The sequence below is a fragment of the Hoplias malabaricus genome, chromosome 2 (assembly GCF_029633855.1).
Source record: "Hoplias malabaricus isolate fHopMal1 chromosome 2, fHopMal1.hap1, whole genome shotgun sequence".
NCBI lineage: Eukaryota > Metazoa > Chordata > Actinopteri > Characiformes > Erythrinidae > Hoplias > Hoplias malabaricus.
Window position 1 is genome coordinate 55,353,186 of NC_089801.1, and position 72,089 is coordinate 55,425,274.

The 72,089-nt window shown below is 42.0% G+C and overlaps 2 protein-coding genes across 2 annotated transcripts in view; both read right to left on the minus strand.

Moving 5' to 3' along the window:
* Window positions 1–18,483: 18,483 nt before the first annotated feature.
* On the minus strand, window positions 18,484–55,706 carry zmp:0000001082 (integrin alpha-D). The gene is made up of 31 exons (XM_066660304.1): window positions 55,617–55,706; window positions 45,192–45,309; window positions 42,823–42,920; window positions 42,269–42,333; window positions 41,896–42,010; window positions 41,541–41,671; window positions 41,000–41,142; window positions 37,808–37,958; window positions 34,654–34,789; window positions 34,421–34,494; window positions 33,737–33,863; window positions 33,376–33,518; window positions 33,105–33,251; window positions 31,359–31,556; window positions 30,874–31,004; window positions 30,358–30,512; window positions 30,047–30,213; window positions 29,687–29,809; window positions 28,696–28,763; window positions 28,437–28,578; window positions 28,044–28,145; window positions 27,326–27,405; window positions 27,050–27,130; window positions 26,363–26,435; window positions 25,269–25,370; window positions 25,154–25,186; window positions 23,983–24,093; window positions 23,395–23,496; window positions 23,284–23,313; window positions 22,213–22,323; window positions 18,484–21,841 (listed from the first exon to the last, which is right to left on the minus strand). The coding sequence occupies exons 1-31, from the start codon at window positions 55,660–55,662 to the stop codon at window positions 21,629–21,631; spliced, it is 3,516 nt and encodes a 1,171-aa protein (XP_066516401.1). The 5' UTR covers window positions 55,663–55,706; the 3' UTR covers window positions 18,484–21,628.
* An 11,763-nt stretch (window positions 55,707–67,469) lies between these two features.
* Window positions 67,470–72,089, minus strand: part of wfikkn1 (WAP, follistatin/kazal, immunoglobulin, kunitz and netrin domain containing 1) — a 5,085-nt gene continuing 465 nt past the window's right edge. The window contains exon 2 of the mRNA XM_066662281.1: window positions 67,470–68,999. Coding sequence (XP_066518378.1) covers window positions 67,470–68,999 — 1,530 coding nt within the window. The remainder of the gene's footprint in view (window positions 69,000–72,089) is intronic.

Consider the following 72,089-nt stretch of genomic DNA (forward strand, 5'->3'; position numbering starts at 1 on the left):
ACACTGTAACATCCACACCAACACAACACCATGAGTTCTACTCTGACACTACACTGTAACATCCACACCAACACAACACCATGAGGTCCACTCTGTCACTACACTGTAACATCCACACCAACACAACACCAAAAGGTCCACACGGACACTACACTGTAACATCCACACCAACACAACACCATAAGGTCCGCACTGACACTACACTGTAACATCCACACTAACACAACAATATAAGGTCCACACTGACACTACACTGTAACATCCACACCAACGCAACACCATGAGGTCAACTCTGACACTACACTGTAACATCCACACCAACACAACACCATAAGGTCCACACTGACACTACACTGTAACATCCAGACCAACGCAACACCATGAGGTCCACACTGACACTACACTGTAACATCCACACCAACCCAACACCATAAGGTCAACACTGACACTACACTGTAACATCCACACCAACGCAACACCATGAGGTCCACACTGACACTACACTGTAACATCCACACCAACACAACACCATGAGGTCCACACTGACACTACACTGTAACATCCACACGAACACAACACCACAAGCTTCGCACTGACACTACACTGTAACATCTACACCAACACAACACCATGAGGTCCACACTGACACTACACTGTAACATCCACACCAACACAACACCATGAGGTCCACACTGACACTACACTGTAACATCCACACGAACACAACACCACAAGCTTCGCACTGACACTACACTGTAACATCTACACCAACACAACACCATGAGGTCCACACTGACACTACACTGTAACATCCACACCTACACAACACCATGAGGTCCACACTGACACTACATTGTAACATCCACACCAACCCAACACCATAAGGTCCACACTGACACTACACTGTAACATCCACACCAACACAACACTATAAGATCCACACTGACACTACACTGTAACATCCACACGAACACAACACCACAAGCTTCGCACTGACACTACACTGTAACATCTACACCAACACAACACCATGAGGTCCACACTGACACTACACTGTAACATCCACACCAACACAACACCATAAGGTCCACACTGACACTACATTGTAACATACACACCAACCCAACACCATAAGGTCCACACTGACACTACACTGTAACATCCACACCAACACAACACCATAAGGTCCACACTGACACTACACTGTAACATCCACACCAACACAACACCATAAGGTCCACACTGACACTACACTGTAACATCCACACCAACACAACACCATGAGGTCCACACTGACACTACACTGTAACATCTACACCAACACAACACCATAAGGTCCACACTGACACTACACTGTAACATCTACACCAACACAACACCATAAGGTCCACACTGACACTACACTGTAACATCTACACCAACACAACACCATGAGGTCCACACTGACACTACACTGTAACATCTACACCAACACATCACCATAAGGTCCACACTGACACTACACTGTAACATCCACACCAATACTGTAATATACACAAAAACAGAACACTAACATACACACTGAAAGCACCTTAAACAATATAAATGCACTGCATTTCAGTGTAGATAGAAAAAAATCTATCTACAACACTGTAGCAACACTGTAACATGCATGCTAATAGAACACATACACACCAATATGAGACTGTACAGGTGCTGGTCATAAAAATTCACAAAGACTGGACTGCAGCTGGAGTCAGTGCTTCAAGAACCACCACACACAGATATATGCATTCCTTGTGTCAAGTCACTCTTGAACAAAAGACAGCGCCAGAAGCGTCTCACCTCTGATAAAGACAAAAAGGACTGGACTGCTGTTGAGTGGTCCAAAGTTATGTTCTCTGATGAAAGTAAATTTTGCATTTCCTTTGGAAATCAAGGTCCCAGGGTCTGGAGGAAGAGAGGAGAGGCACAGAATCCATGTTGCTTGAGGTCCAGTGTAAAGTTTCCACAGTCAGTGATGGTTTGGGGTGCCATGTCATCTGCTGGTGTTGGTCCACTGTGTTTTCGGAGGCCCAAGGTAAAAGCAGCCGTCTACCAGGAAGTTTTAGAGCACTTCATGCTTCCTGCTGCTCACCAGCTTTATGGAGATGCGGTTTTCATATTTCAACAGGACTTAGCATCTGCACACATTGCCAAAGCTACCAGTAATTGGTTTAATGGTATCCCTGTTCTTAATTGGCCAGCAAACTCACCTGACCTTAACCCCATAGAAAATCTATGGGGTAAAGTGAAGAGGAAGATCTAGTACGCCCGATGTAACAATGCAGAAAAGCTGAAAGGGCCCCAACTAAGTATTGAGTGCTGTACATGCTCATACTTTTCATGTTCATATTTTCAGTTGGCCAACATTTCTAAAAATAATTTTTGGTATTGGTCTTAGGTAATATGTTAATTTTCCGAGATACTGAATTTGCAGTTTCCATTAGTTGTCAGTTATCATCATCAAATTAAAAGAAATAAACACTTGAAATATATCAGTCTGTGTGTAATGAATGAGCATAATATACAAGTTTGACTTTTTGAATGGAATTACTGGAAAAAATCAACTTTTTCATGATATTCTAATTTTATGACCAGCACCTGTCATACAACATTAACATGAAGGCTGCAAATAAAAATATTTTTTTAGTTGATTAATATATAGGGCAGCACTGTGGCACAGCAGATAGTGTCTCTGTCTCAGCTCCAGGGACCTGGAGGTTGAGTGTTCAAATCCCTCTCTGGGTGACTGTCTGTGAGGAGTGTGTTGTGTTCTCTGCATGGGTTTCCTCCGGGTGCTCCAGTTTCCTCCCATGGTCCAAAAACACACATTTTGGTAGGTGGATTGGCAACTCAAAAATGTCCATAGGTGTGAGTGTGTGTATGTGTTCCTGCCTTGTGCTCAGTGACTCTGGGAAGGCTCCAGATCCACCATGATTCAGAACTGGAGAAGCGGTTACAGATAATGAATGAATGAATGATTATTATATAATAAAGTATATATAATATATATTATTTTTCATTGTCAATTTTTGATGATTAAATATTGATTAAAATAATAAAGGAACATGGAGGCAACATTTGTAATTCTGGTTAGGATATGTTCTTTTTTCATGAAATATCTTGTTTGTCATTAAAAATTAAGTGAAATAAATAAATTAGTACATTTACAGCATTCTGGAGTTACCCAGAATTTCTAAAGGCAGGAAATTTGTGCCCAAAAAGTTTAAAATAATCTGTCAATAAACATAAAGATTTGAGTTTTTTTTCCTTTGATAAAACAAGTATGGGAGGTAAATCCTGCCAAAACTAAAATAGAAATAAATTGCAAATATGATGAAATTAAAAGTTAAATGAAATTAATATTTTCACTAATGCATGGGTCAGCACTGGAAAATTTTAATTAAAAAGGCTTTGTCATTTCATTCTCAAAACTATGAAGCAATTTGGCCCTGCTTTTTTTTTTATTTCGAAATAAAAATGAAATATGTGTTTAGCTTTTCATTTTCAAATGTAGTATGTAAAAAAATGAAAATGAAAAATGGATAAATAAAAGTCAAAGTGACCATTTAAGATTCTGTTTTCAGCTCTGTAGGTGTTTTTACTGACAAATAGAAAATTAAAATAAACGTGCCACCTACTTCTTTCTTTTCTTTTTCTGGCTGAACAACATGCAAATATAGGTTAATAGGCAGTGGGCGGAGCTTGGTTACTACTTGCTTCTTGTGTGACACTTGCGGAGCTTATGGGCGAACATATGTGATAGAGCCCTGGGTCACAGCAGTCAGCCACAGTTGTCAGCTTCACCCACCGAGCCGTGGCAGTCTCCCTCTCCCTGTGAGCTATGGGGTCTGCTTTTCTCAGTCAGCTGTGGGGGTCTCCCTCACCCTGTGAGCTCTGGTTCTGTGATGCTCTGGTACGGTATTGCTCTGCCTATGTGGTTTGTTGGTTATTTTTTGCTCTGGTTCTGTGACTCTCTGGTTCCGTGGTTCTTTGGTTCTGTTGTGGTGTAGAGGGTGTGTTTTGCCGGGACTCAGCTGTAAGTGTGTGTTTGTGGAGGACAGTAATCTGAGGCTTTAACAAGGCTCTCCACTCAGTTCAAACCAGTTCCATCCGGCAGGCGTTAGATCACAATTCATCAAAAAACACCACCTAAGTTTACAGCACTGCAGAACCTCTACACGGCTCTACAGACCAGTACAGACAACTGCTGACCATCAGGACCTCTATATGGCTCTACAGACCAGTACAGACCACTGCAGACCATCAGGACCTCTATATGGCTCTACAGAGCAGTACAGAACTTTATAGACCAGTACAGACCACTACAGACCATCAGAACCGCTACACAGTTTTACAGACCGTTAAAGACAATAAATAAATAAACAAACAAATAAATTAATAATATTAATAATAATAAGAGTAAAAATTATACTGAACAACAATAATAATAATAATAAAATAAATCATGCATTAATTTAAAAAAGTTTAACGGTGTAATAAGACCTTTCATTATTCTGCTTTTATTCACTTAAATTGGAAACTGTTTAAAGAAAGTGATAAATGGAACTCAAATCAAAACAAACATGTCTGTAACACAATCAACCAATTATCTACATGCCTCTACAGACTAGTACAGACCAGTACGGACCATTACAGACCAGTAGAACTTCTAAACAGCTCTACAGACCAGTAAAGACCAGCAGAATCTCTACAGACCACTGTAGTCCAGTACTGACCACTGTAGACCTGTACTGACCTTAAGACATCTCTACAGACCAGTAAAGGTCACTTTATTCCAATACTGACCACTGCAGATTAGTACTGACCTTTAGTATCTTTACAACCAGTAAAGACCATTTTATTCCAGTATTGCCCAGTGCAGGCCAGTAGTGACCCTAAAATATCTCTACAGACCTGTAAAGGCCACAGCAGACCAATGAGGACCATAACACTGCAGACCAGTACAGAGCTGTACAGACTAGAACATAACATTTCAGACAACAGCAATACAGACCAGTGCACACCTTAACAGACCAGTACACACCTCGACAGACCAGTTGAGTACAGTCCAGCACAGACCAGTACACACCAACGACAGACCAGTTGAGTACAGTCCAGTACAGACCAGTGCACACCTCGGCATACCAGTTGAATACAGACCATTAGAATCAGGTACTGACCACTACAGGCCAGTGCACACCTCGACAGACCAGTTGAGTATAGTACAAAACAATATACTCCTGTAGAGTCAAGCACCAGAAGAGACCACTATAGACTACTACTGTCCAGTTCAAACCAGTAGAGATCATTACAGTCCTGTAGAGACCATTACAGTCAAGTACAAAACAATATATTCCAGTAGAGTCAAGTACAGACCAGTAGAGATCATCACAGACCAGTAGAAACCAGTACAATGCAGTACAGTCCAGTAGAGACCATTACAGTCCAGAACAGACCAATAGAGATCATTACAGTCCAATACAGTGCAGTGCAGTCCTGTAGAGGCTATTACAGTCATGTAGAGGCCATTACAGTCCATTACAGCCCAGCAGAGACCATTACAGTGCAGTACAGACCAGTACAGTCCAGTATAGTCCAGTAGAAAACATTACAGTTTAGTACAAACCTGTACAGTCCAGTAAACACCAGAAGAGACCATTACAGTGCAGTACAGTCCAGTAGAGACCATTACAGTGCAGTAAAGTCCAGTAGAGACCATTACAGTCCAGTACAGACCAGTACATTCCAGTACAGACCGGTACAGACCAGTACAGACCAGTATTGACATGACTTCTGCTGTTCATCAAACATGCAGAGTAGTTTTCTTCAGCACTTTGTTATCAGCTCTGTTGTACTGTGAGGTGTATGTGAGTGAGTGTGTGTGTGTGAGAGAGAGAAGTGTAAATGCTGGACATGTATGGGTCCGAGCGCTCCGACGCAGTGGAGCAGTGGATGTTTCTGCTCTGTAGGTTCAGGTCTAATGGAAAAACATCAAGAGGAGCAAAAGTGGAGGAAACACACACACACAGACACACACACACACACACACACACACACACACACACACACACACACACACAAACACACACACCTGGTCTCATTCACAAACACATCGATAAAATTTCTCATCTCCAACAGTGCTACTCACAAACACTCACAAACACTCACACACACTCAGGCACCTGGTGTGATGTGGATGAGGAGTGTGTTGTGTGGGTTACAGAGCGATTGTTTAAAGAAGTGGAATGAGTGTAAAGTCTCTTACCTGAGTTCTGCAGCTCCTCAAGGTATGTGTGTGTGTCTATGTGTGTGAATAAGTCTGTGTATGAAACTGTGTGAGTGAGTGAGCAAGCAGTTCTCTCTCTGTGAGCAGAGTGTGTGTGTGAGTTTATGACAGTAGGCTTTACTCAGCAGCCACACCTTTCTACACACACCACAGAGAGAGAGAGAGAGAGAGAGAGAGAGAGAGAGAGAGAGAGAGAGAGAGAGAGAGAGAGGGAATACAGAAATAGAGACATACAGGGATAGAGTTAAATGGAGCATGTTGAGCTGATGAACAGAGATTAGTGTTCTCCTCCGAGCATGTTGAGTCTGATGAACAGAGCTTAGTGTTCTCCTCCGAGCGTGTTGAGTCTGATGAACAGAGGTTAGTGTTCTCCTCCGACCGTGTTGCGTCTGATGAACAGAAGTTAGTGTTCTCCGAACGTGGTGAGTTTGATGAACAGAGGTCAGTGCTCTCCTCCAAGCGTGTTGAGCTGATGAACAGAGGTTAGTGTTCTCCTCCGAGCGTGTTGAGTTTGATGAACAGAGGTTAGTGTTCTCCTCCGAGCGTGTTGAGTCTGATGAACAGAAGTTAGTGTTTTTTTCCTCCGAGCGTGTTGAGCTGATGAACAGAGGTTAGTGTTCTCCTCCGAGCATGTTGAGTCTGATGAACAGAGCTTAGTGTTCTCCTCCGAGCGTGTTGAGTCTGATGAACAGAGGTTAGTGTTCTCCTCCGAGCGTGTTGAGTCTGATGAACAGAGCTTAGTGTTCTCCTCCGAGCGTGTTGAGTCTGATGAACAGAGGTTAGTGTTCTCCTCCGAGCGTGTTGAGCTGATGAACCGAGTTTAGTGTTCTCCTGCGAGCATGTTGAGTCTGATGAACAGAAGTTAGTGTTTTTTTCCTCCGAGCGTGTTGAGCTGATGAACAGAGGTTAGTGTTCTCCTCCGAGCGTGTTGAGCTGATGAACAGAGGTTAGTGTTCTCCTCCGACCATGTTGAGTCTGATGAACAGGGGTTAGTGTTCTCCTCCGAGCGTGTTGAGTCTGATGAACAGAGATTAGTGTTCTCCTCCGAGCGTGTTGAGTCTGATGAACAGAGGTTAGTGTTCTCCTCCGACCGTGTTGCGTCTGATGAACAGAAGTTAGTGTTCTCCGAACGTGGTGAGTCTGATGAACAGAGGTCAGTGTTCTCCTCCAAGCGTGTTGAGCTGATGAACCGAGTTTAGTGTTCTCCTCCGAGCATGTTGAGTCTGATGAACAGAGGTTACTCCTCCTCTGAGCTTGTTGAGTCTGATGAACAGAGGTTAGTGTTCTCCTCCGAGTGTGTTGAGTCTGATGAACAGAGGTTAGTGTTCTCCTCTAATTGTGTTGAGTCTGAACAGAGTTTAGTGTTCTCCTCTGAGCGTGTTGAGTCTGATGAACAAAGGTTAATGTTTTCCTCTGAGCGTGTTGAGTCTGATGAACAGAGGTTAGTGTTCTCCTCCGAGCGTGTTGAGTCTGATGAACAGAGGTTAGTGTTCTCCTCCGAGCGTGTTGAGTCTGATGAACAGGGGTTAGTGTTCTTCTCCGAGCGTGTTGCCTCTGATGAACAGAAGTTAGTGTTCTCTGAACGAGGTGAGTCTGATGAACAGAGGTCAGTGCTCTCCTCCAAGCGTGTTGAGCTGATGAACCGAGTTTAGTGTTCTCTTCCGAGCGTGTTGAGTCTGATGAACAGAGCTTAGTGTTCTCCTCAGAGTTTGTTGAGTCTGATGAACAGAGGTTAGTATTCTCCTCTAATTGTGTTGAGTCTGATGAACAGAGCTTAGTGTTCTCCTCAGAGTTTGTTGAGTCTGATGAACAGAAGTTAGTGTTTTCCTCCGAGTGTGTTGAGCTGATGAACAGAGGTTAGTGTTCTCCTCTGAGCGTGTTGAGTCTGATGAACAGGGGTTAGAGTTCTCCTCCGACCGTGTTGCGTCTGATGAACAGAAGTTAGTGTTCTCCTCCGAGCGTGTTGAGTCTGATGAACAGAGGTTAGTGTTCTCCTCCGAGCGTGTTGAGTCTGATGAACAGAAGTTAGTGTTTTTTTCCTCCGAGCGTGTTGAGCTGATGAACAGAGGTTAGTGTTCTCCTCCGACCGTGTTGAGTCTGATGAACAGAAGTTAGTGTTTTTTTCCTCCGAGCGTGTTGAGCTGATGAACAGAGGTTAGTGTTCTCCTCCGACCATGTTGAGTCTGATGAACAGGGGTTAGTGTTCTCCTCCGAGCGTGTTGAGTCTGATGAACAGAGATTAGTGTTCTCCTCCGAGCGTGTTGAGTCTGATGAACAGAGGTTAGTGTTCTCCTCCGACCGTGTTGCGTCTGATGAACAGAAGTTAGTGTTCTCCGAACATGGTGAGTCTGATGAACAGAGGTCAGTGCTCTCCTCCAAGCGTGTTGAGCTGATGAACCGAGTTTAGTGTTCTCCTCCGAGCATGTTGAGTCTGATGAACAGAGGTTACTCCTCCTCTGAGCGTGTTGAGTCTGATGAACAGAGGTTAGTGTTCTCCTCCGAGTGTGTTGAGTCTGATGAACAGAGGTTAGTGTTCTCCTCTAATTGTGTTGAGTCTGAACAGAGTTTAGTGTTCTCCTCTGAGCGTGTTGAGTCTGATGAACAAAGGTTAATGTTTTCCTCTGAGCGTGTTGAGTCTGATGAACAGAGGTTAGTGTTCTCCTCCGAGCGTGTTGAGTCTGATGAACCGAGTTTAGTGTTCTCCTCCGAGCGTGTTGAGTCTGATGAACAGGGGTTAGTGTTCTTCTCCGACATGTTGCCTCTGATGAACAGAAGTTAGTGTTCTCTGAACGAGGTGAGTCTGATGAACAGAGGTCAGTGCTCTCCTCCAAGCGTGTTGAGCTGATGAACCGAGTTTAGTGTTCTCTTCCGAGCGTGTTGAGTCTGATGAACAGAGGTTAGTGTTCTCCTCCGACCGTGTTGCGTCTGATGAACAGAAGTTAGTGTTTTCCTCCGAGCGTGTTGAGCTGATGAACAGAGGTTAGTGTTCTCCTCCGAGCGTGTTGAGCTGATGAACCGAGTTTAGTGTTCTCCTCCGAGCATGTTGAGTCTGATGAACAGAGGTTAGTGTTCTCCTCCGAGTGTGTTGAGTCTGATGAACAGAGCTTAGTGTTCTCCTCCGAGCGTGTTGAGTCTGATGAACAGAAGCTAGTGTTTTTTTCCTCCGAGCGTGTTGAGCTGATGAACAGAGGTTAGTGTTCTCCTCCGACCGTGTTGAGTCTGATGAACAGAAGTTAGTGTTTTTTTCCTCCGAGCGTGTTGAGCTGATGAACAGAGGTTAGTGTTCTCCTCCGACCATGTTGAGTCTGATGAACAGGGGTTAGTGTTCTCCTCCGAGCGTGTTGAGTCTGATGAACAGAGATTAGTGTTCTCCTCCGAGCGTGTTGAGTCTGATGAACAGAGGTTAGTGTTTTCCTCCGACCGTGTTGCGTCTGATGAACAGAAGTTAGTGTTTTCCTCCGAGCGTGTTGAGCTGATGAACAGAGGTTAGTGTTCTCCTCCGAGCGTGTTGAGCTGATGAACCGAGTTTAGTGTTCTCCTCCGAGCATGTTGAGTCTGATGAACAGAGGTTAGTGTTCTCCTCCGAGCGTGTTGAGTCTGATGAACAGAGCTTAGTGTTCTCCTCCGAGCGTGTTGAGTCTGATGAACAGAGGTTAGTGTTTTCCTCTGAGCGTGTTGAGTCTGATGAACAGAGGTTAGTGTTCTCCTCAGAGCGTGTTGAGTCTGATGAACACAGGTTAGTGTTCTCTTCTGAGTGTGTTGAGTCTGATGAACAGAGGTTAGTGCTCTCCTCAGAGCATGTTGAGTCTGATGAACATAGGTTAGCATCCTTCTCCTCCGAGCGTGTTGAGTCTGATGACCAGAGGTTTGTGGTTTCCTCCGAGCGTGTTGAACAAGTTGAACAGAGGTTAGTGTTCTACTCTGAGCGTGTTGAGCCGATATCCAACCTGATATTATTGATACCACCTGATACTAGTCACTATTTCTTTTCTTGAAAGAACTTACAGTAAATGTTTGGACAGTTCAGGGGACATTGGGAATTGTGATGTTATGCTCATGTGCAGCTGCTCCAGAGTGACCTGTTTCTTTACAGTAATGATAAAGTGTCTCCAGGGAGAATTGGTAGAGGGAATTGTGGAGTATGTGTGTGTGTGTGTGTGTAGCATGGTGTAAGGAACTGAAGGAAAAGCTGATCTGGAGTCAGAATCTCCTCACTCATCACCACACTGTTGGTTTAGTGTTAAACACACACAAACACACACAAACACACACACACACACACACACACACACACACACACACACACACACACACACACACACATACAGAGAGAGAGAGAGAGAGAGAGCTCCTCACCTGTCCTGACTTGTCAAACAAAAACCTCAAGGCCACCTGAGACAGACAGGAAACAATTGTTGCATCTCTCTTCTCTCTCTCTCTCTCTCTCTCTCTCTCTCTCTCTCTTTCTCTCTCTCTCTCTCTCTCTCTCCCTCTCTCTCTCTCTCTCTCTCTCTCTCTCTCTCTCTCCATCCCTGTCTTATTCAGTTTCTCTCTTTTCCTCTTTTAAAAGGTCTTCCTGGATTCTAATCTGATTGCAATGTTTTAAGTCTGGGGTGTTATAATTTATTTGATGGTGTGTGTAGATTTAATGCAGAAAAATGCTCCATAAACATTCCTTGTGTAAATTTCTGTGAAGGTCCAGTTGGAGAAATAGGTTTGGTTTTGTTCCTGTTCATTCATATAAAAATGCCTATGTCTTTATATTTTATTTGGAAATGCTTGTTTTTATCTCCACCATGAATTATGTGTGAATTATTAAAATGCGTGATTTGTTATTATCCTGTTTATTATTTTTTTTTGTGATTACACATACACACACACACACAACACACATACACACCTTGGTCTCAGACAGTTCTGTACTGACTCTGAAGTTTAAAGTACGTTTATCTCAGGGCTAAACTCACTGACCTTTGGTAAAATTGGTAAAGTGTCTGTGAGGTGTGTGGTGGCTGAACTGAGGCTAGCGTCTCTCTGCTAATGTACCAGATTAGTAAAGCCACCCACAGAGAGAGGCCCAGGCTAAAGCTAATATCCGTCTGACTGGGGTGGGGGTTTGGGGGGTTGCTGTGGCTAACGCTAACTTCCTCTTCGTAAATTCCCGAACACACAGCTGCTCAACGCCACATTTCCTCTGAGCTGTTTGCTGCTGGAAATCCAGAAATCCTACTGGCGGACACTCACACACACACAGACTCTCTCTCACACACACACACACACACACACAGACACACACACACACACACACACACTTGAACTAAATATATAATCTAGTCTGCCTGTACTTGTGAGGACTTCCATATCATTTTAGCCAAGTAATATTTAACCTCAGTCACTAAGAGGAGTCAGCGCTGCTCTTTAATTTTTAAAAGTTGAATTTGTAATATTTTGCTTGTTGATATTTTTTTAAGATCATTTACAGTTATTTATTTATTTTTTTACATTAAGTGAACTAGTGGTTAATCATTGACTAAAATTAAGAATGTAAAATAGTGAATGAAAAACTTTTACTTATAGTCCAAGTAGCATCAGTTTTTTTTAGGTTTCATATATAACAAGAAACAAGGATAAATAAAACCACAATGAGGCTAGAACTTGTGAGGCACAACCAACAAACGTTAGTCAAAAGCTTTAGCTTATTTTTCTAACACTTTTTATCCAAATTAAATCAGGAGAGCATGGTATATCTTCCAGATTAAGACAAAACAGGCAGTACACAACAGAAAAAGGACATTTTCTCACATTAATAGTCTCTCTTCGGGTTTGTGCGGGTTTAGTGTTCAATGAATTACACATTCTTAATTCAGTGTCACAGCATTACTCTTTCACAAATGAACATCTGTATTTACATTCATGGCATGACCATATTCAGAAATAGTATTGCCATATATATATATGCCATATAATATATACATTTTTTTTACATTATTAATAAGTTGTTTACAAAGTTATATAAGTTATATTGTTATCTCACCCAGAGATGTTTTCATGCATTAAATCTATGTCTACATTTTACTATTTTTATCAGTGTATTTTTTTATTATCAAATATTATAAGCATTGTTTTACTTACACTGAATTACACTGAATGACTTGTTTATTTCAAACACATTCCACTGTATTCAGGACTCATTGCTGACAGTCAAAATAAATTAGTCTTATCTACAAATAAATCCATTTAACAAATTAGATACTTTACAAATATCATTTATATACAGATTAAATAATGTAGGTGACCTTTAAAACTTCAGACTTGTGATTATTTTTACATAATACCTATAATCCAGTTTGATGTTTAGTCAGGAGTATTTGATATGTCTGATCTCAAATCTCTCCTCTCTCTTAAAATAATCTTCTACCAGATGTATCACTACAGTTGAGGTGGACCTGTTGGCTCTAAAGCCAGACTCATGTTAACTTAATAAATTGTGTTTTTCTATTAAAATTTCAAACCTGTCAACAAAGACATTTTCTAAATATGTTTGTGGGAGAACAGAGAAACTGGTTTAGAGTTGGACTATTGGTGCCTGTCTCTACTTTTATAAAGGAGAATACATTTTTGTTGTGTAAATCACAAAGTATTAATTTGTATCTGTAGTGAATCAGTAACTGTAGTGAATCTGTAAATAGTGAATTGGTTACAGTAGTGAATCTGTAATTAGTGAATCGGTAACTGTAGTGAATCAGTAACCATAGTGAATCAGTTACTGTAGTGAATCTGTAACTGTAGTGAATCTGTAACTGTAGTGAATATATAAGTAGTGAATTGCTAACTGTAGTGGTGAAGGTATTATAGTGAAAAGTTGTTCTCACTTTTATTCTCATTTTTATTCATTACTCCGTACACATATAGTTCTCACAAGGGTAGAAAAACAAACATGCACACACACACACACACACACACACACACGCACACACGCACACACGCACACACACACACAAAACACACACACTCCTGCCGTGGCGCCCTGTGTTTAAGGTGGAGAGTCAGTCATTTCAGCGAGCCAAGCTTTGATTGTGGTGCACACCTGTATTTTTCAGGTAGAGACTTCCTTTCAGGCTCCGCCCCTTTCCTTTGATACTTAAAGAGCTGTGGCGCCTACATTACTGAGCGTCCGACTGTTTTACACACACACAAAAACTCACACACACACACACACACACACACACACACACACACACACACACACACACACACACACACAGGTGACACGTTGACTTTTTGTTTGTGTGTGTGTGTGTACTACAGAGTAATTAAACAAATATAATACTAACCTACATTAACAGATTGATAGTGGATGTCACTATAGTCAATCACTATCTATAGTCAATACCATACAAAAGCAATTCATTTACTAAAGTGAATCAGTAAATGCAGTAAATAAGGCACTAAACTGAACCAATAAATAAAGTGAATAATGCATTAAAGTGAAGCAGTAAATAAAGTGAATAATGCACTAAAGTGAATTAAATGCTACAATAAATCGGTTAATAAAGTGAATAAGGCACTAAAGTGAATCAGTAAAAAAGTGAATAAGGAGCTAAAGTGAATCAGTAAATAAGTGAATAAGGCACTAAAGTGAATTAGTAAATAAATGAATAAGGAACTAAAGTGAATCATTAATAAGTGAATAAGGCACTGAAGTGAATCAGTAAATAAGTGAATAAGGAACTTAAGTGAATCAGTAAATAAGTGAATAAGGCACTGAAGTGAATCAGTAAATAAGTGAATAAGGAACTAAAGTGAATCAGTAAATAAGTGAATAAGGCACTAATGTGAATCAGTAAATAAGTGAATAAGGAACTAAAGTGAATCAGTAAATAAGTGAATAAGGCACTAAAGTGAATCAGTAAATAAGTGAATAAGGCACTAAAGTGAATCAGTAAATACATGAATAAGGCACTGAAATGAATCAGTAAATAAGTGAATAAGGCACTAAAGTGAATCAGTAAATAAGTGAATAAGGCACTGAAGTGAATCAGTAAATAAGTGAATAAGGAACTAAAGTGAATCAGTGAATAAGTGAATAAGGCACTGAAGTGAATCAGTAAATACGTGAATAAGGCACTGAAATGAATCAGTAAATAAGTGAATAAGGCACTAAAGTGAATCAGTAAATAAGTGAATAAGGCACTAAAGTGAATCAGTAAATACGTGAATAAGGCACTGAAATGAATCAGTAAATAAGTGAATAAGGCACTAAAGTGAATCAGTAAATAATGAATAAGGCACAAAAGTGAATCAATAAATAAGTGAATAAGGCACTGAAATGAACAAGTAAATAAGTGAATAAGGCACAAAAGTGAATCAGTAAATACGTGAATAAGGCACTGAAATGAATCAGTAAATAAGTGAATAAGGAACCAAAGTTTTTCTGATTTCAGCCCGGTTACTCCTTCTCTTATCAGTGATATCATTACCCATTCTAAAAGTACCACCTGCTCTCTTGATCCCCTCCCTACCTCACTAACAAAAGCCTGCATGACTGCTTTGGTCCCTCATCTAACCTCTATTATTAACCATTCACTGTTTTCTGGCTATGTCCCCTCAGTTTACAAATTAGCTGCAGTTACACCTATCCTTAAAAAACCTGGTCTTGACCCAGCAAATCTAAATAATTTCCGTCCTATTTCAAATCTTCCATTTTTTTTCTAAAATCCTTGAGCGTGTCGTAGCCACCCAGCTGACAACATATCTAGAATCCAATAACCTACTCGACTCATTTCAGTCTGGTTTTAACCCTCACCATAGTACCGAAACTGCCTTGGTCAAAGTTATCAATGATCTGCTGGTGGCTGCAGATACGGGAGCTCTAAGTATTCTGGTCCTCCTTGACTTCATTCTGCCTTCGACACAGTAAATCATGCCATCCTCCTTTCAAGAGTGCGTGAGCTGGGTGTCACTGGTTCTGCCCTTGACTGGTTTAGATCTTACCTAACAGATCGAAACAATTTGTCACACTTTCTGGACATTCAACCATTTCATCCGTCTCACAAGGGGTCCCACAAGGCTCTGTCCTTGGCCCTATACTGTTTATTGTCTATGTACTTCCCCTCGGCCATATTATCCGTCATTTCAATCTTGATTTTCACTGTTGCGCTGATGACACACAGATTTACCTCCGGACCAATTCTTTTAACGACCCACCACTCTCCAAATTGGAACTATGTCTCTCAAAAATCAAGCACTGGATGACTCAAAATTCACTGATGCTTAATAGTAATAAAACTGACCTAATCCTCATTGGCTCCAAATCTACCCTCAATAAAACTGGCTCCCTCACACTCTCAATTGATGATGTCACCCTGTCCCCCTCCACTGTGGTCCGAAATCTTGGTGTCACCCTTGACTCTATGCTCACATTTCATTCCCATGTTAGTTCCGTCATAAAAACCTCATTCTTCCACCTTCGCAACATTGCTAAAATCCGTCCTTCTCTTTCCCAGTCTGCCTCTGAACGCCTCATCCATGCATTCATCTCTAGCCGTCTTGACTATTGTAACTCTCTTCTTTCTGGCATTAGCTCCTCACTACTACATAAACTCCAAATGGTCCAGAACTCTGCTGCCCGTCTCCTCACCCACACCCGGTCCCACCACCACATCACCCCAGTTCTCCACAACCTCCACTGGCTTCCTGTTAAATATTGTATTCAGTTCAAAATCCTCCTTCTCACCTACAAAGCTCTCAATAACCAAGCTCCCTCTTACTTATCGGACCTTCTTCAACCATACACACCTAATCGCATTCTCAGATCTTCCTCAGCTGGTTTACTCACCATTCCCCCTTCTAAGCTGCGTAGTCTTGGAGTTCTAGCCTTCTCCAGACATGCCCCCCGCCTCTGGAACTCCCTTCCTCCAGAAATTCAACAGTCAACATCTCTATCGCTATTCAAATCCAATCTTAAAACACACCTGTTTGCGGCTGTATTTAATCCCTCTGTTTCTGATTAGCCCTTGTTTGTTTTTACCCTTGTTCCTGTTTTGTATCATTGTATGTTATGTAGTGTTATGGATGTGATTGTCTTTATGTGTTTATCTGATTGTAACAGCGTCTTTGGGTTACTGAAAAGCGCTTTAAAAATTCCATTTATTATTATTATTATTATTATTATTATTATTATTATTATTATTATTATTATTATTATTATTATTAAAGTGAATCAGTAAATCAATGAATAAGGAACTAATGTGAATCAGTAAATAAATGAATACGGCACTAACGTGAATCAGTAAATAAATGAATAAGGAACTAAAGTAACAGTAACAGTTTGAAATATAAACAGTGTCAGATGTTTGTCAGATGGGGGTCAATCTGTGGCGAGTTGGAGGTCAGGTGGGGGTCTGTCAGAGGAGGTCAGATTAGAGTCAGTCGGAGGTCAGATGAGGGTCAACTGCCGGTCAGATGAAGGTCAGTCGGAGGTCAGAAGGGGTCACTTGGTGGTCAGATGGGGTTGCTTGGTGGTCAGATGTTGGTCAGTCGGAGGTCAGATGAGGGTCAGTCAGAGGTCAGATGGGGTCAGATGAGGGTCAGGTGGAGGTCAGATGGGTCACTTGGTGGTCAGATGGAGGTCAGATGAGGATCAGATGGGGGTCACTTGGTGGTCAGACGAGGATCAGTTGAAGGTCAAATTGGGGTCAGTGAAGATAATATGAAGCTGAGACTTTCGGGCATGTGCAGATGAGCAGGAATCCGTAAACTTTCAGGCGTGTTTGGGGGAAGAGTTGGTGAGGTCTCATGGTCAAGGCTGGACGGACACCCCCCTCAGACAGTCCTTTCTCAGCATCAGTTCAGACAGGACTGGAATTTCTTCTGCTTGGCAGGGAATCACACTTAGAATCAGGTCTGATTTGACTCTGGGTGACTGAACATTAAATTGAGTGAGGAACTATAGTGAATCAGAGATTATAGTGAGTCAAGGATTATAGTAAATCAGGAACTATAGTGAATCAGGGATTATAGTGAAAATGGGGATATAGTGAATCAGTTACTATAGTGAATCAGGGCCTATAGCAAATCAGGGACTACAGTGAGTCAGGAACTATACTGAATAAATTACTTTAATGAATAAGTAGGGTAATTGTACCCATTAAGTCCATGTTCTCTTTAAGCCCACTTTAATGACAAATAAAATAGAAACAGATTGTGTGCTATCCATTATTATATCCAATCCAGTGGTTTGTTACCTCCATGTCATTTTTATTAAACACAATAAATAACTAATCACAAATTTGATAGAAAATAATTTAATATTTCTGTAAGTGGGTAAAATAATAATTAATATAATGCTTGGTTCATATTATGTATAGGTGTCCTGTGAGATTTTGAAGTATATCAGAAATTTAGGAAGGAACACATTGTCTTTCTTGACCTATAGTCACAATGGAACCATTTAGACCCTTTATGCCCATCTCTATGTATTTCAATGGGGAGTTCCTCTAATCATAAACTTGGATTCAAAATTGTCTGAAGCTGGGACTCATTGGTTCAGGTGATGAAATAGAGAGCAAACAATCAGGCAGGGTCTGTTCCTGCCTTGCGCCCAATGATTCCAGGTAGGCTCTGGACCCACCGCGATCCTGAACCGGATAAGGGTTACAGATAATGAATGAATGAATGAATATATGTATTTTATATTCTACAATGAACATTAACTAATTCATACATTTTCAATTAAGAGATAAATTTAGCATTTTCATATATTTCATACATTATTAATCTGGTCCAAATGTATTCAATACACCTGCAAACAGATTTTGGTGGGTACACCATAAGTTTAAACTACACTTTGCTGTGTGGGCGGGGCTACACTACACTAATCTGAATGTTTGGGGTTACTAACAGGGTTTTCAGATTGTTTTAACAATTTCCATTAATAACAAGAAAATACTGAATATATTGAGCTGGCTGCCAGACACTGGGCGGGGCGAGGACAAGCGGAAGACCCCAGAGTGCACTGCAGTGTCCCTGATTTGGCGGAAAAGTTGTGCTAAAGTTTGTTCTTATCAGTGAGGCAGTGGTGGCTGGTGAAATATATTCAAGGTGGCGCCATTTGTGCCACATTGTCAATTTAAATGATTTAGCACAGACTGCAGGACACCAGGGCACTGTGGAATCAGGCATTTTTAATTGAAATGTAAAACAACGCAACTAAAAGTTATCAAAATGAACATTAATTGCAGCTCAGATACAATGCATTGTTATATTAATAATTACATTACAGATCAGCTCAAACACATTTTAGCAAAATACTGATAAAACAATTTTAGGAATTTCCAGACTGACGTAAACTGTCAGAAAAATCATCTGTGGTTTTACCCTCAACAAACATATTCAGTTTATTTAATTAGTGAATGTAACTGTAACTTATTCTAAATTAACTGTAGATTTTAAAGGTGTGCTGATTCCATTTGCCTCATCTCCAGGGGTCGGTTGCACTAAACACCTAGAGTTAAGGTTTCCTTTAAAGAAGATTGGTTGCACAAAACTTTTCCTTAAGGTTTCCTTAAAATGTTCACTTATATATTTAAGTATTTTCCTTATCTTTGTCTTATCCCTTAAGGAACCCCTTAGAGTTTGTTAAACTGTTGCACAAATCACCTTAGCAACCAGATTAAGGAAAACAATTTAAGGTACCTCTGATACTGTCTTAAGCACAACAAGGCCGAGTCTATGGCAATAAATGTATGTATCTGAGGAAAGTGTTCCGTGGCCGCGGGGGAGCCCACTGGACACGCTTAATGATGAGCTTTGATCGGCAGTCACTCCATGATTTGTTTAATCATCTTGGGTTGGATCACGCTACTTTCCTCCTCTGACCAATTTTTCTTGTTTTCTATTTTTCCATTTTTTATCTGAAAAGTTTGTGAGATACAAGAGGTGATAACGGGTATCACAGCGAGTGCATGTAAACAACGGTTTCCATGGAAACAATTGAATTTTACTCCTGTAAAAAATCTGTTAGTGCAGTATATCCCTTAACACACTTCCTTACGTAAGGAAATCTTTCAAGGGAAACTATGCAACACCTTTAAGTAAGTCACTCAGTGAAGGAGAAATTAAGCCTTAAGCGTTTTGTGCAACTGGCCCCAAGACTTTTATTGTGCTCTTTTATTCTCCACAGTTGTAATGAAAGATGACAGAGATCCCCCTCTCCTTCTGGAGAAGAGAATGTAACGAACCTTTAGGGAACACAACTGGACTTTAACACCACTGATGTACCTTTAAAGCTACACTACTTTGTGTAGCTTCAGTGACAGTAATGTACCTGTACTGTACCTTTATTTCTGAGCATGTATACGACTGGATCATAGCGCATCTATATACAAAGGCAACTGGTGTGTGTTTGTGTGTGTGTGAGAGAGAGAGAGAGAGAGAGAGAGAGAGAGAGAGAGAGAGAGAGAGAGAGAGAGAGAGAGAGAGAGAGAGAGAGAGAGAGAATGCATGTGGGCAGATAATTACCCCCCACCCCCACCCCAGTGGGACTTGTGTATCCTTTAGAGGACACATATTTAGATGTATTTGAAGGCAAAAAGTTTGCTTGTTTAGTAGTAAGGCTGCGACTCAGAACACATCTCCCAAAATGCCACTGTTTATTAAGCTACGAATAATGTTACATCCCACAGACTAATTTCTAAAATCCCCATGTCTTACAGATCATTATTTTTGTGGCACACATTACTGAAGGTTTAAAGATGCCATTAAAGTTGTGGAAATTACCACAGAGGGAGTGTTATTAGTTCCTGTGCACATTTAAAACTGATTTACATTCATCTAAAATATCCCTTTCATCTAAATTCATTCATCTAAAATACCCCATTTTATATTGGGGTCATTGCATGTCTATTGTTTAATTAAACAATGATGTTTATTTTATTAGAATTCATTTTAAAAAATTCCTGACAAAATGGCCAAATTTTCTGTCCCAGAGTTCAGTCTGGCAACCCTACACTCAGAGATTCAGAAACTGCAGCAGTTACCAACAAGAGAGAACTGCGCGAAACTCTATTTGGCGACACCGTGTGGCCAGTGTGGCACACCACTAAACAACTAATATTAATATTACAATTCATTCACACTCACTCACAAAAAAATGGAAAATAAGATCAAAGGAAAGATAAAAATATATATAATTTCTGATAAATCCAAGAACACTGATCTGTTGTAGTAGAGCTCAGTTCTACTGTGAAGGTCTGTCTGCATCCACTGGGGGTGCGCCCATGAGCCAGTGCATTGTAATACTCTCACAATCTTTCAGAGCTGAAAGATCCAGAAGAAGATCCAGAAGAGTGGCAAATCCGGTGCTGAGACACTCTAAGACTCTTCACTGACCACCAGTCACTCAGGACTAAAGGAGCTCACAGAGATCCTGGACTTTCACTGGAGGAGAGGGTTAGGACTGGAGGGCGGAGTCAGGACTCAGGGCAGAATTAGAGCAGGTCGGGGTTAGGACTTGAGGGCAAGCTTACAGCTGGAGTGTGAAGTTAGTTCAGAAGTCCAGAGATTTGACAGGAGAGTGGGGTTATGACTGGAGGTCGAAGTAAAGACAGGAGGGTGGGTTTATGACTGGAGGGCAGAATTAGGACAGAAGGGTGGGGTTATGACTGGAGGGCAGAGTTAGGAGAGGAGGGTGGGGATATGACTGAAGGGTGGAGTTAGGACAGGAGGGTAAAGTTAGGACAGGAGGGTGGGGTTATGACTGGAGGGTGGGGTTATGACTGAAGGGCGGAGTTAGGACAGGAGGGTAAAGTTAGGACAGGAAGGAGGGGTTATGACTGGAGGGTGGGGTTATGACTGGAGGGCAGAGGTAGCACAGGAGTGTGGAGATATGACTGAAGGGCGGAGTTAGGAGAGGAGGGTGGGGATATGACTGAAGGGTGGAGTTAGGAAAGGAGGGTAAAATTAGGACAGGAGGGTGGGGTTATGACTGGAGGGCAGAGTTAGGACAGGAGGGCAGAGATAGGACAGGAGGGTGGGGTTATGACTGGAGGGCGAAGTTAAGACAGGATGGTGGGGATATGACTGGAGGGTGGGGTTATGACTGTAGGGTGGGGTTATGACTGGAGGGCAGAGTTAGGACAGGAGGGTAAAATTAGGACAGGAGGGTGGGGTTATGACTGGAGGGCGAAGTTAAGACAGACGGGTGGGGATATGACTGGAGGGTGGGGATATGACTGGAGGGTGGGGTTATGACTAGAGGGTGTGGTGAGGACACTGCTCTGAACACTCCTTCAGTTCCTGTAATGAAATCTGTTTTTCCTATTCTTGTTTTTCTTCTCCCTCAAGTTTTGAAGCTGTTCTTCCGTTCTCAGAACCAGAACCCAGCAGTTTCTCGTCAGAATCAGAATCTTTCTTTAAATCTTCCTTTACCCCATCCTTTTCTTTCTCTTCATTCTCAGCTGGATCTACATACCCATTTTTACCATCATCTTCATTGGGTGTGAGCAGCAGCTTTCGCTTAAAAAACCCACACTAGAAAAAGAGAGAACAGAATTAGACAGAGAAAGAGAACATGAGAGTGAGGGAAAGAGATCCTAGAGAAATAGAGGGCAGATAAATAGATAGAGAAAGAGAGAACATGGAGAAAGAGAGAGAAGTAGAGAAAGATATCAGAGAGAAAGAGAGAACACAGGCAGAGAGAGATAGAGAGAGAAATACTGCTGTGTTACAAAGGGAAGCTGCTTTGTTTGTTGTGGGCGTGTTTTTGTTGCAGAACAAGACTGGCTGTGATTGGACAGTCAGAATGTTGTTGGATATCTCTCTGTTCAGTTCTAAAGTACAGCAACAAATAACTGATTCTCAAAATGACATCACAAGTAAAGTGCATTCTGATTGGATATTACCTTTAACAGAAGCAGGAAGAAGATGAATAGGAGGAGTAGCCCAGCAGTTGCCCCTGAACCCATGATCAGATACATATTAGGAGGAATGATCAGTTCCACTCTAAAACTGCCCTGAGATCAGACAGAGAAACACTGTAAACATATTGACTTAAATCTGACCTGACATCAGACACAGAGAAACACTGTAAACACATATTGACTTAAATCTGACCTGAGATCAGACACAGAGAAACACTGTAAACACATATTGTCTTTAAATATGACTTGGAATCAGACACAGAGAAACACTGTAAAAACATATTGACTTTAAATATGACTTGGAATCAGACACAGAGAAACACTGTAAGCACATCTGTTTCACCACAGACCTGAGATCAGACAGAGGAACACTATAAACACTGACTTTAAATCTGACCTGAGATCAGACAGAGAAACACTCTAAACACATATTAATTTAAACACAGACCTGAGATCAGAGAGAGGAACATTATAAACAATAACTTTAAATCTGGCCTGAGATCAGACACAGTGAAAAACTGTAAATACAGTAATATTGGTTTCAACACAGACATGAGATCAGACAGAGGAACACTGTAAATGCATATCGACTTTCAATCTGACCTGAGATTAGACACAAAGAAACACTAATCACATATCTGTTTCAATACAGACCTAAGATCAGACACAGAGGAATACTGTAAATGCATATAGATTTTAATGCTGATCTGAGATCAGACACAGAGAAACACTATAAACTCATATAGACTTTAGCTCTGTAAACATATATAGGCTTTAACTCTGACCCAAGATCAGACGCAAAGGACCACTGTTAACATATGTAGGTTTTAACTCTGACCCAAGATCAGACACAGAGAACCACTAAACTCACATCCGTTTAACACTGAACCAATATCAGACACAGAGGAACACTATAAACTCACATAGGCTTTAACTCTGGCCGAGATCAGACAGAGAGAAATGCTTAAATACTTCAGGTAATAGGTTAACACTATGATCAGAAGACCCTGCATGTGACCCTGAAAGCCATGGAAAGGGGTTTGGGGCTGTTACCTGTGCTTCGTGGAACTTGGACACATCGTCCTATAAAAGAGGAAGAGGAGGAAGTTAAGAGAAGAATAACAGGATAAACACTTGTACTTCCTGTCTGATCTCAGCTCTCACCCCTTGGCCAATGGACATCTGGTAATAGAGATTTTTGTCAAAGTTCAGCTTAGCAGAACTAGAGATTTTTTCGTCCATATTCCACCTTTTGAAAGTCCATGTCTGAAGAGAAAGAACAGAAAGATAGAGCCTTAGAAAATAGGGGTAGGAAAAAACTTCTTTGAGGACAGCTTTAAACACTCTGCATTTTCTCAGTCAGCTTCATGAGGTCGTCACTGGGAATAGCTTTCAGTGAACAGCTGTGGCCTCGTTAATTGAGTTAGTTTGTAGAACTGCTCGCCACCATAATGTGTTTGAGACCATAACTTGGGTTGAGAAAATGTCTTTATTATTTTTATTTCAATGTGATAGTAGTGAAAGGACCAAAGACTTTCTGAATGCATTGTATAACATGTATATGATGTGTTTGTATATAACGTATTTGAAAGAAATGTAATCCCAGTTGCTCAGAAATGGCTCTGTGCAGAGCCTCTAACCCTCACTAATGCGCATATAGAAATGCTGGTTGCTTTGTGGAAAGTGTGGAAAGTGAGCACAGTTCTGGACATGTCCAGTTCTGCTGATGCAGTGAATGGAGTGGGTCCTTACCCCAGTGAAGCCCTGAGGGTTGAGGAAGGAGATTTGAGCTTGCAGCTTAAATTCGACAGAGGACTCGTATGCCAGAAAAAATGATGAACAAACAAATGTCACATGACCCAGCTGGAATGAACAAACAACAAACAAACAACTGGAGTAAACAAATAATAAACAAGTGGACAAGCACAGCTCGTCATTTACACAAAATTAAAGTCAACAACAAACAACAGTAAACTCTGATTCTGTGGCCTGAAAACAGCAGGAGTAAACACACAGCTGGAGTAAACAGAGAGTGGGAGTGATATGGACACATTTGGAGTAAACACACAGCTGGAGTAAACAGAGTTGGAGTGATATGGACACAGCTGGAGTACACAGAGAGTGGAAGTGATATGTACACAGCTGGAGTAAACAGTGGGAGTGACATGTACACAGCTGGAGTTAACACACAGATGGAGTAAAGGTGGAGGGGAGACAGGAGTGTGCAGACAGAAAGTGGAGGTGAGACAGGAGTGTGCAGACTGAAGGTGGAGATGAGACAGGAGTGTGCAGACTGAAGGTGGGTGGAGATGAGACAGGAGTGTGCAGACTGAAGGTGGAGGTGAGACAGGAGTGTGCAGACAGAAGGTGGAGATGAGACAGGAGTGTGCAGACAGAAGGTGGAGGTGAGACAGGAGTGTGCAGACAGAAGGTGGAGATGAGACAGGAGTGTGCAGACAGAAGGTGGAGATGAGACAGGAGTGTGCAGACAGAAGGTGGAGATGAGACAGGTGTGTGCAGACTTAAGGTGGAGGTGAGACAGGAGTGCAGACTGAAGGTGGAGGTGAGACAGGAGTGTGCAGACAGAAGGTGGAGGTGAGACAGGAGTGTGCAGACAGAGGAGGTGGAGGGGATACAGGAGTGTGCAGACTGAAAGTGGAGGTGAGACAGGAGTGTGCAGACTGAAGGTGGAGTTGACACAGGAGTGTGCAGACAGAAGGTGGAGGTGAGACAGGAGTGTGCAGACAGAAGGTGGAGGTGACACAGGAATGTGCAGACAGAAGGTGGAGATGAGAGAGGAGTGTGCAGACTGAAGGTGGAGGTGAGACAGGAGTGTGAAGATTGAAGGTGGAGATGAAACAGGAGTGTGAAGACTGAAGGTGGAGATGAGACAGGAGGTGGAATAGGTGGAGGTGGGACTCACCGCAGGTTCTTCCTTTGTGCACTCAGTGATGTTCTGGGGATGGAGATGAGGATAAAAAGGATGAGGACATGACCTGTTCACATAGAATAAGGGAAATGAAGGAAGAAATAAACACCTGTGACAAACTGTGTTCCAGGATGCTGTAGTTCTGCCCACTCAGAAACGGCATTGTGAAATTCACAAAGACAGGTAAACCCTTCCTCCCCTGATTGCTCACCTGTGAAAATACTCACAAACATTAGTACACACAAATGCATAAGGTCACACACACACACACACACCTTCACTGGTATGTGGGTAATTTCACATACTTCACTGGTCTGGGGAATTTTAGATGGAGGACTGGTTGGGGTAACTTCAGCTTGATCTGTATTATGAGTAACTCTGAATGGACCTCTCATGGAATAAGATTAGATGCATCTCTAGTGGAGGTTAAGTTGGATGTAGATTTTCATTTATATTTGTTTGTTTTATATCTTTCTCACACCCAATGTTGCTTTACAATCCAAAGGGAACAAAAAAAGAGGGGATGAAAATATTGTGGAAAGATAAGCAGAAGAGTGAGGGGCAAAAGCAAAGAGACTGTGGTAGTGTATCCCATAGTCTGGGAGCCATGACACTAAAGGATCTGTCCCCTGCTGTGAGGGATTTGAGCAAAGCTGTAATGTAAGGCTTAAATGAAAGTGTGAAAGAGCACTCTTATAAACAGTTCCTGAAGGTTTAACATTGACATCAACAAAGCTGAGTATGCCTTTTGGAAACTTGGAGATGATGTTTTTATCAAGGTAGAGTTTGAGGAAGTTTGGACTGAAGGATCTCTGGTTTTTGTGTCTTCAGCTTGGTATATAATGGGTTCAAATTTAGACAGACCTGTTGTGGGGCTAACATCAGGTTGACCTCTAATGGGGTTAATTCAGATGGCGCTCCAGTGGGGTAAATTAGAGCTGACCTCTATTGAGGAGTAGTGAAGATAGATCTGTAGTCTTTGTACCCGGAGATGGACATCTGTATGGCGAAATTGTAGGAGGATATCTAGTAAAGTTAAGGGTAAGAGTAAAGGTCCATAACTATAGCTGTTACTTTAGCGGGTAGGGGGGGACTGGAGGAATCTCTTTGCAGGTTTTGGTACGTGCGGAGGGATCTGTTTTTGCGTGAGAACTAAAAGGGGGTTTGTTCGGAGTTAGAGATCAACCTTTAAAAAACACTCACCTCAAAGACAATGACCACAGGCTTTGGTCCACTTTCTTCCAGAGAGAAATCGATGGTAGTCTCTTGAGACTTACTGAGAAACAGAGGGAGAAACTTCTGTAAATGTGTCTACACTAGCAGATATATAAGTATGGATGTGTGAAATACAGCAGTATCCAACAGCAGAGGGTTAAGAAAGGTGTGGTCATGTATTCTCCCAGGTTTACTGAGTAGTCTTGATAGAATATAGACCTGAGAAACTAGGACTGCTTGGTTTTGGCTGTTTATGTCCTTGGTTCCTGTTTGCGTCCTCTGTGAGGTTTCAGTATGTGTGATCCTGAGTTACTGAAACCATCCCTACAGAGAATTAAAGGCAAGGCAATCAAGGAAGCAGGACCAATATTTGCAGCAGCAAATAGAGAAATGATCCTGGAAAATAGGTCTGAAATTAAGAGAACTCCCTAAGTTTGAGGAAGGCTGTCTTAGCTGGCTGAAGTGTACAAGTTAAGACCGGACGCTCCTAAATTCCAGTCCATTTTGGAGACTGTTACAGATGGCAGGAGTTTCCTGTTTGTAAACTTACTCAGATCTAACTTTATCTTCCTGACCACATTAGTCTTATTCAGCACCACCGGCTTCCTAAAGCAGCTGTTCATAAATGAGCTTTGATTCAACTTCTGGAAGAAATTTAACAGAAACTTTACTCACCTGGTGACAAACAGATCGACCTGAAACTTCACTGGCAGAGACTTCCTCACAGTTCCGTTAGAGGAATTAACATTATTAGCACTGTAAACACATTAATCACACTCTAATAATGCAATTAACACACTGCTCGACACATTCAACACAGCAGCACAGCCCCCTCTATCATTCTCCAGCTTTAATTACAGCTGCCTCTGAACACATTAGATACATGATTATAAAGCAGCCTGGAGAACCTCTGAATGACTCTGTGTCCTTTATTATTAAGAGTGTAGCTACCTGCTGGCTATAACGGTCATCTCCATGGTTTCATTCCAGTCATACGTTCCAATAATACGGAAAATTCCCAGGAATTGTGCCTACAAAACAGTGCAGATCACCAATGTAATATATTGTATTATGATGTACATCTGAACTCAGGAGAACATACAGATATTATATACGTAATATGTAACTAATATGCCTTATTGCATCATATCATCCAAATAAAAGCATTTATGTCCAAAATGGCAGCTTTGCAGGAGAAGCAAATTACCTCACTTTTATAGATATATAGATAGTTTATAAAGATAGGGAGTTTCCAAGTGATTTTGGGCCATCTCTCTCATCTATTGGTCTATTCATCTGGAAATTCTGATATTTTTCTGCTCTTAGATGTGTAATTTCCCGCTGAGGATCCAACCACAGCTGCAACATTCATTCATTCATTTATTCATTATCTGTAACCGCTTATCCAATTCAGGGTCTCGGTGGGTCCAGAGCCTCCAGAAAGGTCATTGGGCGCAAGGCGGGAATACAATGGTAATGTATGTAATTACAAAAGGAAATGAAACCTTTTCAAAAGTTCTTGACTGGCTTGATCAGATGATTTAATTTCCCTAGATTCTAGTAGATCTCTAGGAGGTGAGTGATGACCGGAGGGTTAAGGCTAGACATCATAGATCTCAGTGTTTCAATTCTTTGATAAATTAGTTTAAATGTAGTGTTTATCTCTTACCTCGGTGCCACTGCGATAAACTGGACGACTGATGCTGCAAGTAGTTTTGTCCCGAGCTCCAGCATCTCTGTCTCCACAGCTGCTCAGAGTCCTCCTATTGGCCTGGTAGAGACAATACAACCACTGTTTCACGTCCAAAAGCCCATTTCTCTCAGGATTAGCCTACTCAAACATGTTGCAGTTCATGCCCACAAGGCTTCCCCTTGTGACTCTTGTTAGTTACAGAGTAAAACATGTTAGATATAGTAAGGTTATTAGCTGGATAATATTTCTTCAAGGTAAGGTATTAATCCACTGTGTATCTGTAGGTGATACAATGTGACAGTAACAGTAAGAGTGGTGTCACTAAAAGACTAGTGAATAACTTAATGATATAAATGAGCTCATTTTTACTTTAATTGTTTCAAACTTGGAGAGCGAGAGGCCAGCTGGGTAGCGGAGCTCCAGACTTGTGTTGAAGGAGTCATCTCTGTTATTCTTTAGAACAACACTGATGTTAAAATAGGATTGATGCACCACCTGCAACACGTCGCTCCTAAAAGAGATCAGCAACACACATCACACATAAATTTGTTATAAAGCATTTAACACACTCTCATAGATCCTGGATATATCTGTGTGTGTCGGCATGCAAGTCTGAGGAGATTCTCACTGGAAGCTGAAGTCTAGCTCTAGATCTGCCTCACAACTCGTATTCCTACAGTTGCTCTGGAAGGGAATCTGTCACAAGACAAGAAACCAGGTCAAACACAGGTCAGATATAAGAGAGATGTCTATTAACAGCAGGACAAGACTGTGTGTTACCAGTTCAACCTTTAGTTTAAATTATTTTGTTGTGAAAAATAACAGTAAAATTAATAAATTAATATTCTTGTCATCATTTTAGTTAATGAAATACTTATATTTACAAGCATGAGTTTCATAATAACCAGTACTCATAGCTACCACTGCCTCACTCAGCTACAATGACAAAATCAGTCGATTACCAAACAGTCTGGAATAAGAGTAATGAATGCTTGGCTTGCTCCAGAGGCTCCTGGCCAAGGCAGGGGACACTAAGCAGAAGAGCTACGTGCAGACAGGTGCCCATGTTTAGCTAAAACAAACAGTAGCACTCTGCATAATAATGTTTGCTCCCTGTAACATATCATCTGAAAATCTCTGACTATGGCGGTCCCAAACTAATAACCTGTCTCTTAATGTGGACAAATCTAAAGAGATGGTTGTTGGTTTCAGGACAGTATGAAGTGATCACTGCCTGCTGAGTCCTTAGTGTTCACATTGTGGAATACACCAACTCCCCAAAATGTCTGCTGCTTAGTCACAAAATCCCAGCAGCATTTCCATTCAGTGTTGAAACTGAGGACTGCTAACGCAGACATTCATCCTTCTGTCTATGCTGCTGTCTTGTCTGTCTACTGTCCCTTGTCCTTCATACTTATCCTTACATACTTTATTGTTTTTCTTCTCTTTAAGCAGTTTTTTGGGTTGTTGTTCTGCTTTATGTTGCACCATTGTCCTGCAGTTCTCTCACCTCACACTTTGACTTGACCTTGATTCATATTTCTAAATACACCATGCTGTATAATACTGCCCTGTAAAAACATGCAGTAATTCTTCTGAATAACAAGTACACTACTTACCTCCACCAGAGACGTAGTTGTGCCATCAATGTTCAGCACAGGGTTGGAGCTGTTTGCTTCCTGAACAGATTGTGAGAAGTTCATTCGAATCTGAACTGGAGACAACGTGTCCTGGACACATGTCTGAAACAGGAAGACCACACAACTATTTGACATCATGAATGAGAGGGATTGTACATCTGTAGTGGAATGCAGAATACCCAGCTGTTCCCAGATCTGTTAACTAGGCCCCTTTTCCTGGATATGTCTAAATTCCTCATCTGAGAATTCCCGATCAGGATTACTGTAGATACTAGAATCAGATAAAGTTACAACAGGGAGCATAATGATCTCCCTGAGACAGATGAAGCAGTGACATACTGGCATGTAGACAGTGTGGTTGAAGCAGGAAGAATCTGTGTTCAGCAGCTCCGTTGCCTGGAGAGACCTGGGGGCTTTCACGGATGGTTGAAAATATGCTCTGCTCTTCTGTCTAACAGAATCAGCAACAAGCTCATATGACACGTTCAGACCCTGACTTACTGTCCCTGAGAGGAAGAGAAGAACATTAGAGTCCGTTTTAATCAATTAAGGTATCACTGTTTACCTGTGATATTCATTCTCTTTATACATTAGTCCTTTATACATTAGTCTTGTGTTTTATTTTGTAGATGTTCTGCTGATGGGAATACCTGTGCTCTTGGTGTTCTCCTTTATTCTGAAGCAGATACTAAGGGTAATGACTTTTATTTTATTATCGGTTGGAGCCAGACAGTCAAAATCATCTATGTTGATTTCAGAGGGAAAGAAACTGAGCTGTGCAGAAACAGACAGAACTGGTCGTGTCCTGAAAAAAACACACATAGCAGGGAATAAGACCAACAGGAACCATGCAGGGACAAATTAAACATGGAAATTCCACATTCAGTTCTCAAACAAAGACTATGCCAGCTTGAGGTACATCAGGATTGTGTCATGTGAAATATGAAATTGTGCTTTATGGTATAGTACAAGAATAAAATGAAATCTGTCCTCTGCACTTCTTGCCTGTTTTGTTAAACCAGCAACCTTCCGGTCACAAACCCTAACCATGGCTGCCCCAGTTTTCAATCAGGAAATCAACCACCCTGGGCTGGACACCGGCCGGCAGGCAGTGAAGGGGTGATTTAACCTGTCCTATTGTTAAAGTGATGTGAGGTTGTACTTACTTTAAAAGGATCACAGCTCCTCGAGCTCCCACTGCAATATCTGTTAGTCCATCCCCTCCCATGTCCATGACTGCATCAATCGCCACGCCAAACTGCTGCAGCTGCTCAGAAACTGTCTTAGCCAGGATTAGCTAAAAATACAAATTATTTAAGTCTGGTGGGCTCAGTAAACAGTGTTGACCTGCATAGCTTTACTTTCCACTTTTTTTAACCTGTGTGTGTGTGTGTGTGTGTGTGTGCTGGGTTTCTAAGATGTACCTGGCTGTACTGTGGAAGTGCTCCTCTGTGTGTGTGTGTGTGTGTGTGTGTTGGGGTTCTGAGATGTACCTTGCTGTACTGTGGAGGTATACCCTCTGTGTGTGTGTGTGTGTGTGTGTGTGTGTTGGGTTTCTGATGTGTACCTGGCTGTACGGTGGAAGTATACCCTGTGTGTGTGTGTGTGTGTGTGTGTGTTTGTGTGTGTGTGTTGGGATTCTGAGATGTACCTGGGTATACTGAGGGCGTACCCCCTGTTTGGATTCACCAAGGTAGATGTAAACAGCTCCTCTGCCATCGTCCTCCAGCGGAGCTCCAACAGCGATATCTTGCAGGTGGTCTCCATTCAGATCAGATATAGTTGTCACAGATGCAGCAAACTGGCCCTGAATGGATTCAGCCAGCACCAGCCCCTTCTCCAATGTCCTCTAGAGACAGAGACAAGGGCAACACAAGAGTAAATTTGCTAGTACGGACCAGTAAACCACCCATAAGCCTGAGGTGATGTAGTTTTTGGGTTAGGAACATGTATAAAGCCAAACCCTGTTGGAGTGGAGGTGGGAGTGAGTTTGTCTGACACAGAAATGACTTGAGTTTTTGTAGTAGGGTATATACAGGGCTGAGGGCAGAGGTTTGTGTGTAGTTCTACTCCCAAAACATCAACATCCATTTCTAATTACACTTGACACAGATTACTATAGAAATGAATGAATAAGACATCACTAGACTTTACTGAATAGATAAAGCTCAGTAGTGCAAATAATAAAGAGATCCAAAGAAACTGGTTTATCAGGAGAAAAAAAAACATACAGTTACTAACACACTGGGAAAATTCTGGAGAAATATGCTCACAGAACAATGAATATTTGCAGTTCTCTTATGGCCCACATTTGGCCTTGAATGGTTGCATTGACTCAGAATGAGTCTGGCTGCCTCAACTCAGCCACAGCTCAACCTTAAATGGAACAAATCTGGCCACAACAAAACATTTCATAACCCAAGGTCAATCCCAGTTCTCATTATTTGGCCCAAGTCTGGCCCACAGCACACTGAGCCATAAGTGTCAAAATTGGCACAGATTAGACCCAAATGTGTCTATTATCCTGGGTAAAATAAGGTTAACAATTTGAAAACCCTGAAAGGATTATGGCTGAAGAAATCGACCCTGCAGTTTTTCTCTCAGGTTGGTATCCTCGGGAGATTCTCTAAAGACTGGAAACAAACTTACACTTCCATGTGCCACCAGTGAGCTTTTGGCAAAACGGTTTACCACATTAATATGGTAAAAGGCTGGAAAAATAGAAAGGATTGCACACTCCAAGTAAGTATATACAAGTGGAAGGAATGTCACTGGAGAAGCAACTGGCAATCCTGAGAAACCAAGGAATAAGATGTCCAGAAAGCTATCAAACAAAAGACAACAGAAAAATGTTAACTGGTTTCATCTTTAAGCATGTAATAATCTGCCACTTGTTGTTCTTTAGGGAAGAGATTCAGACATCTCTGAGGAGACTTTGAGCCAAATTTAGACAATAGTACAGTACTCTTGGTCACCTTGCCCCTGAAGAATAATGGGATACACTCTGCCTCTAGTGGGGTTCATCAAGGTAAACCACTTAAAAGACATTTTTAAACATTTTTAGAGAACAAATGAATGAGTCTCTGTGAAGCTGTGGATGGACTGTACTCTGCTGTTTACACACATGACGCAGCGAACCACCAGAGGTCTTCCGCTGAAACCTCATCATTCTGACACATGCAAGTCCCAGCCTTCCCACCAGAGGTCATCCTCCCTCAAAGTATGACTGTTGCAGTTTTTGATCTCTGCTTATTATTTGGACTTTGTGTATTTTGGACTGTGTCTTGATCCTGATCGGCTGGTGTGTTTTGGCACTGCCTGCTATTATGAAAATTAACCTGCACATGGATTATTTTCTCTCTTTGGACCCATCACTGTTACATAATGATTATTTAACCTGTTTTGTTAATGTGTAGATATACATCTGGCCTTCTCGCTGCGGATTAGCCTTGTAGAACATAGGAGCTCCAACCACAACAAAGTCAGTGTCACCATCCAAATCCAAGTCCAACAAACAGAGACTTGCCCCGAAGTAGGAGCCAACCTGCAGAGAAAAGAGTTATGGTTTAGAATCAACTGAGACTTACCAAACTCTGTAAAACAAGTGGAAAATTAAAACAGTAGAAGGACATGAACCTTTCAGGTGTGGTTTAGAGACTGTTACTGACCTGTTCTCCATTGACACTGGTGCTAACCTCCCAGGTGCTACTGGCTTTACTGAAGACAGTCACTTGGCCAATGTGATTGGACCTTGGAGCTCCAGAGAAAAGGAGAGAGATTCCAGCTCTCTGTCCCACTGCTACAGAGTAACCTAAACACACCAGAAGAATTACCCAGGATTATCAGTACATGAACAGGTTTGTGGTGAATGCTACTGTTAATCCTGGTTAATTCTGCTGTATTCTAGTCAATGTCATAAATCTTTAAAACTTTCTTGTATTTAATACATGTCCAGGCTAACATCTACCACATCTACACACAAGGCTAAGGCAGACCTCCAGTCTGTGGTGAATATTCAGCGCCGTTTACCCATGTAAGAGTCGTTATTCAGCTTCGGGTCTCTGATCTCCATCTCACTGGCTTCAGCTCCAGTTTCCACTTCATAAAGCAGTCCACGCCACTCATTTGATCCAACAGCTCCAAGAACCAGAACGTCCTGAAAAACACAGCAGAACTTAAGTGTGTCTGAATATTTACTGGAAATGCAAAAAGCTTGAGGTCACCATGATGTTTACAGACCCACAAGCTCACAGCTCAGATAACGTTATTAGCCATGGCAGATTAGAAATAATTATGAAATCGTGGACTAATTATTAGCCTTAATGCTCTCTGAACTAAAACATCCCATCAACCCAAGCTGCTTCCCCTCCACTCCAGCAGAGATCAATCTCTTGTTATTGTGGGTATTTAAGCTCCTGTTTTTTTACTTCATTGTAAAGGTTTGTTGGGTTATGGTCTGTAATTCTTGTTTGATTTTGGGGTTAGCCTCCCAAGTCTTGACCCTTTGCATTGGACATTTGTTTACAAATCTGGCACACTGTATTTGTTTTGTTAACTGTCTGATCATCATCTCACCTGTTTTTGACCATGACGATTGTTTAAACCTGCACTTGAGTCCTAACCCTGATCAGGAGAATGTCCTAACAGAAATCTAGTCCCAGAAAAAGGGTTCAGAGGAGTTCAGTCTGAGACTGGAAAGTGTTTGGTTTGTACCTTGCCATAAACAGCACTGAATCCACTTTGAGACAGTTCCATTTTCCGTTCCCGGTGTCCACCGCTCTGATCTCCTAAAAACAGAACAAGTCCAGGCTCTTATTCTGTGCTTTCACCATTTTCAGGTTCTCAGGACACTTCAGGGTAGATTACAGCAGGAAAACACACTGATATGTCGTCAGCTGTTTATTTACTGGAATTACCACCAAGCTCTGCCTCCTAAATCCTCTTACCTTCAATATTGTAGATCTTATTCTGCAGATTCCCCAAAAGTCCTTGCAGGCCGGCATAGCTATTTATGTAGAAGGTGTTGTTCGTTTTGGGGTTTGACGCCAGGACTTCGAGTTTGTTTTTATCTACATTCCCCACCTGTGGAAAACAGAACAAAGTCTATGGTGTGTAGGTAAAGGGGCTATGCTGTGTAGGTTTAATGGGTGGGTCTATGCTGTGTAGGTTGAACGGGCAGGGCTATGCTGTGTAGGTTGAACGGGCAGGGCTATGCTGTGTAGGCTGAAAGGGCGGGGCTATGCTGTGTAGGCTGAACGGGCGGGGCTATGCTGTGTAGGCTGAAAGGGAGGGGCAATGCTGTGTAGGTTGAACGGGCGGGGCTATGCTGTGTAGGCTGAAAGGGAGGGGCAATGCTGTGTAAGCTGAAAGGGCAGGGTTATGCTGTATAGGCTGAAAGGGCGGGGCTATGCTGTGTAAGCTGAAAGGGTGGGGCTATGCTGTGTAGGTTGATTGGTCGGGGCTATGTTGTGTAGGCTGAACGGGCGGGGCTATGCTATGTAGGCTGAAAGGGCGGGGCTATGCTGTGTAGGTTGAACGGGCAGGGCTATGCTGTGTAGGTGGAACGAGTGGGGCTATGCTGTGTAGGTTGAACGGGCGGGGCTATGCTGTGTAGGCTGAACGGGCGGGGCTATGCTGTGTAGGCTGAAAGGGAGGGGCAATGCTGTGTAGGTTGAACGGGCGGGGCTATGCTGTGTAGGCTGAAAGGGAGGGGCAATGCTGTGTAGGTTGAAAGGGAGGGGCAATGCTGTGTAGGTTGAACGGGCGGGGCTATGCTGTGTAGGCTGAAAGGGAGGGGCAATGCTGTGTAAGCTGAAAGGGCAGGGTTATGCTGTATAGGCTGAAAGGGCGGGGCTATGCTGTGTAAGCTGAAAGGGTGGGGCTATGCTGTGTAGGTTGATTGGTAGGGGCTATGTTGTGTAGGCTGAACGGGCGGGGCTATGCTATGTAGGCTGAAAGGGCGGGGCTATGCTGTGTAGGTTGAACGGGCAGGGCTATGCTGTGTAGGTGGAACGAGTGGGGCTATGCTGTGTAGGTTGAACGGGCGGGGCTATGCTGTGTAAGCTGAAAGGGTGGGGCTATGCTGTGTAGGTTGATTGGTCGGGGCTATGTTGTGTAGGCTGAACGGGCGGGGCTATGCTATGTAGGCTGAAAGGGCGGGGCTATGCTGTGTAGGTTGATTGGTCAGGGCTATGTTGTGTAGGCTGAACATGTGGGGCTATGCTGTGTAGGTTAAACGGGTGGGGCTATGCTGTGTAGGCTGAAAGGGCGGGGTTATGTTGTGTAGGCTGAAAGGGCGGGGTTATGCTGTGTAGGCTGAAAGGGTGGGGCTATGCCGTGTAGGCTGAAAGGGTGGGGCTATGCTGTGTAGGTTGATTGTTCGGGGCTATGTTGTGTAGGCTGAAAGGGCGGGGCTATACTGTGTAAGCTGAAAGGGTGGGGCTATGCTGTGTAGGTTGATTGTTCGGGGCTATGTTGTGTAGGCTGAAAGGGCGGGGCTATGCTGTGTAAGCTGAAAGGGTGGGGCTATGCTGTGTAGGTTGATTGTTCGGGGCTATGTTGTGTAGGCTGAAAGGGCGGGGCTATGCTGTGTAAGCTGAAAGGGTGGGGCTATGTTGTGTAGGTTGATTGTTCGAGGCTATGTTGTGTAGGCTGAAAGGGCGGGGCTATACTGTGTAGGCAGAACGGGCGGGGCTATGCTATGTAGGCTAAAAGGGCGGGGCTATGCTCTGTAGGTTGAACGAGTGGGGCTATGCTGTGTAGGCTGAAAGGGCGGGGCTATGTTGTGTAGGATGAAAGGGCGGGGCTATGTTGTATAGGTTGAAAGGGCGGGGCTATGCTGTGTAGGTTGAAAGGGCGGGGCTATGCTGTGTAGGCTGAATGGGTGGGTCTATGCTGTGTAGGCTGAAAGGGAGGGGCTATGCTGTGTAGGTTGAAAGGGCGGGGCTATGCTGTGTAGGCTGAATGGGTGGGTCTATGCTGTGTAGGCTGAAAGGGCGGGGCTATGCTGTGTAGGCTGAAAGGGCGGGGCTATGCTGTGTAGGCTGAACAGGCGGGGCTATGCTATGTAGGCTGAAAGGGCGGGGTTATTCTGTGTAGGCTGAAAGGGCGGGGCTATGCTGTGTAGGTTGAACGGGCGGGGCTATGCTGTGTAGGCTGAAAGGGCGGGGTTATTCTGTGTAGGCTGAAAGGGCGGGGCTATGCTGTGCAGGTTGATTGGTCGGGGCTATGCTGTGTAGGCTGAAAGGCGGGGCTATGCTGTGTAGGCTGAACGGGCGGGGCTTTTCTGTGTAGGTTGATTGGTCGAGGCTATGTTGTGTAGGCTGAAAGGGCGGGGCTATGCTGTGTATGCTGAAAGGGTGGGGCTATGCTGTGTATGCTGAAAGGGCAGGGCTATGCTGTGTAAGTGTGCGCGCATATGTGTGTGTGTGTGTCTGTCCTTATCTGTGTGTGTGTGTGTGTGTGCGCGTGCGCATGTGTGTGTGTCTGTGCTTGTGTGACCCCGTGCGTGTCCCCTGTGTGCGTGTGTGCACGCATGTGCATCTGTGTATGTGTGTGTGTGCTTGTGTGTGTGTGTGTGTGTGTGTGTGTTTGTGTGTATGAGTCTTTGTGTGTATGAATGTGTGTATGAGTCTTTGTGTGTATGAATTTGTGTGTGTCTGTGCTTGTGTGTGTGTATGTGTGTGTGTGCATATGAGTGTGTGTGTGTGTATGAGTGCGTGTGTGTGTGTGAGTGCGTGTGTGTGTGCTTGTGTGTGTAAGAGTTTGTGTGTGTGTGTGTGTGTGTGTGTGTGCGCATGAGTGTGTGTGTGTGTGTGCATATGTGTGTGTGTGTGTGTGTGTGCGTGTGTATGTGAGTGCGTATGTCTGTGCTTGTGTGTGTATGAGTTTGCATGATTTTGTCGTGTGTGTGTGTGTGTGTGTGTGTGTGTGAGTGTGTGTGTGTGTATGAGTGAGTGTGTGTGTATATGAGTTCACGCCCACTGAGAGGGTAAATACAAAGTGCAGTGTGGTGCTGTGCACTGAGGATAAAGACACGGTTCCAGTTTGCAACTTGTGGATGATGTGTTCTTGGTTAATGAGCTGCTCTGATGAACTCACCCCAATAACGAAGCGAAGGATGTACTGCTTCTCGTACTGATTTAAAATGTTGTTGTTATCATAATCTGAAGGAACTCCGTCTGTGATGATGACCAGGGCCTTTGTAGCTTCAGGGTCTGCCCCAGAGGGCACATTATTAAAGTGATTGTCACTGGAGAAACACAGAAGGGATTTAGCAAAAACATATGGCTGCACCCCACCATCATCCCATCATCAGATCTCATACAGGTTTTCAGAGGACACAGGTGTTAAGAGGACACAGATCTCACTGTTCTCTTGCTGTTCTCTCTGCACTCTCTGTTCTAACTGCTCTCTCTCTCTGTTCTCACTGCTCTCTCTCTGTTCTCACTGCCCCTTTTCTCTGTTCTCTCTTTGTTTTCACATGGTACTCACTGTTCTCTCTCTGTTCTCATTGTTCTCTCTGTTCTGTGGCACAGTTCTCACACTGTTCTCTCTCTGTTCTCACTGTTCTCTCACTGTACTTTCCCTCTGTTCTGTTCTCAATGTTCTTCTCTCTGTTCTCACATGGTTCTCACTGTTCTTTCTCTCTGTTCTCACACTGTTCTCACTCTTGTCCCTCTGTTCTCACTGTTCTCACTTTCTCTGTTTGGCACACTGTACTTACTGTTCTCTCAGCTCTCTCTGTTCTAACTGCGCTCTCTCGGTTCTCACTCTTCTCTTTCTGTTCTCACTGTTCTCTCTGTTGTTTCTTTCAGTTCTCACACTTTTCTCGCTGTTCTCTTTCTGTACTTACTGTTCTTTCTCTCTGTTCTCACATGTTCTCACTGTTCTTTCTCTGTGTTCTCACACCGTTCTCACTGTCCTTTCTCTGTTCTCACAGTTCTTTCTCTGTTCTCACACTGTTCACACTCTTCTCTCTGTTCTTTCACACTGTTCTCACTGTTCTTTCTCTCTGTTCTCACACTGTTCTCACTCTTCTCTCTGTTCTTTCTCACTGTTCCTACAGTTCTTTCTCTGTTCTCACTGTTCTTTCTCTCTGTTCTCACTCTTCTCTCTTCTTTCTCACTGTTCTCACAGTTCTTTCTCTCTGTTCTCACACTGTTCTCACTCCTCTCTGTTCTTTCTCACTGTTCTCACAGTTCTTTCGCTCTGTTCTCACACTGTTCTCACTCTTCTCTCTGTTCTTTCTCACTGTTCTCACAGCTCTTTCTCTCTGTTCTCACACTGTTCTCACTCTTCTCTCTGTTCTTTCTCACTGTTCTCACAGTTCTTTCTCTCTGTTCTCACACTGTTCTCACAGTTCTTTCTCTCTGTTCTCACACTGTTCTCACTCTTCTCTCTGTTCTTTCTCACTGTTCTCACAGTTCTTTCTCTCTGTTCTCACACTGTTCTCACAGTTCTTTTTCTCTGTTCTCACACTGTTCTCACTCTTCTCTCTGTTCTTTCTCACTGTTCTCACAGTTCTTTCTCTGTTCTCACACTGTTCTCACAGTTCTTTCTCTCTGTTCTCACACTGTTCTCACAGTTCTTTTTCTCTGTTCTCACACTGTTCTCACTCTTCTCTCTGTTCTTTCTCACTGTTCTCACAGTTCTTTCTCTGTTCTCACACTGTTCTCACTGTTCTTTCTCTGCTCTCACTATTCTCTCACTGTTCTCTATGTGTTCTCTATCTGTTCTTAATGTTCGTTCTCTCTATTGTCACACTGTTCTCACTGTACTCTCTCTGCTTCAGTCATTAAACCATGATTCTGTCACATAGTGCAGTTTCTGCAGTGCTGAGCCTGGTTTAGCAACGACAGAGGCTGTTTTCCCTCTGTTAGCATCACAGTGGTTTTAAGCTGTAATATAAAGGTACTTGACACCGTCCACTCTTTCCAAAGTGACTTTGTCAAAGTAGTTGGGGTGGTAGCTCCTTTCCTCCTTACTGAAGTATATTGTACTGTCCATATATGCATATGTTTCTGAATGTTCGAGACTCCAAATGACCTCTATCTTCATGGAGGATGAACTAATTATGTTAAGGGTGAATTTGTCCAATGCTCAAGAACTCACAGGAAAAGGGTCTTCAGCTCTCTTTCTCTCTCAGGCCCAGAGCATGAGATAATGTAATTAAGGGCAATAAGCCTTACCTCATTTGGGCAAAAATTAACCGTATATAACAGGGAGGTGTGAGCTGATAGAGAAATAGAGAGAAGAGATGAGATGACAAGAATTGACTGAACTCTCTCCGGGTTTCCATAAGGGCCCATAAGACACTGTTCTTTTTTGAAATAAAATGTATTTACAACTCAAAACGTGTCTGCGGAGTAATTTATTGGTCTCAATAAGTATAAGTTTGGACACACCAAACACTCCAAAAGAAAAGAAACAACATTACTATCAGAAAGATGTACACTATGAGGTCTTTTTTTATTTATTATCCTAGCCCTAACAAAGTATGACATAAGCATAACAATAACATAAACAATAACAATAACCCATAACAAAAGCATGCACCAGGATCTCACAGTCTTTAGAAGAGAGCAGGGGACGGAGTCTACTGACGTTTCGAAGGTGAAAAATATTCGGATTTGGTCAGAGATTTAATTTGTGAAATAAAGCTAAGACTCACAAATTTAGAACAGTAGAAACTGTCACAAAGTTACAGCGGTATCATCAATGCCAGTGATGCAGTCTGAGTACACAGAGTACGCTGAGATGGCTGCCTTAGAACCGACAATCAGAAATTCAGGTATTTTGGCATTTTGCATGAGAGAGAAAAACTACCTTTTGCCTTTGGGATAAATAAAGTTTTTGTCTACACTCATTGTGAGATCTACACAAACAACAGAGAGGGGAACAAACAGATTGTCTGATATGCACAGACAGACCAAACAGCCAAGACTGGAGACATTCAGCAAGCAGCGATGCCCTCCATGAGTCTTCCTGCAGCACCATTGGAAGAAGGCTGCATGATGTAGGAATACATGCACACAAACCTTTACCAAGACCTCCCTTAACACCAACAACCAACAAATCCTCGTGTGGAGGAACCGTAGTCATCTCCAGGATGAACAGTTTATCGTCATGTGTCACATATCCAAAAAGCCTGGTGCCAGAGTGTAAGATGCAATTTTGCATAATGCCAGATAATCTTTGGTCTTTATTACAGGCACTTTACTGACAGGGATAGAGTAGGTGGATTTTAGATTATTCTACACATTACACACAGATTACTGTCATGTTACTCACAGAATGAATTTTAGTGCTTTATAAGTGTTGGTCAGGTCCTGCATGTGAGGCTCATTGTTCAGCTTCTCACGCGCAATTCCGTTCTTGTAATCATTGAAGGTGAAGACAGTCCGGGTGTCTCCAGAGAATTGGACAGCAGCAAACTGAAAACATGGTCAGTGATTAGAGTGGTCAGAAACAGCCCATAAATCAAACACAGTAAACACAAATGTGTGTTGGTCAAACTCATCAAAACTTAAACCGCACTAACCCCTAACCTTTAACTAAGCTTTAGTCCTATTCTGTGTCTCTCACTGTGGAAGAAGATTTCTCTCTTGTGACTTGTGTTTTCTTGCCTGTGTGATTTTAATTCCCTTATCTCAGTCTTAATTGACACTGTAGTGTTTGCAGTTGTGTATTTCTGACTGTGTGTTAAAGCCAATTTTGCACTTGCATCCTATCTTTTTCCCTGCTTTACTGTGATTCTGTCTGTATCCCGCTCTTCTGTTTAATTGAGCGCTTACCACAACACCCCGAGTAAACCCCGCGGCTCAGTGTTTACCTGAATGGATGAGTTTCTAAGCTCTGTAACAATGTTCCAGATGAATTTTTTATTCAACTCAAAATCAGATGTTTTCATGCTGGACGAGCCATCAAACATGAACACCAAGTTTACCACATTCTTCGTACATTCTGCAGAAACACATACATCAGAGAGGAAATAAACATGTGTAAGACAGCTATCAGACTGGAATCAGACAGATATCGGACAGGAATCAGACAGATAACCGCGACCCTGAACTGGATAAGCGGTTACAGATAAATGAATGAATGAATGAATCAGACAGATATCAGACAGGAATCAAACAGACATAAGACAGATATCAGACAGACACGTTTTCAAACATTGTTTTGACCTTGGTAGGCGACCTTGCTGCTGGCGACTTCCTTCAGTTCAGCGTTTAAGTGATAACACACACCATTCAGATACGAGTTTCTGTGACACTCATGAGACATACTGGGACTGCAGCTCTACACACACACACACACACACACACACACATTATTACTGTTCTTAATGCCCTTTTGGCCCTCACTGATCATACAGCTGCAGATTTGTGGGTAATTAAGGACACATTTCCTTCCTAGTGTCTCACTGAGGATCAGAAACAAATCATCAATAAATATGCCATCAAGAAAAGCAACATGAAATTCCAAATTATAAAATGAATAATTAAAGGGTTTTAGAGTTAAACTCTTAAAAATGTATTTAGTCACACAGTTACTTACAGTGACAGCAGCTGAAGGGAAGTTTTTCACTGCCATCGACATCCCAAAGAACTGAGCGCCTGGGTCTGAGCACCAATAACATGAGACACATTTATATATACTAATGTAGGACTTTTATTTTAATGAATTAACTTAAACACATAATACTATAATTTAGATTGTAAAAATAAAGTAAGTTTGATAATTGGTTACTGAATTGTTTATAAATTTGATTTATAATATAAACTTGAGAATCATGTATCCACTTTAGCTAAAAGCTAACAGCATAGTCTCACTACATTAGCACAGGGCTGTACTGCATCATTTGCATATTTTAAAGTACTAGACCATGGCTGAATGTGTGACGTACTGACAGCTGCTGTGTAGCACAGTGCAGATTATTGTTAAGTTATTGTGAGCAATGCTGTTTTCACAAAGACATTAGTTCACAATAACACCCAGAGAAGTTCACCCATTAATGCTTTAAAACGAGACCGTTAGAGTCATGTGTCTAACTTTTAAATTGGTAGTAATGTTATTCATTTTAAGGTGGTATTAGACGGGTGTGTGTTTACCTTGCTGAACGTTTATCAGGCTGCATTTGGTTGTGCTTGGTAAACAATTGTAAATGGCTCCTGATTTGTTTGCTGTTAATGGAGCACTAACGAGTATCCTGACAGAGATAAAATACACAAATTAATCAATTCAACATTACTATCACACTAAAGACTTAATCTATACCACCATGTATGTGGCACCAGTAAAAAAAATACAAACAAAAAGAATATGGATTTTTTACGTATTGAGTACATGGAGTTTTACACCGGTCGCCTGTCCTGACACAACCCTCCCCATTTATCTGGGCTTTGGGACTGGCACAAAGTGAAGTATTCCAGTGGCTAAGTACACACACACACACATTCACTCACACAGTCATACCTATAGACACTTTTGAGTCATCAATCCACCTATCAACGTGTGTTTTTCGAGCGTGGGAGGAAACTGGAGCACCCGGAGGAAACCCACGCGGACACAGGGAGAACATACCAAACTCCTCACAGACAGTCACCTGGAGCGAGGCTTGAACCCACAACCTCCAGGATCCTGGAGCTCTGACAGAGACTGCTGCTCCACTTTGCCGCCCTCATTTATCACAACAAAATCACAAATTAATTACTAAACAATTCACTGATTTAATGAATCAATTATTTACTAAAACACTACCTACACACTCTGTCCTTTCACCTACTAAAGTCTCCTTATCACCTGATAATTGCCTCTTGGTTTCTGATGCTTCTACCATCTCTGAGCTTATTTCTAAATCATCATTTTGTTCGTCTGATCTAGACCCAGCTCCTACTGCTGTTCTAAAGTGTGTGTTTTCTGTTAAGTCTCCTTTCATAGCTCATCTGATTAATCTGTCCTACTCATCAGGCTCTGTTCCTCCTCCTCCTCTCAAAGCAGCTGCATTCACCACTATATTAAAGAAACCGGGTCTAGATCCCTCCCTATTGGTAAACTTCAGGCCTATTTCTGACCTTCCTTTTCTGGCTAAAATCATCATCTCAGTTGCATGACCTTCTGTCCTCTAATAATTTATATGAGCCTTTTCAGTCTGGCTTTTGCTCCCAACACAGTACTGAGACTGCCCTGGAAAGAGTCGTGAATGACTTACTGCTGTCTATAGATAGCTGTCGGTTTTACCAAAATCTTGATTCTATTAGATCTAACAGCTGCCTTTGGCACCATTAATAACAGCCTGCTCATTTCTAGACTGTCATTTATTGTCCTAACTGGCCTAGCCTGTCAGTGGCTACAATCATACCCTTCTTAGTCATCAGTACATTACTCTGGGTTCTCATCAATCTCATATGGCCCCGGTAGATCACGGTGTACCCCAGGGATCTATTCTCAGACCTCTTCTCTTCATCATTTACAATACTCCACTCTGATCATTCATAAGCATGATTTTAAATTCCACTGCTATGCTGATGATATTCAAATCTATATCATGTCTTATGTTTTGCAGATTTAAAACCTTTGGTTACATAACAATTTTTTAAACGTAATGCTGATAAAACTGAAGTTATACTTGTCAGAAATCTTTTCTTTCTCATATACCAAACTTTCCTGTTAATATTGATGGTGTTGCTATCAAGCCAGCTCCTGTTCAACTCAAAACTTATGTTTGAGCCCCATGTTAAGTCAGTCACCAAAACTGGATTTTACCATCTGCGTAACATTGCATGTTTACGCTTTTATCTTTTCCCGTATTGGTCTTCCAGTTAAACTGATTAATCGTCTTCAGTGTACCCAAAACTCAGCAGCCAGAGTTCTGATTCCACCAAACGCAGGGCTCATATCACTCCAGATCTTCAGCAGCTCCACCTGCTTCCTGTTGAGGCTAAGGTCAAGTTCAAATTTCTTCTTCTAACCTTTAAGTTTCTTCATGGTCTCACTCCTGTTTATCTCTTAGATCTCATTTCTCTGTATAGTCACTCACACATTCTCAGATATTTTAACTCCTGTCTTTTCTTTTTTCTTCTTCTCTGGATTAATCATAACTTTTTTTGAGACTATATGAAACGTCCTTAGGTTTGTGAAAGGCACTATATTACTGTACCTTATTAATATTAAAACACATTACTCATTTTAAATAGATCACACATTTATGCGACCCATATCACTAAAATATTATGACAAAATCATTGACGTCTTACAACACAAATCCCTTACTTAATACATAAGTTAGTAATTATATACTAAGACACAAATTAATTAATATGTAATTATGTTTATATTACAATAAAAACATGTATTAAAACACAAATACTATTGTGTGTGTTTGTGTGTGTGTGTGTGTGTGTGTGTGTGTGTGTGTGTGTGTGTGTGTGTTTTACATTAAATATGTTGTCACTGTGTGTGTGGTTTAGTGTGTACTTACTGTGTTTGCTGTGTTTGTGGGTTGGAGAGATACTGATGAACTCGAAAACCAAAAAAATCCGCTTCACTTCCAAAGAACTTTTCAGCATTTTGCACATCAACGTTAAACCCGTCAGACACTGAGCGAGAGAGAGAGAGAGAGAGAGAGAGAGAGAGAGAGAGAGAGAGAGAGAGAGAGAGAGAGAGAGAGAGAACAGAGGGAGGAAGAAAGATGGTTAAATATAGATTTTTTAATTATTTACAGAGCAGACTTCAACAGGGTTGGTGATTATTTATACCACACTGGAAGTACTGATATAATGGAATGATGGAATTATATAATGGAACTGGTTAAATGTATCACTGACAGCATTTTATATTTATTTCCCAGAGTTAACTTCCAGAAAGTAGACAAACATCAGACACACACAAAGACAACACACAGCACAGGAACATCAGACACGCAGCATACAAACATCAGACACACACAAAGACAACACAGAGCACAGGAACATCAGACAAACAGCAGACAAACATCAGACATACAGCACACAAACATCAGACACACACAAAGACAACACAGAGCACAGGAACATCAGACACGCAGCATACAAACATCAGACACACACAAAGACAACACAGAGCACAGGAACATCAGACACGCAGCATACAAACATCAGACACACACAAAGACAACACAGAGCACAGGAACATCAGACACGCAGCATACAAACATCAGACACACACAAAGACAACACAGAGCACAGGAACATCAGACACGCAGCATACAAACATCAGACACACACAAAGACAACACACAGCACAGGAACATCTGACAAACAGCAGACAAACATCAGACATACAGCACACAAACATCAGACACACACAAAGACAACACAAAGCACAGGAACATCAGACACACAGCAGACAAACATCAGACACACACAAAAAAACACAAAGCACAGGAACATCAAACACACAGCAATCATCACACAAAGTTCAGACAGGCAGCAGAAAAATAGCAGACAATTTACAATGAAAAAACTAATCCTTATTTAACACACACACACACACACAAACCTGGGTCTGTAAACACACAGACACACATACACACTCAAGAGGGCAGCCATTCCCTCTTGGCAGTTGGTGGTGGGTGTTTTGCTTAAGGGCCTATCAGCCAAACCCACCCATTCAATAATTTAGGCCATGGCTGTGTGTGTGTGTGTGTGTGTGTGTGTGTGTGTGTTGTGAAATATCAGGAGGAAATGCAACACCAGACGAGGAACAGGAAGTGTGGGAGTAATGTTTTCTTTGCAACATGAGGCTAAAAGTAAAGTTTTTGGTTCAGTTCCTCTAAAGAGCTCTCTCTCTCTCTCTCTCTCTCTCTCTCTCTCTCTCTCACACACACACACACACACACAAACACACACACACACACACACACACAGACGTACACACAGCACTCTGATCTCTGATGTGTTGTTAGACTGGTGATGCCCCAGCCAGCCTTAGCCAGTAGTCTCTCTCTCTCTCTCTCTCTCTCACTTTTGGTTGTGGGATGTCCCTCTCCCCCCAGCTGTTGCCGTTTAAGTCATTTTTGAGAAGTGTGGCTGTTACATGGAGAACTGTTGGAGCTCCCCTCACACCCCCACCCTCACGTCCCCCGGGGCCCAGCTGACACATGTCCTTTACAACATCTGCTCATAGTTTTTACATGGAAGGAAAGTAAACATGATTCTACTGTTGTGTTTATTGGTGATATCACTGTCTTAATCACCAGCCAAGCCTTGTCCGTGTTTGATGGATGGCGTGATTATTCTGACTGGCCATTCCTAGAAAGCCCAGTGGTCATTGGTCAATTAGTCCTAATGGATGTAGCCTCCTGGAGGTTGAACTGCAGCAGCTGAGTGGATTGTAGGATTTGTTGGCGCACAGTTCTGGTGTTCTGTCTGGCTACAGCTCGTGGACTCCACGCAGCCAACAGAAGGGCCGCTGCGGCTTCTGCTCTTTAACAAACGAGTGTTAACACATGACATGACCAACGCGCTGCTTCTGCTGCAGAATGGGGTTCAAGTGATCACAAGGACTGAGACACCCAGCAGTTCAGCTTCAGCTGAGGACACTCTGTAAAAAAAGACTTTGTGTGTTTTGTGTGTGTGTGTGTTATATGTGTGGTTAAAACTGGGTGCGGTGAACTTATTTGTGCATATATTTACTGCTGCTTACCATCAGCACCCACCTTCACACTCTTACATATAAACACACACACTTTAACACCACTGAGTCACAGTGGTGTCTAATTTGAGGCACTGTCCACTCACTGATCTCTCCTCAGTCTGTACACCTAACTGTGCACTCCTCACCTTGCAACCTTCACTGCTAAATTTTCAGGGTTCACATATCTTTAAATGATAAAATCTGACACAAAATAATCTTTAATATTAGTCTCTGACCCTCATGCCTATTTCCACAATCTAACCCTTAAATCATTGTCTCTGCTGTCTAATCCCCAACTACTAACTCCTAAGGTCTAATTCCTACACTGTCAGAAAAACTCTCACTGTGGTGGTACCTTTTGCTGACACTGTAGTGTTGCCCTCAGTGGAACATTGAGACTGTACATTTAATTAGTGATTATATCTGTACCTTATTCTATAGTAACTGTAGATGTTAAAGTTGTGTTGGTTTCAGTCACCCCGTTTCATCTCCAGGACTTTTACTGAGTTCTTTTATATGCCCACAAACCAATACATACAAACCAATATATGTGTCCACAAACCAATATATACAAACCATCAATCCACAGTGGTTTTTGAGCACATATATTGGTTTGTTTATATATATATATTAATATATATATATTGGTTTGTGGGAATATATATATATATATATATATATATATATATATATATATATATATATATATATATATATATATATTGGTTTGTGGGTATATATATCGGATTATCTGTACATACATTGGTTTTCTAACATATATATTGGTTTGTGTATATCGGTTTGTTGGTATATACATTGGTTTACTACTATATATATTGATTTGTATATATTGGTTTGTGGGTATATACATTGGTTTTATAGTGAATTATATAATGGTTTAGTAGTATCTATATTGGTTTCCTGCACGGCTTCCCATAATCATCAGTGTCCCTTTCCCCTCTATCATTGAAATTTTTACACCACACACTGCATCAGCACAGCAATCAGCACACACACCCCTCTCACAAACTCACACACACACACACAAATACACACCCCTCACACAGTATTCAGTTCCTCAAATCCTGTGCCTTTGCAACAGCTTATTTCTGAAAATGTACTGAAATGAAAATCATTTTCATTTAAAAAACATCACAGCACTCTGCTATTTAGTGTACAGATTTTACACCAGCATACAATGTTAACATATCTGTTCCCCTTCCACATCACTGCATTTTATCTCTCTTACATCACCCAAAATGCGTGCTATGACTGGTCAAATTCTTCCCTCAAAGTCAAAGTCTCCACCATCTAAAATATATAGTTTATTGTTATTTTCCTGTGGGTAGCACAGTGGAGCAGCAGGTAGTGTATCTGTCACAGCTCCAGGGACCTGGAGGTTGTGGGTTCAAGCCTCGCTCCGGGTAAATGTCTATGAGGAGTGTGGTGTGTTCTCCCTGTGTCCGCATGGGTTTCCTCCAGGTGCTCAGGTTTCCTCCCATGCTCTAAAATACACGTTGATAGGTGGATTGGAGACTCAAAAGTGTCCGTAGGTATTGAGTGTGTGAATGAATGTGTGAGTGTGTGTCGCCTTGTGAAGTACTGGTGCCCCCTCCAGGGTGTGTTTTTACCTTGTGCCCAGAGATTCTGGACCCACCATTGCCCTGAACTGGATAAGGGTTACAGACAATGAATGAATGAATGTTATTTTCCTGCATTAATGTTCTATGTCTTGTATTGTTGTGCACATTTTCCTGTGTGAGCTGTTTTATGTAGTGCTTTGTCCTCGAGGGACATTGTTTCATTTCACTGTGCACACTGTATATAGCATTAATTAATTAATTAATTAATTCATTCATTCATTCATTCATTCATATATGAATATACTACACTAATTCCTTATGAGTAATCCCTAAACACTTATCTCTTATACAAATGCTTATTTCTGAAGCCTAATCCCACAGTCTAATCCATAATCCATACCTTTAAGATTTTCCCAGACAAGGATTAAGACTAAATCCTTCTTTCAATGAAAAATCACAATTCAAATAGTTGTGTAGTCCAGAACCAGGCTAAATCCCTGTCTGGGAAACCACTTTCCTAGTGTCTAATCTCGAAACCCTGACCCTAGTTTGTAATCCATAAACCCTACTGTCTAAACCCTAACCTCTAATGTGTAACTTTTAATCTGTAATCTCTATATATTTTCATGTATTTGATTCCAAACCCTAACCCCAGAGTCCCAGTCCAAACTCTAATTTGTATAATTATTAACCCCTAATGTTTTATCTCTAAACCCTAATGTCAAACATCTACTCACTAACCCCTTAGTCTTTAGCTCTAACCCCTTAGTTCTACTGCTTACACCAATGACTCAAACACGAACACCAGTGACGCAAACATGAACACCAGTGACTCGCACATAAACACCAATGACTCTCACATAAACACCAGTGACTCTCACATAAACATCAATGATTCTCACATATACACCAGTGACTCTGACATAAACACCAATGACTCTCACATAAACACCAATGACTCTCACATAAACACTAACGACTCTCACATAAACCCCAGTAACACTTACATGAACACTAATGACTCTCACATAAACACCAATGACTCTCAAATGAACACTAATGACTCTCACATAAACACCAATGACTCTCACATAAATACCAGACTCTCACATAAACACTAACGACTCTCACATAAACACCAATGACTCTCATATAAACACTACTGACTCTCACATAAACACCAGTGACTATCACATAAACACCAATGACTCTCCCATAAAGACTAATAACTCTCACATGAACACCAATGACTCTCAAATGAACACTAATGACTCTAACATAAACACTAATGACTCAATGACACTCACATAAACATTAATAACTATCACATGAACACTAATATCTCTCATATAAACACCAATGACTCTCACATAAACACTAATAACTCTCACATAAACACCAGTGACTCTGACATAAACACTAATGACTCTTACATAAACACCAGTGACTCTCACATAAACACCAGTGACTCTCACATAAACAACAATGACTTTCACATAAAGACTAATGACTTTCACATAAACACCAGTGACTCTCACATAAACACCAGTGACTCTCACATAAACACTAACGACTCTCACATAAACCCCAGTAACACTCACATGAACACTAATGACTCTCACATAAACACCAATGACTCTCACATAAATACCAGTGACTCTCACATAAACACTAACGACTCTCACATAAACACCAATGACTCTCATATAAACACTACTGACTCTCACATAAACACCACTGACTATCACATAAACACCAATGACTCTCCCATAATGACTAATAACTCTCACATGAACACCAATGACTACCACATAATCACTAACGACTCTCACATAAACACCAATGACTCTTATATAAAAACCAGTGACTATCACATGAACACCAATGACTTTCACATAAACACCAATGACTCTCACATAAACACCAATGACTTTCACATAAACACCAGTGACTCTCACATAAACACCAATGACTCTAACATAAACACCAATGACTCTCACATAAACACCAATGACTTTCACATAAACACCAATGACTCTCACATAAACACCAGTGACTCTCACATAAACACCAATGACTCTCAAATAATACCAATGACTCTCAAATAAACACCAATGACTCTCACATAACCACCAATGACTCTCATATAAACACTAGCGACTATCACAATTAACACTAATGACTCTTACATAAACACTAATGACTCTCACATAAACACCAGTGACTCGCAAAATGAACACTAATGACTCTCACATAAACATCCATGACTATCATATAAACACCAATGACTTTCACATAAACACCAACGACTCTCACATAAACACCAACGACTCACACATAAACACCAATGACTCACACATAAACACCAGCGACGATCACATAAAAAACAATTACTCTCACATAAACACCAATGCCTCTCATATAAACACAAGTGACTCTAACATCACCAATGAATCTCAAATAAATATCAGCGACTTTCACATAAACACCATAGACTCTGACATAAACACCAATCACTCACATAAACACCAGTGAGTGTCACATAAACACCAATGACTCTCAGATAAACACCAGTGACTATCACATAAACACCAATGACTCTCCCATAAAGACTAATAACTCTCACATGAACACCAATGACTCTCAAATGAACACTAATGACTCTAACATAAACACTAATGACTCAATGACACTCACATAAACATTAATAACTATCACATGAACACTAATATCTCTCATATAAACACCAATGACTCTCACATAAACACTAATAACTCTCACATAAACACCAGTGACTCTGACATAAACACTAATGACTCTTACATAAACACCAGTGACTCTCACATAAACACCAGTGACTCTCACATAAACCCCAGTAACACTCACATGAACACTAATGACTCTCACATAAACACCAATGACTCTCACATAAAGACTAATAACTCTCACATGAACACCAATGACTACCACATAAACACTAACGACTCTCACATAAACGCCAATGACTCTTATATAAAAACCAGTGACTATCACATGAACACCAATGACTTTCACATAAACACCAATGACTCTCACATAAACACCAATGACTTTCACATAAACACCAGTGACTCTCACATAAACACCAATGACTCTCACATAAACACCAATGACTCTCACATAAACACCAATGACTTTCACATAAACACCAATGACTCTCACATAAACACCAGTGACTCTCACATAAACACCAATGACTCTCAAATAATACCAATGACTCTCAAATAAACACCAATGACTCTCACATAAACACCAATGACTTTCACATAAACACCAGTGACTCTCACATAAACACCAATGACTCTCACATAAACACAAGTGACTCTCACATAAACACCAATGACTCTCACATAAACACCAATGACTCTCATATAAACACTAGCGACTATCACAATTAACACTAATGACTCTTACATAAACACTAATGACTCTCACATAAACACCAGTGACTCGCAAAATGAACACTAATGACTCTCACATAAACATCCATGACTATCATATAAACACCAATGACTTTCACATAAACACCAACGACTCTCACATAAACACCAACGACTCACACATAAACACCAATGACTCACACATAAACACCAGCGACGATCACATAAAAAACAATTACTCTCACATAAACACCAATGCCTCTCATATAAACACAAGTGACTCTAACATCACCAATGAATCTCAAATAAATATCAGCGACTTTCACATAAACACCATAGACTCTGACATAAACACCAATCACTCACATAAACACCAGTGAGTGTCACATAAACACCAATGACTCTCACATAAACACAAGTGACTCTAACATAAACACCAATGACTCTCACATTAACACCAGTGACTATCACATAAAAACCAATTAATCTCAAATAAATATCAGTGACTCTCACATAAACACCAATGACTTTGACATAAACACCAAGGATTCTCACATAAACACCAAGGACTCTCACATAAACACCAGTGACTCTCATATAAACATAAATGATTCTCACATATACACCAGTGACTCTGACATAAACACCAATGACTCTCACATATACACCAGTGACTCTGACATAAACACCAATGACTCTCACAGAAACACCCGTGACTATCACATAAACACCAATGACTCTCACATAAACACCAATGACTCTGACATAAACACCAATGACTCTCACATAAACACCAGTGACTTTCACATAAACACCAATGACTCTCACATTAACACAAGTGACTCTCACATAAACACCAATGACTCTCATATGACCCTAGCGACTATCACATAAAAACCAATGACTGTCACATAAACACCAATGACTCTCACATAAACACAAGTTACTCTCACATAAACACCAACGACTCTCACATAAACACCAACGACTCTCACATAAACACCAATGACTCACACATAAACACCAGCGACAATCACATAAAAAACAATTACTCTCACATAAACACCAATGCCTCTCACATAAACACCAGTGACTCTGACATAAACACCAATGACTCTCACATAATCACAAGTGACTCTAACATAAACACCAATGGCTCTCGCATAAACACCAGTGACTATCACATAAAAACCAATGAATCTCAAATAAATATCAGTGCCTCTCACATAAACACCAGCGGCTATCACATAAACACCAATGACGTCGACATAAACACCAAGGACTCTCACATAAACACAAAGGACTCTCACATAAACACCAGTGACTCTCACATAAACATCAATGATTCTCACATATATACCAGTCACTCTGACATAAACACCAGTGACTCTGACATAAACACCAATGACTCTCACATATACACCAGTGACTCTGACATAAACACCAATGACTCTCACGGAAACACCCGTGACTATCACATAAACACCAATGACTCTCACATAAACACCAATGACTCTGACATAAACACCAATGACTCTCACATAAACACCAGTGACTCTCACATAAACATCAATGATTCTCACATATACACCAGTGACTCTGACATATACACCAATTACTCTCACATAAACACCAGTGACTGTCACATAAACACCAACGACTCTCACATAAACACAAGTGACTCTCTCATAAACACCAATGACTCTCACATAAACACAAATGACTCTCATACAAACACTAGCGACTATCACATAAAAACCAATGACTGTCACATAAACAACAATGACTCTGACATAAACACCAACTACTCTCACAATTAATACTAACGACTCTTACATAAACACTAATGACTCTCACACAAACACCAGTGACTCTCACATAAACACCAATGACTCTCACATAAATACCAGTGACTCTCACATAAACACCAGTGACTCGCACAATAGACATTAACGACTCTCACATAAACACTAACGACTCTCACATAAACACTAATGACTTTCACATAAACACCAATGAGTCTTACATAAACACCAATGACTCTCACATAAACACCAATGACTCTTAGATAAACACCAATGACTCTTAGATAAACACCAATGACTCACAAAAACACCAGTGACTGTCACATAAACACCAATGACTCACACATAAACACAAGTGACTCTCACATAAACACCAATGACTGTCACATAAACACCAGCGACTATCACATAAAAACAATGACTCTCACATAAACACCAATGCCTCTCAGATAAACACCAGTGACTATCACATAAACACCAATGACTCTCACATAAACACCAATGAATCTCAAATAAATATCAGCAACTCTCACATAAAGAGAAATGACTTTCCAGCTGTGGTCATTATTTCATTTTTCAAAAGTAAAGGGCGTTAATCAGTGTGTTCCTCTTTCTTGTAGTAGCAGACTCCACTCTCCAGGGAAGATTTAACTCTAGATTTTGGAACATTACTATGAGGAGTTGATGATGGTCTCTTTTAGCTCATGTGCAGCTGTGCCAGATTTTTCTGTTGTATTAGAAAGTAGATCTTTTAACAGAGTAGAAGATCATTAAATAATGTATGAACTCTAAGACACACACTGTCCTTGATTATTTGCTTCTACTGCTGGTTCTGTGTTGTTTCAGTTTTATTGTGTAATCTACATTCTGTTTGAGAAAGCAACTGCATTTAACTTCAGGTAGTTAGCATTTAAGGTGGAACTGTATGGTCAGATAATGTGTGCAGCACTGTGAATCTGTGAGAGTTTTGATGTCAGAGAGTCAAGGGGTGAATAAGATCGAGCTAATGAGGAGATGAGAAAAACAAGTAGTGTGTTAACGTATCAGCAGTTAGATCAGGAAGTGGCTTTTTCACAAATACACACTCTACACCTTCACACATTCACACACTACACATAGTGTCTATACCTTCTACGCACAGTCTATATCCTCTACACAAACGCTACACCCTACAGACTGTCTACATTTTCTATACCCTCTACATACCCACTACACCCTCTACACATACTCTACACCAGCTACACACACACTACACCCTCTACACCTTCTAGGCACTCTATGCCCTTTGCACACTCTACACCCTCCACACACTCCACACTCCACATTGTTCACAGAGACAGATGCTCATTAAAGCTATACTTTAAATTAAACAACTCCAATTTCTGAGTAAAACAAGCAACACAGAGAATAAATTAATTCTTACCACATGCTGCAAACAGCAGGAGCACCACAACCTCCAACCTCTCCATCTCCACCCCTGCTCCTCTCTGATCTCTCTGCCCTGGGTCTCCTCTCTCACTGTCTCTCCTCTCTCTCTCTCTCTCTCTCACACACACACACACACACACTCCACCTACCCTTTCCTCCTCCCTCTCTGTTCACTCAAGCCTTGTTGACACTATGCTTTTGCTGAGTTTCTACAACTGCTAAAAAGAGAAAGCAAGAGAACCAAAGTTATATATGAACATACAGTTCAATGACAAAATTTATGTTGTTCCTAAATCCATCTTTATTATTCTCCAACTTTTTTCCTTTTTTTTTAAACACAAATCCCTTAAACCTAAACCTAACCGCTACAACCTAAACTTAACAGCCTAACCCTAAAACCTCAATCTTTAAAACAGAAACCTAATTTTTAAAACCTAATTTGTAGACGCAAATCACTGAATAATACCCTAATATACAGGATTTAAAAGTCTGATCTGGGTGATTATATTGAGAAAAACTGTAAAACTTCCTAAACTCAAACAGACCCTGGATACAGTCAGGGACTAAAATATTCTGGGCTTGGACATGATCAGTGTGGTGTTAAAACACAAAACTCTGTGGTCTGAAACAAAAATTCTTAGTGTCCTAAACCATGGACTCAGATTTGTGCCAGAAAGAATCGCACAAAAAATTATCTCAAACGTAAAACTTATAACTTGCAAACAAAATATCCAGCTCTTTGTGCTCCATGACTTCTGAGCTCGGAGTTTTCTGCGCGTGCTATCTGAGTTCTGCGCCTGATCCCTGAGTTTTGCGAGCAGTTTTGGCACAAAGCTCTCGCGTGGGCGGGACTTCTCAGATGTGCCTTCCCATTGGCTAATGAGTTTTTGAGTGACAACTCAGTTCCCTGAATATTGTTCACGACTCTGAGTGCAGCAAGCGTCTGTATTCGGCTTTGAGACTCCGCGTTTGAATGTAACGCATATGAGCATTTACGTTGCTGAATAACGCTGATATTTAATTAATTTCCTCTTTCATAATATTTAAACAGATAGTTCTTTTTGCTTGAACACTATACTGTTAGAACATTTTGAGTTCTTGTTTATCAATATTAGTATTAATAATCATCGGTATTATTAATAATTAATTATTGTTAATAATGATTAATGATTTATTAATCATTCACATTTCCTCTCAAAATCCAAAAATGACAGTTTGATACAACTTTATTAAATTTGTAGTCATTAAAGGAGCAGGAACACTCTTGTCTGTGATGTTTCTCTTTTCTCTGAGACCTCCTGTAACAAAATGCACATAAGGCATTTGTTAAAAACAGATTAACTGTGATCTTTAAAATAAAATTGGAGCATTTAAACCGTCTAACAGCCATTATGGAAAAGCGAAGACCCACTGTTAGTACACGATAGGTTTCTGAACAGAGGCTCAAGCACTCATGAATAATCATTTACAAACAAACAAATAAACGCTCATTTGTCCTGTTTCACGCGGAGTAAACAGACATCGGTGTGCATTTAACCTCAGATCAGTATCTGGTAACGAGAGAAAAACAGGTTTGAATGTTTCGTTTTAGACTGAACATTACCTCAATATCTACATTGAGTGTCGGAGTTTGCAGGTATTTCATCGTTTTAAAACAGTAAAGTACAGAGAGAATTCGTGTTTGTGCAAATTTACTAACTCTTTAATGTTGAAATCTTTCCTGTCTCTCCGCTGCTGAGCTGCAACGAATGCCTTGGACACTGAGTTGTCATTCAAACACTCATTAGCCAATGGAAAGGCACCTCTGAGAAGTCCCGCCCACGCGAGAGCTTTGTGCCAAAACCGCTGCAAAACTCGGGGATCAGGCTTACAAAACTCAGAGAGCACGTGCACAAAACTCAGAGAGCACGTGCACAAAACTCAGAGCAAGCACCGAACTCAGAGCTCACGCACAAAAATCATGGAGCACAAAGGTCAGAGCTGGATCTTTTGTTTGCAAATTATAAGTTTTACTTTTGAGATAAAAATTTTGTGCGATTCTTTTTGGCACATATCTGATTCCACACTAAACCAATTTATTGAAATTGTCACCCATTTGGCAGAACCATAAGCACATTTCACCTAGTTAGTCACAACAGGGTCACCCTTTTGGCAGAACCTTAAGCACTTTTCATCTATTAAGACACAATTTTCAAACGTATTTTCACCCACTAAAACACATTTTGCACTGTGATGCACTTGGGTTGCATAATGCTATGCACAGGTAGCAAAAGTGAAACCAGTTTCACAACGTAAACACGGCCATTCTAAATTGATCACACATATGACAAATCCATCCATCCATTATCTGTAACCGCTTATCCAATTGTAGGGTCGCGGGGGGTCCAGAGCCTACCTGGAATCATTGAGCGCAAGGCGGGAATACACCCTGGAGGGGACGCCAGTCCTTCACAGGGCAACACAGACACACACACATTCACGGACACTTTCGAGTCGCCAATCCACCTGCAACGTGTGTTTTTTGGACTGTGGGAGGAAACCGGAGCACCCGGAGGAAACCCACGCGGACACGGGGAGAACACACCAACTCCTCACAGACAGTCACCTGGAGCGGGAATCGAACCCACAACCTCCAGGCCCCTGGAGCTGTGTGACTGCGACACTACCTGCTGCGCCACCGTGCCGCCCCACATATGACAAATGATGTGAAGAAACCAATATAAGCCAGTACAAGGGTCCCGGTCGTAGAAGTTTCACTGTGGATAGAAACAGAGAGGCAGAGTAAGGGGAAGAGGTAGAAGAGGTGGAAGAAGAGGAGGGATGAGACGAAGAATGATGAAATATGGACTACCATCATTGACCACGTCTTGTCCATGGATTGACTATGAGGAAAGCAAGACTTCGAGTTCAGCCCAACCTGAGTAGATTCACAGTGTCCACCATAGTCCGAACATTCAGAGAGGAGAACAGGTAATTGCTTTATTCATTTCGTATATGGCTCCGGTTTCCTCCCACAGTCCAAAAACACACGTTGCAGGTGGACTGGCGACTCGAAAGTGTCCGTAGGTGTGAGTGAATGTCTGTGTTGCCCTGTGAAGGACTGGCGTCCCCTCCAGGGTGTATTCCCGCCTTGCGCCCGATGATTCCAGGTAGGCGCTGGACCCCCCGCGACCCTAAATTGGATAAGCGGTTACAGATAATGGATGGATGGATTTCGTATATGTTTACAGTATGACTCAGTTCAGATCTGTAAAAATGGTTTTCATTACATGATTTTCCTAAGACATTTGTAGGCTTAGTGCTGCATGTAATATTTTGTAACGCAATGTTCTTTTGTAGAATCGCAAGACTACCACATCGGGAGTGGATGTCTATATTGAACCCTCATTGTTGACATGGTCCCTCAAAGACAAGTGTAATCATACTGCGTGAAATACAGCAGAGAATGTTTCACCTGGATTCCTCAGACCATCCACATGAATACATTTATATGGATGAAGCTGGGTCCAATCTCGCCAAAAGGAGGAGGAGAGGCAGGAACGTGATTGGCCAGTGAGCCATTGCTGCAGTCCCTGGCCAGCGTGGTGGCAATGTCATGTTATGTGCTTCCATCAGCAATCATGGGGTTCTCCATCATCATGCCACATCAGGGCCATACAACACTCAACATCTCTTGGCTTTTATGAGTGATCTTGAGATATTGTGTTAGGGTGTGAGCAGCAGGAACATGACCAGTCAGGACATCCTGTCTTTCATTGTGTAGGACAATGTGAGTTTTCACCGTCCCGTTCAGGTCAGACAATGGTTCAGTATCAACCAATATTTCCTAAATGTTTTTCTTCCACCATTCTCCCATTTCCTCAACCCAACAGAAGAGTTCTTCTCTTCATGATGTTGGAAAGTTTATGACCAGCAACCCTAAACCAGGGAAAATGTCTTGCAGTCCATGGAACTGGCCTGTAATGACATAGGGGTGGATGCAGGACAAACATGGATCCGGCATACTAGGAGTTATTTCCCATGCTGCCTGGCAAGGGAGAATGTGGCCTGTGATATAGATGAAGTCTTGTGGTCTGACCCAGCACATCGACATAATGCTGCACTAGAGTAGATACTGTATGCACTTCTGTTATAATATATATATATATATATATATATATATATATATTTTTTTTTTTTTTTTTTTTTTTTTACACAGTACATAAATACTAATTTTTGTTAAACAAGAGTTTTGTTTTGAAACTGCATTTTCCCTTTTGGACAATAAAGATTATTTCTACAGCTTCATGATCTGATCACTTTGTTTTTATTTTTGGTGTTGTGTGTAATGACTGTTCAGTGCTGTTTATCATTGTGATTGACTCGAGACCTGATAACAACATTGTTTGGTTTTGAGCACTGCTTGGACTGTTTTGAGGCAATAGTTTGGTTTTGCAGGAAGAGTCAGAGGTTTTGTGAATTTAGTGTATGAACTGGGTTTTGTGTTTACTGTTTGGAGAAATGGATGCATGGTTTCAAGAAATGTGTCTTGGCAACTGAGAAAAACTGTAAAACAAGAGTAAGAGCGTAGTGGAAATAGTTATGCCCAGCGTTGCGGCAGCATAAATACTACATAGCGGAGTGAATAATAAGTAATTATTATTTAATTGATAATTAATTATTTAATTCATTTTGTTAAGCTCCATGTTTGGGAACCATTAAATAATATGTAGTGTTTTTACCTGTCCAATTTTAGCTTGGACATGTAGGTCATCATGTTAGATGACTTTACATATTAAATAGCAGAATTAGCTAGAATTAAATATTATTAGTGAATTATGCTCATTGACCTGCTGTAGGTTCTTGGCTCCGAAATTGAAACTGAACTAGAAATAATGTTTTTGTACAAGAAAGGTGCACACACAAACCAAGGATTGGTTTTATCACACAACTGATTTTAATTTAATTGTAATATCAAATAATGAATATTGATTATACATTCATATAATGAAATGGATTACAGTGATACATGAGGGAACAGGGAGATTAATATATGAGGGAATTTCTCTAAGATAATTACCCTAAATTCTAGAAAGGCTATTGTTTATCCCAGCAAGCATTCAGCACCACTCCTGAGCCATGAAAAAAATTAAACCATGTGACCTTATGTATCCCGAGAGATGGACTGGAGATAGCTGGGAGCATGTCACTGAATCGCGGTGTTTTCTGGTGCGGCTTCCTGGAGCAATGCAGCCGCAGGCCTTGTAGCACTGCAGCCGCTGGCGTTCCTTTTCTCCCCCTTTTCAGAGACACGACAACACCTCCGTCGGAGCTGGTGGCATTCTGAAGGTCTCTGGGAATTCTCCGTCATTGCTGATCTGCTGCCTTGTGAGAGACACGTCCATGCAGGTCCCTCATGGGCCTTTTTCTCAGAAGGACATTCTGCGTGTGGTCATCTCCGTCGCTGATCCTGAAGCTCTTGTCATCACTTTGAGGGTCAGAGGTCTGAGGTCTCCTTCCTGCTCTGGGTGGCATTGAATTTTGCTGGACTTAAACTATAGCTTTTCTTAAAGTATAGTTTTCTACTAGAGATACAATTTAAATAGAACTTCTGTTCTATCTGGACAATGCTTGGGCCCAAGACTGTTTAAGAGAGCCATAAGAGAGTCTGTCTTTACAGAGAGCTGGAGAGCTCTAGAGAGAGCCAGGGCTCAAGCATTGTCTGCTGGAAGCAAGAGAGATATGTTTTTCAGAAAAAGCCACAGTCATTTCTCTCTCCAGCCTGAGTCATTTTCATGTCATGAAGTGAACTGAAGAAGGAAGGGCTTCTACTTTCTCTCTCTCTAAATATTCTAAAAAAAATTGTGTGTCATTTCGCGCCACTGGGTTTTTAACCAGAGTTTAGAAAACCCACCTTGAATACCTGATTGGTCCTCAGGGGTTGAGGATTGGAGCATCTCTTGCTCTTGATTTCCTGTACCTTGGTAGTGACATCACATAAAATTTATGACACTTGACAAGACAAAGACTTGTCCAGACTGTTGAATGAATATCCCATGATTCTGAATCATACTTTTGCATTATAAAAGGTTTTATGTTAACACAAAGTAATATCATTAAGAAAAATCATGTTTTATATAATTCTTAACCAAATATCACACAGAGTATGTGGCTTGGTTCTACATACATTCATATAAAACAGTGATTTAAAACATATGCAAATGTGTTTTAATTCCACCCGTTTTGATTGTCTAAATGGAATTCATTTCACACAGTGGTACACATATGTAACTTCAAACTGTTTAAATAAATGGGAATTAAGGTCTAATTCTATAGTTTGAGAAGTTCTTAATGAAGCAGTTTTACACAGAGCATAAACTGATCCTTGGGAGTGTCTCCCAAAAGATTCTTCTCTTGACCCTAGGGCCCTTTTACAACTCTGCTCTGGGTAATCTCACATTCCATCTGGGCTTATGTGGCTTGGAGATGTCTCTGAAAACCAGCTAAAGTCTGGGCATTACAATCAAATCTCAGAATGTCAAATTTCTTATTAGAAATTAATATACATTCATCATATCACACTATGAGAGTAAATTCAGAAAATAAATATTCATCTGTGAAAGGAGTAACACTGTGAACAGCTGTGACAATATATTTTAAGAATTAAGAATATGTAGTCCATTCAGATCATTTTAAATGTTAAAGAATAAGATACTAAACCTGTATAAACCTGAAGAGAGATTATTCATGTGAAAATGTTTGTTTTGTCTAAATCTGAAAGATAAACCATAGGTTAATTTGAATAAAAAAGTATTAGCAAAAACTTCAGCTGATACCTTTTCACTCAGTACTTACTGTTTGTTGATTTGATAATTTCTAGCCTCATTGTTATTTATTAAAATGTAGTATTTTAATATGTGTGATATCTAAAAAAAATGAATGGATTAAATTTAACTCAGCCCAAACAATTCAGCCTAACACTCTTTACGCCCAGTGTGTGTGTGCATGTGTGTGTGTGTGTGTGACCCCAGAGACTGAAATGCACCAGAGGCTGGTGTTCTTACTTAGCTGAATATACTGAACAGTATTCACAAATGTGAAAGAGGAAGTATGATAGCACACACTCAGGAGTGATGGGGATGGTGTAACAGTGAGTTGTGCAATGTTTCTGTGTGAAATGAACACTGATGATGTTGATATGTCCTAATCCAGATTAAACCCTATTCTGGCGAACACTCTGTAAACTGTGTTGTGAGTCTCCTGGAATATGGTCAAACACTACTTGACATTGCTTTGTCAGTTTTGCATAACATTAAAATAAATAGATAAGCTGGGTTTCAGCTTTTTATTTAGATGAAACACCCTCATGACTCCAGAAACATTGTGACCACTCACATATGGATTATTCTCCACCCAGATTCACTCATGGTCACTATATATTTTATGTCAGTGACTGTGTGAGTGACTGGGTGAGTTTGTGAAACCGTCCCCAGGTGTGAGTGTGTGCATGACAAGGTGAGTGTGAAAGTGACTGGGTAAATGTGTTAAACTGTCCAGAGTAGTGGCGATTGCTCTAAGACTGCAAGGGAAGCTCAGCTTCTCCTAAAATATCAAAAAAAAATAAGTGATCAAATATATACTGTTTTGTGTAAATGTCATTGAATAAATATGCACTACAACGCGCTCAACTTTTGTTCAGAATCTGCTTCTTATCACTGGTAAAGTCGCGGCTTTCCTCTCAATAATTCCCTTCACAGTGATTTAAACTGTGAGCACGCTGAGCGTCCACAGAGTTCAATAGCGAAGCAGCTAAGTGCAGCGAAACAAGACGAGTCATTGGATAAATGCTGGGCTTTGTCCCGCCCATCGGACGCTCAGCGTCTCTGGGGGTCTATGGGGCAGTGGGCTGGCCTCGGCTGGCCCGGACGCTCAGCTTCTGCATGATGATTGGATGATCTGTCTGAGGCTGAATCCCTTTTTGATTGACAGCGAAATGAGTGAATCAGCGACCCTTTGGTGTAAAGGTCCGTGGGAGCACAGGCGGACACACTTCACATGGGTCAAGGCCGTTTAAGCAGCCTAGCTCTGCTGGCCATTGAGAGGACACTAGTCAAGTCCCTGGAAAAGACGCCTTGTTGGTACGACAGGGTCACAGATCATTTTCTTAAAAAGGAACGGAGGGTAGAATTTATGTATAAATAAACCGACACATTTTATGATGTAGGCCGAAATTGAGCTCCCCCTCCTTGAAAGACCAGCATCCGCCACTGGTCCAGAGGTGTGAGGGAGTGAGTGACTGGGTGAATGTGTGAAACTGTCCACAGGTGTGAGGGTTAAAGTGACTGGGTGAGTGTGTGAAACTGTCCACAGGTGTGAGTGTGTGAGAGAGTGTGTGGTGATCTGTCCAGGGCGTATTCCTACCTTACACTTACTTACATAGTATGAATGAATGAATGAATGAAATAATGAATGATTATAATCCAGTGCATATATTGACATCTTTATTTGTGTTCTCTCTACAGTGCAGTGGATGAAGAGCTCTAACACACACTGACACTAATAAAGGTAACAAGGTATAACAGCATTTACAGACATGTTTTTATTACAGTGTTGGTACCTCATTGTATCCAGTCAACCAAGGCTGTAAGAGTCAGGCACAGAATTACAGTGTGGTGCATCTCTGAATGGGATTCATAGTGTTCAGAAACAAAAACAAACACAAACAACACAGGCTTTTTGTTGGTTGAATATGTAAACATGGGTGTGTTGTTCTGAGTAAATAAATAGTGAGTGTATTAAACTGCAGAAGCGGGGGTGCCTCTGATGACAGACTGCTGTAGCGCCGTCTCGAGCTGTGAGAACATCAGCGCTCCAGTGTGTGGGTTTGAGGTGTAAACGAGTTTTGTTTTTGCTGTAAGACTGATAGCTGAGGAACCAGAAAATTTGGGGCAAGTCCTTCCACCTTCAACAACAGTGGTCGAGGAGGAGCTTGTCTCCATGGCAGTGTTAACCAAAATAGAGGCCTGCTCCATGGCAAGTATAAGAGAGATACAGGTCTGCTTCACGGCAACTATAACAGAGATACAGGTCTGCTCCACGGCAACTATAAAAGAGATACAGGTCTGCTCCACGGCAACTATAAAAGAGATACAGGTCTGCTCCACGGCAACTATAAAAGAGATACAGGCCTGCTCCATGGCAACTATAAAAGAGATACAGGCCTGCTCCACGGCAACTATAAAAGAGATACAGGCCTGCTCCATGGCAACTATAAAAGAGATACATGTCTTTTCCACGGCAACTATAAAAGAGATACAGGCCTGCTCCATGGCAACTATAAAAGAGATACAGGTCTGCTCCACGGCAACTATAAAAGAGATACAGGTCTGCTCCATGGCATCTATAAAAGAGATACAGGCCTGCTCCATGGCAACTATAAAAGAGATACATGTCTTTTCCACTGCAACTATAAAAGAGATACAGGTCTGCTCCATGGCAACTATAAAAGAGATACAGGCCTGCTCCATGGCAACTATAAAAGAGATACAGGTCTGCTCCATGGCAACTATAAAAGAGATACAGGCCTGCTCCACTGCAACTATAAAAGAGATACAGGTCTGCTCCATGGCAACTATAAAAGAGATACAGGCCTGCTCCATGGCAACTATAAAAGAGATACAGGTCTGCTCCAACGCAACTACAAAAGAGATACAGGTCTGCTCCACGGCAACTATAAAAGAGATACAGGTCTGCTCCACAGCAACTATAAAAGAGACACAGGCCTGCTCCACGGCAACGATAAAAGAGACACAGGCCTGCTCCACAGCAACTATAAAAGAGATACAGGCCTGCTCCACGGCAACTATAAAAGAGATACAGGTCTGCTCCATGGCAACTATAAAAGAGATATAGGTCTGCTCCATGGCAACTATAAAAGAGACACAGGCCTGCTCCATGGCAACTATAAAAGAGACACAGGCCTGCTCCACAGCAACTATAAAAGAGATACAGGTCTGCTCTACTGCAACTATAAAAGAGATACAGGTCTGCTCCACGACAACTATAAAAGAGATACAGGTCTGCTCCACGACAACTATAAAAGAGATACAGGTCTGCTCCATGGCAATTTAACCAGAGATAAAAGGTGTTTCCATGGCAAAGGTATGTGTTAGCAACAATAGCAATAATAAAAGTGGTTTCCACCCCAGTGGTAACTGATAGAAAATTCTTTAGCAAAGGTATCAGACATAAAAGTTAATTCCATGGCAAAATCAACTGATATAGAATGTATTTCCATGGCTAATACTCTACATAGCAACAGTAACAAAGCTAAAACTCCTATCCATGAAAAGTAACAGTAGATACATTTTGTTTCCATGGTAGCAGTATCAGTCACACAGGTTGTCTACTTGAGAACGGTTAGTGAGATAGTTGTTCCCTTGGCAGTGTTTGTGTAAACAGATAAACATCTGTGTAAAGATGTGCACACACCCCTCAGAATGCACCCAATGCCCAGCTTCAGCAAGAGGTGTCTAAAGCCTGTGGGGGTCTGGAATGGTGAAGCTGGGTCTAAAACTTCTGGGTTAGGGTTACTTACTGTTTAAGGTTCTGAATCATCAGCTAAATCTAAGCATCACCTCACTGAAGCTTGAGTGACAGAATGCCATTAAATCCTCATAGCCATGTTCTGAACCTAAGATCCACAGGAAAAGCAGGACCCCCCACCCTCCAGGTAATAGTACTGGGATCCTCTCACTGGGACCTGATCTTCAGCTGCTTCAGTGCTGGAGGTTGGAGGTCAGGCGTTGCTGTGAGGATCTGATGATCTGAAAAGATAGTATGAGGTTACATATGAATCCCACTAAGCATTTTCTGTTCAACCACAGACTCACTCTAGAATAGTTACTCTTCCTGTAGCCTTTAGTGCATTGTCAAAGGGGCTTTCCACCACTTCCGCCACTTACTCTGTCACATAACTCACCCACCACATCACATCACATTATCTATGAATCTGTCTGTCTATTTATTGCAACTTTAATCATTTTACTTTGCTCATTTATTTATGATCACTTATACTTTCACCTGTAAATGTCATCTTCCCAGCTGTAAGTACTCTTTCAGTTTCTAGATACATGAATTGCTACCACTGAACCTGGAAATGTCCAGGGCTAAGGTTTACAAAATCATCTTCACACAAAACTATATGGTAAAGCGAGCATCACACTGAACACTCCCTCTCTTTCAGAGGATCCATCATTATTCTTCTCCATTGAATTCTTTCCTTCACGTAATGACACAGCTGTAATACTGACACCTGGTGGTCTGCATGTGGCAGAGATTTATGTATTTTAACATGGAATTAATCCTGATGGCTTTGATAAATATTTTTTTTTACTCGTGGTGGTAAAATATTCTGATGTTATGATGATTTTAGTTATGAGAGAATTCAGTAAAGATGGGCCCAGATGAGCCTGAAGGCCCTTTCACACATGCACTGTATCCTAGAAATGTTCTGGACTTTAGCTGGCAGGAGTGTGAACATTACCCAGACTTTATTCTGCCTGCCCCTGGTACCCTTCTGGGTAATGTCCAAGTGGCTCCTGTGTGAGCCAGGAATGTTTCGTATTATCCTGCTGTTCCTCACAGGGACTGCTCCTTGCCTAGAACATTTCCAGTTGTGAGAACACACCTGACGCAGAAAATCCCAGACAAAGAATGTAAGGAGTCCATATGTGAAAACGGCTTGAGACTAGACTTAGTTCGAAGTGTGACTGCTTCAGAAAGGACATCTCACACCTACAGATAAGCCAAAACAAGAGAAGCTAAGCTACACTAATCTAAGTCTTTATTGGTCCTAAAGGGAACCGCCTCAGTCCTGGAACCTCTGCAGCATGCTACAGGTTTTCTTGGCCAGAACTTCCTGGATCTTGCGGACTCTGCGCTCTGTCACTGGTCGGACATAGCTGTGCGGTAGTATGACGGCCATTCCTTCCTGCACTTCCCCCATGACCAGAAAGGGGGCGTCCTCCTGCTGTGTGATGTTGGGGCAAGGGCAGCTCCAGTCCATCTTCAGCAGAGTGACTTCCAGGTGGCGAGCTTTGAAGAGCTGCAGGCCCATCTTCTGGTCCTTCAGTACCTGATCCAGACTGAAGCGAGCAAGGCCGGAGTCCAGCTCCTCAATCAGCTCTGTGAGACGCCCCACAATGGCAAAATCACTGCTGCACACACTGGGCACCAGCCGCCCCTTTGGTTTGCAGCCGCGGCAGCGACGGACCCGGGGCTGGGGGCAGCTGGCCTCACACTCCTGATGGGAACGGAAATTATTTACATTCCCCTGGCACCCTCCATAGACGAAGGCCTGACACTGCTTGCTGGTGGAGCTGTAGGCCCAGCGTGGTTCCCAGTCCTTGCAGGGCCCCTGGACGGCGGGCAGGGAGCAGATGCCCAGACCTTCACGCTGGCACGCCACCCGACACTCCTCGTACGTCTCAAACCGGTTCCTGCCCCCGGGGCACCCTCCGTGTGTGAAGGGTCGACAGCTTTCTGAGACAGAGTCGTAGTGCCAGTCCACTCGAATCTCGCCGCAGTCCCCTCGCTCTACCTCTGCGAGGCAGTCTGCTGGGGAGAACGGGCGAACCAGGGATTCCACACCTGGCTCTGCATCTTCATAGAAGTCATGCTCAGAGCGGATGATGACAGACAGAGGGTAATCAGCCCTCAGCTCTCCCATCGAATTCCGGGCGATACAGGTGTAGATCCCGGTGTCCGACACCTGAGCATTGTACACCACCAGCTGCCCGATGTTTGTGATCACCACATTGCCATACATCTGGTCTGGACGCATCACCAGGTGTTCCCGGCGCTCTGACTGCTTCTCCCAGGTGACGTCTGGTTTGGGAAGGCCAATGACATCGCAGTGGAAGCTGACAGTTCCACCCAGGTACACAGCTTGGTGTTGAGGGTTGGAGTACAGAGTGGGTGGGAAAGGGGCGGACGATGTGGGTGTGGCCTGGGAGGTAGTCCCCAAAGTCAGGGGGCTTGTGGGTGGGGCAGAAAGGTGATACCTGCATGTAACAACAGTGAGGGTCACACCTTGGACACATGCCTCTGCATCCATGTAGCAGCGGTTAAAATAGGTGAGGCCGTCGGACGCACAAGTAAAACTGGGCTCGCTCTCGCAGCGGTCCTGGCATTTACACACAGGCTGCCCCTCCCACACCTCACACTCTGCCCCCTGCTGGTCGCACAAGAATCCTGCACAACTAGCCACAACCCCCTCAGACACACTGCCACCCGACTGGCCATCAGGGATCACAGGAGAACCATCAGAGAACCGAGCTGCTACACAACTCCGCAGACCACACACATTAGTGCAGCACTTCTCAAAATCAGCACAGTCCTGTAAAACACACACACAGAAACAAAAATGAATACATTCCATATTAACTACATTCTTAAAAAATGTACAAGGGTCTACAAGGGTTCTTTATTAAAGCAGACAGTTCTGTATAGAATGGCAGCACAGTGGTGTAGCAGGTAGTGTCTCTGTCACATAGCTCCAGGGTCCTGGGTGTTGTGGGTTCCCCCCGTGTCCTCGTGGGTTTCCTCCGGGTGCTCCGGTTTCCTCCCACACTCCAAAAACACTCGTTGGTAGGTGAATTGGAGACTCAAAAGTGTCCATAGGTGTGAGTGTGTGAGTGAATGTGTGAGTGTGTGCCCCCTCCAGTGTGTGTTCCTGCCTTGTACCCAGTGATTACAGGTAGTGTCCGGACCCACCGCCACCCTGAATTGGATAAGGGTTACTGACAATGAATGAACAAGTTCTGTATAGAACCATGAAGAACCTTTTTTGTGATTAAAGGGTTCTTCACACTGTAAAGGGGTTCTACAGACAGATGGATACTGTGCTGTAGATGGTTTTATACAGCACCTTTTAGAGAAGGGTTCTACACTGCAATAAAAGCTCTTCCTCTGTTTTTACAATGTCAAGTTTGTTACAAAGGAAGGAAGTTTTGGTGCCGTGTAGAACCCTTTTCTGAAAGGTGCTTAATAGAACCATCTACAGCACATTCTCCATCAGTCTGAAGAATATTTTAATCCTGCAGAAGGTTCTTTGAGGTTCATGGTTCAATAAGGAAGTGTTAGTTTTACTGAAAGTAAGACTGAGAGTTTACCGTTAACCCCAGGTTGTCCGCGGTTTCAGTAAAAAGACAGAAAAGTGGAGGAGGAGGAGGAAATAATGACTAACCAGGGAGAAAATTAATAAAACTTCCACAAACTCAGAAGCAAGGTCAGCGTTTAAGGAGGTGGCCGCAGTTTCAGAGGAAGCACCAAATCAACTGTGTTTACTGCCACAACCAGAAATACAAGATATAAGTAGAACCTTTGACTAAAACTGCAGCTGATATTCTGCTGATCTCAAGCTGGAACTGAGGGAAATGTGCAGCAGTTTCCTGTAAGTGTGTGTGTGTGTGAAACTCAGGGCGTGTGTGTGTGAGTGTGTGTAACCACTACTGTGAGAACTCATGCTCGTATCTAATTTTTTTCTGGTGAGAAACTGAACTTAAACTGCAGCTCAGTGAACACACACACACACACATGCACACACACACACACACACACGCACACACCCACACACACACACCTATTATTAATATAGAACAGTTTAGTATACTATAACTTAAAATGACTGTGTTTCCTATCACTGTGTAAAAGATGTGGGAGGGTTACTGTATTGTTGTCTTTTCTGTTGATTAGTTTGAAGTGGAGGATCAAAACGAATTGGAGTGTGTTTTATCTGAGTTTAACAGAGGTTTCTGTGAGTCTCACTCAGGGTTTGTGGAGATTAGATCATGTTCTTTACGTAAACACAGTAAAAGCTCTGTTTTGTTAAGAGCTGAGTTATCTCCAGCACAGCGTGGTGGGTACACACTGTCCTCTGGTGGTGGAGACAAACTTCAGAGCTGAGGAAGGCTTGTGTGTGTGTGTGTATGTGTGTGTGTGTGTGTATTAGTAGTCTGGTGGACCTTATTCTGACAGAACTGTTCTGACGTGGTCGGACATGGACTCATCATGTCCCCTGAAGTGTCCTGTTGTCTCTGGCTCAGAGAGTAGGGCTGTTTCTCAGTACCTAGAACCTGTTCTCCAGCAATCTGGGTTGTGAACAATTTTTGCAGTGCATTGTCGGATAGTTCGAGTGCACTCAAACTTGTCGACTAGTTTTCAGACACTACTACCAAATGGAACACCGATAGTGACCTACACAGGGACAGCGCAGCACTTGAGTACTGGAACATCACTTATTGAATGGATTATTGGACCGGTTCCTCTAGCTCCCCGCAGAGTCCCGACCAGACTGAGATCTGAGGAACCTGGAGCCGAGTCTGCGGTGTGGCTCTGAGAGAGGACACTGTCGTTAGGGAGCAGTGCTGCCCTGAAGGGTGGGCTCGGTCTGCAGGGAGAGGAACATCCACAGAACTCCAGATCCCAGGGTTCTCCAGTAGAATATCACCCAGAGCTCCACACTGACTCCGCCCGCTCGCCTTCTTCCCACAGTGCACCTGGGATTGTCTGTCCCCTGGGTCAGCACCGTGACTCTGAAAATTTAGAAACCACTAACACCACCACAGCCAAATGCACTGACCTGAGAGTTCTGACCCGGTTCTATCAGAGCGGAGTTAACTCTTTCAGCGGCATGTGTTCTGACCTGGTTCTATCAGAGCAGATTTAACCCTTTCAGCAGCGTGTGTTCTGACCCGGTTCTATCAGAGCTGAGTTAACTCTTTCAGCTGTGTGTGTTCTGACCCGGTTCTATCAGAGCTGAGTTAACTCTTTCAGCTGTGTGTGTTCTGACTAGGTTCTATCAGAGTGGGGTTAACACTTTCAGCCGTGCGTGTCCTGACCCGGTTCTATCCGAACGGGGTTAACTTTTACAGCGGTGTGTGTTCTGACCCAATTCTATGAGAGCGGAGTTACCGCTTTCAGCTGTGTGTTCTGACCTGGTTCTATCAGAGCAGCGTTAACTCTTTCAGCAGTGCAGGTTCTGACCCGGTTCTATCAGCGTGGAGTTAACTCTTTCAGCATCGTGTGTTCTGACCTGGTTCTATCAGAGTGGAGTTAACACTTTCAGCAGCTCGTTTTCTGATTCAGTTAACTCTTTCAGTGGTGCGTGTTCTGACCCAGTTCTGTCAGAGCGGAATTAATTTTTCAGCGTTGTGTGTTCTGACCCGGTTCTATCAGAGTGGAGTTAGCTTTTTCAGCAGCGTGTGTTCTGGCCTGGTTCTATCAGAGCGGAGTTAACTCTTTCAATGGTGTGTGTTCTGACCCGTTTCTATCAGAGCGGTGTTAACTGTTTCAGCGGTGCGTGTTCTGACCCGGTTCTATCAGAGCGGTGTTAACTCTTTTAGCAGTGCGTGTTCTGACCCGGTTCTATCAGAGCGGTGTTAACTCTTTCAGCAGCGTGTGTTCTGACCCGTTTCTATCAGAGCGG

Excerpts from the sequence above, each read along its gene's own strand:
- zmp:0000001082 (XM_066660304.1), bottom strand. The coding sequence starts at position 55,662 with ATGGAGAGGTTGGAGGTTGTGGTGCTCCTGCTGTTTGCAGCATGTG. Across the intron at positions 41,672-41,895 it reads CAGCAAGGTCGCCTACCAAG|AATGTACGAAGAATGTGGTA; the intron begins GTCAAAACAATG and ends GTGTTTCTGCAG. Across the intron at positions 23,314-23,394 it reads AGATGTCCATTGGCCAAGGG|GACGATGTGTCCAAGTTCCA; the intron begins GTGAGAGCTGAG and ends CCTCTTTTATAG.